Below are 60,948 nucleotides of genomic sequence, written 5' to 3' on the forward strand. Positions count from 1 at the left end.
TGGAATTCCCCAGATTCGGGGGAATTCCGGTGGTGTGAGACCCTAACACACAACAGTGCGAGATAGGCATGATAGGCACCAGTACCGTAGTCAGACGTGTGTACCGTTAGAAGGTCAAAAATGTCAAAATTGGGTCTGATAGTATGGGGGATGGAGAGGAGGAGGAGGAGGAAGATAGAGGAGGAGGAGGAGGAAGAAGAAGAAGAAGATGAAGAGGAGGAGGAGGAGGAGTGTAGTGAATCATTAATTCAAGACATAGACTAGTACGAGTCATCTAGATTCTATAGTCTATCTAACGTTAAACATTAAAACAAGCAACAAGCGGTCGGGTAGCGAGAGCTAGAGCCTAGGGACAGGGCATGGCAGGGCCAGGGCAGCAACGGCGTAGCCAGGATTTCATCTTAGGGGGGCGGTTAGTCTGCGGTAAGAACTTGCATTTTGATGTTGTAAATGGTGCAATTTGATGCATGTTTTTGCGCGTTTTATCGACAGTCCCATTTGTTTAAGGTAGCAGTATATTTTGATGTAGATTATTATTGAACTTTTTGCATTTGGGATGTTGAAAATTTGCGCGTTTTATCAACATGAAACAGTCCCACTTTTTTAAGGTAGCAGTACGTGTATTTTGATGTAGATTATTATTGAACAATTTGCCCATAAAATGGTATAGTTTAAATACACTTCTTGTATTAATTCTTTTCACTGAATATCATGAACGAGACTGAACCCGAGCGAACGGAGGGAGCGAGGGGGAGGGGAGGGTGTGGGAGGGGGGTGTCCCCCCTCCCACGGTGAGAACTTTTTGCATTTTGATGTTGCAAATGGTGCAATTTTATGCATGTTTTTGCGTCTTTTAACGAGTTGAAACAGTCCCACTTGTTTAAGGTTGCAGTATATTTTGATGTAGATTATCATTGAACAATAAGAACTTTTTGCATTTTGATGTTGCAAATGGTGCAGTTTGATGCATGTTTTTGCGCGTTTTATCGATGTGAAACAGTCCCACTTGTTTAAGGTAGCAGTATATTTTGATGTAGATTATTATTGAAAAATTTGCCTATAAAATGGTATAATTCAAATACACTTCTTGTATTAATTCTTTTCACTGAATATCATGAACGAGACTGAACCCGAGCGAACGGAGCGAGCGAGGGGGGAGGGGAGGGTGTGGGAGGGGGGTGTCCCCCCTCGCACGGTAACAACTTTTTGTATTTTGATGTTGTAAATGGTGCAATTTGATGCATGTTTTTGCGCGTTTTATCGACGTGAAACAGTTGCACTTGTTTAAGGTAGCAGTATATTTTGATGTATATTATTATTGAACAATTTGTCTATAAAATGGTATCATTTAAATGATCTTCTTGTATTATTTCTTACACTGAATATCATGAACGCTGTCTGTTCAGCAATCAAACAGAAAAAGCATGCACACGCGGGTAAAGATAGGGGCATATCCCTTCCCACACGAAAGTGATTTTTGCGTTTTCAGACCTGAAATTCAGCGATCTGGTGCAAATTTTTGGTGCATTACTTTTTCATCGAAGTGTTAAAATCACGGAATTTAGCTCTTATTCCGAATGTGCATCATCTGTGTGTATGTACAAAGTCTAGTGAGGTAGAGCTTAGGGGAAGGGGGATTCCCCCTCCCGCTCGCGAAGCTTTTGCGTTTTTAGAATAATAAAGCGATCTGGGGCACACTTTTTTTTGGAAAATTCGGAAATTGTCAATTGTCATTCCCAAAAATGTACTAAGTCTACAGTGGGTAACAAGCAATGAATGGGTGGCAAGATACCTCTCCCATATTCAAGGGAGCCTTTTTTTTTCAGTTTTAAGCTTTTAGAACTGAAATTCAACAATCTGGCACACACTTTTGTTGGAATATCTGGAAATTTGTCAATCAGAAGAGAAGTGTCTGTGGAAGGAGATTCTGTATGATTTTCTGATTGCAGTTTAACGTTTTAGTACGCACATTTTGTGTCATATTTGGAAAACTGTTTATGTTCAAAGTGTAGCCACAGTCTACTTCTATGCATGGCGGGGGGGGGGGGAGGGGCGGGCGAGTGTTATCTCCATCTTTCCCTTACTATGGAGCTTTTGCCTTTTTAAGGTTGAAATTGAGATATCTCGTATACGCATATTTGATGGAATATGTGGGAAATCACCAAAAAGAAAAAAAAAAACTGATTGGGGGGTGCAGGGCAGGGCAGGGGACTACGCGTACGAACACAGTTGAGCTTGACGATCTAATGACATTAATTATTTAATATGCAAGTTACTTACTTCATTTCTAATCCTGTCCAGGATTTCTAGGACGGCAGCTGAACGAGCGCGATCGCTCATAATTCTTCTTCATTCAGTGCAGTCACGCCGTAAAACTGTGCCTCATGAAAGATCAGTCAAAGGCGAATAAAACGGTGACGTCTGTAAAGTGTAATACTGTAATGTCTCTTTGCTCAGTCGAATTAGGAGTACAAGGCGAGTCTGACCAGCTCGGCGGTCCTGGAGACAACTCGGACCTAGGGACAACTCGGCCCACTGCAAAGTTGTCCCGGCATGACTGAATTTTTCATAATTTTTTAAGGGTTACGGTTAGAGTTTAGGATTAAAGGTTTTAAAGATTTTAGGTTAAAGATAGGGTAAGGGTTTAGGGATAGAGTTAGGATGAAAGTATGATTTAGGATTAGGGTTAGAGTTTGAGTTAAATTTAGGGTATGCGGAGACAACCCTGGCCCCGAGCCGAGTTGCCTCCGAGTCCGAGTTAGCCAGGATCCCAGTCCATCCAAGATATTAGAGGCACATGGCCTGAGACACGTGTTCTAATGTGGCAAAATATTGTTGACGCAGCATCACAGCGTGCGAGGTAGCATCGTTGTTTTCACGGTATGCAAATTAGTAATACAGAGCTGCTTGCAGCGAAAACATGATCAACAAGCAACAAGGCGGACAATCAGCGTCCTTCTTATATCCCTTACTCGGCAGAGACTGACAGAATGCCATTCCGTACACGAAATCCTTTCTGTGTACCACGAAATCTGTTTCGCATGGTACGAAATCCATTTGATATGGTACGAAATGCATTCCGTGTGCAACGAAATCCATTTCGTCTGCGACGCAATCCATTTCGTATGGTACCTTACAGGGAAATGACTTTTGTTGTTCAATTCCGTACACAAAAGGGAGTGTAGTTCAGTTCTGTTAGACTCTCTACACGAAATGCAGTTTGTAGAACCATTCCGTGCACGAAATTGTTTTGTAGTTCAATTCCGTACACGAAATGATTTTTTTTTTTGGAACAAAATAAGATTCTGTTACGAAATTATATTTGCCATGTCATTCTGTCACAAAATGAAAAAGCACAAGTCTTTTTTTGTAACAAAATGAGATTTTGTTTACAAAATAAAATTTGTTGTTGCATTTTGTAACAAAATGGATAACTGTCTTCCTAATTTTGTAATAAAACCAGATTTCGTTATACAAAATGAAATTGTTTTGTTACGAAATTGTCTGTACAATTTCATTTTGTAACGAAATGGATTTCAGTGTATGATTTCTGTAGTTTTAAGGTAATTTCTTGTCTTTTTGGACGGAATTTTCAAGCGAACACTTGGCGCCCCATAATTAAGAATGGAAGAACTCTGGGTAGGTTTTAATCATCTCTGATAATGGTGTTTATTTTGTCAAACTTGAAAGATTTGACTTGACATTACAACGCTATATAACGTAAGACTAGAGACGTTCTAGACAAGGGTCTGATGTTCATATTGTAAAACGCTACTTTCAAGTTAACCTGGGCCTGTGTATGAGTAATCAACCCCCCACCCCATGGAAGAAAACAGAATTTAAATTCATGCTTTGCCAGCAAAACCAACACTTTTTTTTTCATAGAGAAACACCTGCCAATTGAGATTTTTTCCTTTTTTTTTTTGCTTGTCAGTTGCGTAGAAGTCAAGGTGTATGTTCGTGCTTATTTGTATAGTTTCTTGGCTTATCTCTAATAAATGACCAGGGCCCAGGAGTCCGTTTTACGAAGTCATCACATATAACTTAATAAGTCTCTCCTTAAATCTCTCATAGATGTGTCTTATGAACGAAAGGTCTCTCCTAAGGCTTTCATGAAACGGACCCCAGTCTAGTACATGTATAGAAATGCAACCTTTTTTGCCAGGGAGCGAAACCTATTTAAGCCTACACCCTCACTTGACCTTATCAAGATGTAGGTATAGCAGAATGAAAGAAAACTATAGACACCCCTTTAAAAACTATTAAAAAAAAATCACAGGGCTAATTGCCGAAAAAGATGAACTCCTACAGACTAACTGTTCAGAGAATTATGCATTTAGATTTTCAAGGAAACATCTTCATAGTTTTATGTCACTTCCTCTTTGAATAAATGTTGTGCAATTATTCTGACTATGCATTTACCAATTTGAAACGTAACAGAGCTATCCTGAATGATTTTGAAATTGCGTTGATTTATTGTCGTTGTTGTCGTTGTTCTTTTGATAAAAAACGCCCTTGATGGGTCAAGATTTACGAGGTCATCTAGTCACATCATTCATGTAATAATTAACGTGTCTGTGTGTCTGCAATTTACATTACTACAGTGCAGGGTTACTTCATCCCCAGCATTGCAGCATCCCACCTCTACGGAAAGCAGTTCAGATTCAGAGAGCAACGTTTCACCGACAGTACTGTGTAACAAAAGTGTGTGTATACTTCAGCAACAAGAGGATAAATTATACCTGCCAATCGTTGCAGTGTTTTGTTGGGTTTTTTTTTCTTGAGACTCTCATGCATAAACCAATAAACACTCCTCCATAACATTTTTACCACCAGTGTTTGACAGTGGTTTCAGGCCTTACTTAAACTCATGTGTCCATGTAATTATTTCAAATGATCTTTAGGATCAATAATTATCCTAAGCTCTTGTCGTACTATCAATGATGACGAATGACATGTTTAGCAAACGAAAGCACCAGCCAAGTAGTTAATGTGTTGTTGCTTTTTATTAAAGTAAAAATATTGAAAGAACTATGTATCAACCAACATTTGGTGATACTACGTTTTCACTACTGTAAATGTAGAATACACAACACATTACTGTCCACTCCATAATTCAAATCAGTTTGCTTAATAATGGCATTCATATGGGTATTTCATTGGCATATACACTCTAAGTGGCCATTGCAAGTTTTCACTTTTGTAAGAAATGTATCATAATCACAACTGAATGGGTTTAGATGTGATACAACATTCATGCCTCATTAACCATCTATACAGCACAATGTTTTGCGTGTGTTAACGTACCATAGTACAGCATCTTGCATTTGTTGTTGTATCTTTATATAAATGCCACGACTGATATCATTTATAGATGTATTATTATATCAATATTCATTTTCTTTAACTTGAAGCATGTTTATTGCAACACCATTATGATTAGCATGTCTGTTATTTCCAAGGAGAAGTTGAAAATCATTGTATGACAATCAATAATTGAAAAAGGTCCTGTATTCTACTACACTCAATTTAAAGATGTTCAAAATCTGTATACGAACCCAGCTGATTTTATTGTTTTTATAGCAAGAATGCCAGTGTATACAACCTGAGAAAATTCTCCTAATACATCATTGATAAAAACACAGTAGAGATGTTTGACGTAGAGTCAAAATGACAAATTGAGAATTAAACAACAACAAAGAAAGATACATAGATGTTCCATTCTACTTCCAGTAGTGTATGGGAGAGTTGTAAGTTACATGTTTGTAGCAATTTAAGCACGCATCTTGATTTGGCGGTGCAACATGGACCCCTTAACATTTAATTCATTCAATTTACTTTTGTGTATGCAATCACTTAGAAAAAGAGCAGTTCTTGTATTATTTTCATCTTTTTACCTTTAATACCACATTGATAAATACTTCATCTGTAAACAAAAGTTAGAATTTTATTATGTCATTCTATATACCGTTCCTTATCATTGTTATTGGTTCAGTGTTTATCAGTTCTTATTTTGACAAGACATTCTTTAGCAAGTATAATGAATACAGTCAGTCCGCAGCACGTATGCTAATGAACCGATCCGGCAAGATTTATTCAGCACTCTCGTTGACGATCTTTGCGTTCGAAAGGTGTCTCGTCGTGCGAGATTTTGCGAGACTTTGATAGGGCTATGGTTTTCACAGTGTAGCGACTTGTACATACATTCGTCATGGCTACAAGTCACGGTAAATTGTTCTCCAGACTTTAATCTTTATTTTGATACTAAATTTGCGTATAACATCGGATCTTATCATGACTATATAATCAGTTGAATTTGCGTAAATTTTACCTGCTTTTCACGGAAGATTTTGTCGTCTAAAGTTTTTTTTTTTTTGGTTCCTGACCGGATTAAAAAACTATTGTTTCTGATTTTAGCTTTTTCGTAGAGAGGAAACTTAGATGCTCATCATTGGAGTCAAGGAGACGCAAGCATGATTTATACTAGTTTTTCCGTTTTGAAATGTATGTAAAATTTACTCCTAAGCCGGAAGTATGCTCCACACAAAGTGTACAACGGCGCGAAAGAGCTCTCTCATTGGACAGTGCTTGCATTCAGCGCTTGAACTACACGCGTGCCAAGAAACTGCAAGTGGCATGAAACCGTTATGTAGCAGCGTAATGACGTAATGCAAGCGCTGAATGCAAGCGCTGTCCAATGAGAGAGCTTACTCTTGAGATTGCACGGTTTCAAGCTGATCAGCACTGACATCGATGTATATTTTACTGGTTCCTGACCGGATTAAGCAACAAATTGTCAAGATATTTACATGGATACAAAGATTAGGAGATGGACTACCTAATAAAGCATTTTCATTGAGACGCAAGGTGAATTTGATATTTTTTTGACGTCTTGAACGTGTACTATACACGAATTACTTTTTTCATCATTTTTCAAGCTCACATTACGCTATGATATTTTTCATTTACACTAATTTGAGTAACATGTGACTATAGTTTACATATTTTCCATGAATTTGATACCAAATTTGTGAACATCGGTGTATTTATGTTGCCGAAAGCCCAAGGACAAAATCCCCTTACGCAGCTTATTACGTATGCAAGCCTAGAGCGGGCTTGCATACGAGTTGAATAAATACGAGCGAATTATCGGGTGCTGCGGACTGACTGAATAACTACATATACTGCACGAAGAGGGTCCAAGTGATAGATTGAATAAAACATGTTAGTATATATTCGCTAGGTAATAAAGTTATACCCCTTTCAGTAACCCTCTTGGCTCGGACCAGGAGCGGACCAGGTCGAACATTTAGAGTTTATGAGTGGGTGGGGGCCAAAGTGGCCCGCGTCAGGTGCGGACTATTTTGGCGCTGCTGCAGCTAGCACCAGGCGCGGACCAGGCGCGAGCCTGGCGCTGATCGAAGAGTTTATGAACGATAGCAGCGCCACGGCACGGGGCTAAATTCCTTTCACGGTCAAAGGTCACAGCTTACGCTGCTCAGCTGATAAGCGCACGGCACGCACATCAAATCGCGCGAAAATACACTTCCGCTCTGTTCCGAAAACAAGCGGCACATTAATAGTACAGGGAGTGGACAGGGCTTTCGAAAGGGCTATGGAAAGGGCTTTCGAAAGGGCTATGGAAAGGGCTTTCGAAAGGGCTATGTCTATGGAAAGGGCTATCGAAAGGGCTATCGAAAGGGCTTTCGAAAGTCGTTTAAACAGGGGAAAGTTGATAAACGCAGCCCATGACGTGTTCAGTTACCGTGGCAGTTATCCCTTTACGTTACCGAGTTTATGAATGGGTCATCGTAAAAGTAACACGGCTCTGCTATAGTTACTGAATGCAATTTTACTGCTTGGCGCGGGCTAATTTAGCTCGGACCAGGAGCGGGCCAAAAATGCATGAGTTACTGAAAGCGTTAATAGTTAGTTTCTTGAATAACTCTGGTTTTGAGGTTGTCTTTTATATTGGACATTCAGAAAAATATTAATGTATTCATTCAATAAATTCACCTCATGAGCCATGATGCTCAAAGTCAATATTTCATTGATTAAACATAGAAATAGTGATCGCTGATGCGCTTTTAAGTGCTGATATGAAGGGTAATGGACGTTGATGTCAAATAAGGCGATGCAGGGATGTGTTCCACAGAATTATTTATTTTTCTTGAATTATTTTTATCTTTTTCATCTCTAGATTTTTTTATTTGTTATTAAAATATCAATCTATTCATTAAATTAATTCTCCTCGTGAGCCATGATACACTGCTCAAAGTCATAATTTATTGATTACAGGGGATGGCTAGTAACTGATAAGTGGGAATGCTTGGGAATGATTGTTCCAATCCTTGTAGGATTCATTTAAGAGTGCATTATATATCTATTGTTGTGTGAAAATGATTTGCTTCAGAATGGTCTCATATTCAAGTAATATGCAGTTTAATGATTCCAGGTTAGCATGCCTGTACAGTGACTGGACATTAAACTGCACATTACTTGAATATGATACCGTTCTGAAGCAAATAATTTTCACACAACAATAGATATGTAATGTACTCTTAAATGAATCCCACAAGAATTGGAACAATCATCCCCCAGCATTCCCACTGATTCCCACTGATCAGTTACTAGCCATCCCCTTTAAACGTAGAAATAGAGATTGCTGATGCGTTTTTAAGTGCTGATATAAAGGGTAATGGGCGTTGATGTTAATTAAGGGGATACAGGGATGTCAGTGTTCCACAGAATTATTTATTTTTCTTGAATTATTTTTATCTTTTTCATCTCTAGATTTTTTTTATTTTTTTTATTAACATATTAATCTATTCATTCAATTAATTCACCTCGCGAGCCATGATACACTGCTCAAAGTCATAAATGAAGGGGATGGCTTGTAACTGATCAGTGGGAATCAGTGGGAATGCTGTGGAATGATTGTTCTAATCCTTGTAGGATTCATTTAAGAGTGCATTATATATCTATTGTTGTGTGAAGTGAGTTGCTTCAGAATCGTCTCATATTCAAGTATTATGCAGTTTAATGTTTCCAGGTTAGCATGCCTGTACAGTGACTAAACATTAAACTGCACATTACTTGAATATGAGACCGTTCTGAAGCAAATAAGTTTCACACAACAATAGATATGTAAAAATGTACTCTTAAATGAATCCCACATGAATTGGAACAATCATTCCCCAGCATTCCCACTGATTCCCACTGATCAGTATAGCCATCCCCTTTAAACGTAAAAATAGTGATTGCTGATGCGTTGTTTTTTTTTAAGTGCTGTGATGCTATGAAGGGTAATGGACGTTGATGTTAATTAAGGGGATGCAGGGATGTGTTCCACATAATTATTTATTTTCTTCTGTTTATCTCTAGCTTAAAATGGACGAGAGAAAAAAAAAAACAAAGAAACTACTGTAGTGTTATTTTTAACCTGTTCTGCAGCTGGCCTATCCTAGAATGTGACATGTGTATGAAAATATAATTATCAATTTTTTTCAAATACCTTCAGAATATAATTATGTTATTATAGTAAGCTGACAATGTATCTTTGAAATGAACTGTCAATATTTCAATACTAAATGTCAATTACATGTTTGAAATATAAACACATTTTCGAGTTTTTAAAGCACTTAACAAGAAATGGGGATCGATTTGATTATGTTTTCGTATATTCTTCATTCAACCTTTATCATTTTGTGGATTTGTTTTTGTTTTGCTAGTTTTTTTTTTTAATAGACGAATGAAAGTAGTGAGAATTCTTTTAGAATATGAAGAATGATAAAAAAAGAATGAATATGGAAGATGAGATAGGCATGAAATTACTTTAAGGAGAGAGAGAAAAAAAGAAAAAAAAAGAAAGAAAGAAAGAAAGAAAGAAAGAAAGAAAAGTGGACTTAACCGTAAAACAAAGTCAGAATGTGACGTTGACACGTTAATCATGACCGTGAGAGTGGTGAAACATAAAATTATACAAAGCAAGAAAAAACAGGCTCAGTATACACTGGAGTAAATGTACAGATTAGGCGAATAATTTTGATTAGGAATCAACCCCTTGTCATGTCAACACAAAAAAAAACCCTGAAAATAGCAGCAACGCTGCTTGCTTATTACATGAAATTGCTGTTCTTGTGATACAACCAAAAAGACATTAAGGGTTTATAACAAAATTGCACATTTTCAAAACAAATATTGCGAAAATGCTAACATTTTCACTGTAAAGGCTGCACGGATGATTGAAAGTAATTTCGGAGATTACAACACGCGTGAATACCTCATTGTTATGAACAAGGCGCACGTACGGTATGTCGTGCGAGCGTGCAATATGCCACTTCGTGGAATTAATGAAAAAACAATTTGCGCGTATGATTTCGTTCACGAAATGGCACAAATGTTTGCAGCTTTATGGTGTTAAAAATATTATCTCCTCGCTTAAAAAAAAAAAGAAATCATGGTAGTTAGTGAAATAAAAATACCCTTTTTGCTTCTCTGGACAATAAATCATATATATTCCAAAAAATCAAACGCAAGAGCAATTTCAATATCGCACCTCAGAAATCCTCTTATTGTACTCGCGAATACACACGACACAGTAGGCGCGACCCAATGTGCCACTTCGTGGACAAAATCGAAGTGCGGTTTACGCGTATGATTTCGTCCACGAAATGGAACAATTCTTTCCTGCCTCGCGGTCGCAATATTTCACCTTCATTATTTGAAATTGGCATGTGACTGTCAAGAGGTAGTTCTCCTCTTTCCTTTCATGTACAATTGAAGAGTTTGTTTGCAAAAACCGATAAGTCCATATTTGCCAAATGGAGATATTTGCGATTAAAGGTCAAGAAAAATAAAGAGAATAATAAGAAAATTTTTGCTTCTTTTGACCATAACTTCAAAAATATACCTTTATATGTAGTTCAAGTTCAAGTTTCAAGTTTATTTCATATTTCCATTTCTAAGTGATGGGATTACAAAATGATTGACAATAAAACAAAAGTACAAAACATATACAACCATATCTTATGTTTGAAGAAAAAAAAAAGACAAACAAACATTACACACAAATATAAATGGTCATTTTCATCTGAGGATATCACAAATAAATGTCAGAAATATGATGGGGCCTACATAAAAGCAAAGATGCTTGTAAAAACTGTAGGTTCCCGAGTTTATAGGCGTGAAATTATACGGAGAACGGACATGTTTATCTCGACCAACTTAAATTGTACCAGTGCAAAATCAGTATTAAAAACGAACTATCGAACCACATGAATACTTAAGTATCGCTTAAACGAGACTGTACATATTTCGCCGTGTTTACACACACACACTCACACAAAAAGTGCTATTACGGTATCGTCAAATAACTTGGAGCTGCAGACAAAGACAAAAGACTGGGGGTATTAAAAAAAAAAAAAAAAAAAATGTTGCTAAGAGCCGGGTAGTGTGTATCCACTAAGTAATAGCCGTTTTAGTTTGCGTTTGAAGGTGAATAAGGATAAGGAAGAAGTAATATCTTGAGGGAGGTCATTCCAGTATCTGGGTCCAGTAAACATAATTGTTTTCTTTGCAAAAATAGTGCGAGTACGAGGAAGGTGATAAGCGTCACTCTGACGAGTGGGGTAGCAATGAATAGAGCGATTTCTTTTGAACATGTGAATAAAAACGGATGGTAACTCATTAGTTGTTAGTTTATACATGAAAATTCCAAGATTATACTGAAATAGGTCTGGAATTTTCAGAATTCTGTTTTGATGAAAAAAACAGTTGGTATGAGCAAAATATCCGGCGTGGTTTATAATTCTTATTGCACGCTTTTGAATACGAAGAAGGGAATCTAATAGTAAATTGATTGCATTTCCCCACGCCAAAATTCCATAATTAAAGTGTGGAGATATTAAAGAAGAATATATACTCTGCAAAATATAAACAGGGAACAAATGTTTAAGCTTGTTTAAAATTCCAATATTTCTGGACAAAATTTTACTTACAAAATTAATATGAGTTTTCCAGGATAATTCTCGGTCAATCCAAAGCCCTAAAAACTTTGCGTTGTTGACCTGCGTTAAACATATATCATTTATTTTGATCTCATGTGGGACAACATTCAAAGAATTACTGAATACCATATAATAAGTTTTTTCTATATTCAGGGATAATTTGTTGGCATAAATCCAGGATTGCACAGACCTAAGCTCAGTATTCATCATATCAATTAATGTATTAGGGTCTCGATGAGAACAAAACAAACTTGTGTCATCAGCAAAACAAATAAATGATAAAATTGGCGATGATTTTTGAAGGTCATTTATGTATAAAATAAATAAAAGTGGGCCCAAGAGGGAGCCCTGTGGGACTCCACATGAAATATGTTTTAACTGCGAATCATAGCCGTTAATGTTAACAAATTGCTTTCTATCAGTTAAGTAACTCTTAAACCATTCGAGAGGTGGCCCGCGAATTCCATAATGATACAGTTTAGAAAATAAAATTTCGTGATCTATCGTATCAAAAGCTTTAGAGAAATCAAGAAAAACTCCAATTGTATGCTCAAAATTATCTATAGCATGAGCTACCTTGTCTATAAAAGTGAGTAAAGGATGGGTTGTATTATAACGTTTTCTGAAACCAAACTGAGAATCTGATAAAATATTATGATTTGTGAGAAATTTCAATAATCGCGTGTAAACTAACCTTTCAAGGATTTTAGAGATCGAAGTCAATAGAGAAATTGGTCGGTAATTATTCACCAAATCTTTCTGTCCCTTCTTAAAGATAGGGACAACTTTTGCAACTTTCATTTTATTGAGGACTTTACCATTAACTAGAGATTGATTAAAAATGTATGTTAAAGGAGAAATGATTTGATTCAAAACATTTTTTAAGAGAAAATTTGTAATTCCATCATATCCTGAACTTTTTTTATCGTTTAGATTCTTGACGATATCAACAATTTCTTCTTCAACAATAGGTTCAAAAAATATTGATTGAGGATTCCTATTACCTAAATATCTATGATATTCAGTTGGGGATTTCGGGATTTTACTGGCAAGATGTGGACCAAGACTTGCGAAATAATTATTAAAAGATTCCGCCATGCTAACCGGATCGTTAATCTGCCGGCCGTCCGCCGAAATATATTTGGGAAGTTCAGTATTGGTTTTGTATTTGAGTGTCTCGTTAATCACCTTCCACGTACTCTTCACATCGTGTTTATATTTAACAAACTGTCGCGAGAAATATTTCCGCTTAGCAACACGTATTAAGGATGTCAATATATTCCGATATCGAGTATATCTTGATTTATTTTGAGGGCATGGATCTTTGCGATATTTATGAAAAAGACTATTCTTGCGGTTAATAGACCTGAGTAGAGATTTTGTTACCCATGGTTGTCGAGGTACTTTTTTTATAATTTGAATGGTGAGGTCTTTGAAGAGGAACACTAGATTCATAGTTAGTGGTCAAAATATTCATAAAATTTTCAAATGCTAAATCAGTATCGCTTTGAGAGTATACAGTGGACCAATCTTCTGAACTTAATTTCTCCCTAAGTTTATTAAGGTTAGATTCAGACATTACACGAATACCCGGATTGTGGGTGTGAGAAACATTAGCAGTCATAAAATTTGACACAAGGGCATAGATTGGAAAATGATCAGTGACGTCAGAAACTATTATGCCAGATGTGATGTCAGAAAATAAGTCATTTACAAAAATGTTATCAATAAGAGTAGATACATCATCGGTTATTCGAGTCGGTTTTCTTGTAAGGGGAATGAATGATTTCGACAACATAAGGTTCAGAAAATCTGCGCACATAAGGTTATCGTTGTAATTAAGAAGATTGAGGTTAAAGTCACCCATGACAAAACATGTCTTACTATCAAAATAACTGCTTGAAATAAGGCCGCAAAGCAGGGTTTGAGCTGGGTGGTCGATAAATCTCCCCAATTATAAAATTACCTTTATTTAAGGTTTTGACCTCAATAAATACACTCTCAAAAACTTCTGACATCACGCTATATTTTTCCAAAAAAACACAATCTAAATTCTGTGACACATAAAATCCGACTCCTCCTCCTTTCTTCCATGTTCTATTATTTGTTATGAGTCTAAAGCCGTCTATTGTAAGCAGCGAAGAGGGTGATGTCTCCTTTAACCAAGTTTCACTGAGCCCGATAATATTATATTCGGTTTTCAACGTGCTCACAAGAGAAAGAAATTGATCAAAGTTTTTATTTAAGCTTCTGATATTAAAATGTGAAATAAAAAGTTGAGTTACGTCATTATGAGTGAGTGAAAGAAGTTCATCCTCTGTGTGATAGTGAGTGAATACATTTTGGACTGCGGCATCGTTACAGTCGAAATCTAGTCTCAATTCAGAAGTCTGCATATTTAAGAAAGTGACGATGTCGGAATCTTCGCCCTCTTCGCTGCTTACTGAAATTACTGGTGTCATATCAGCAGGTGACTGAGGATAAAGCATGCTAAAAGCAGCGGCGTTCGAGTTAACAGAGGTATTTGGATTCATCATTGTGCATGATACAGAATAGGTGAATATAAAGATAGGCTGTTAACAGAAAACAGATGCTCAAAAATACATCTGCTGTTGGATTTTAAAGGAAAATAGGTGAAAGAACATTTACCCTGATAATAGACGGTTAAGGAATGTTCAGTTTCCGTACGCAAAACAAGACATGTCAAAAATTCAACGGTATCTGCGTGAGCATAATGCGTAGGGAATGTGGTTGTTACTAGTCTATAGGAGGGCACAATTGCACTGAACAGTTCAGAGAGGTAATTGCAAAGGCAAGCAGACAATACATTATTGGGGGTGGTCGAGAACACCGTAGAAACACATTTGTGTAAACACAAGGATAACAGTTTGTTCAGGGTAGGTGGCAACTTACATAGAGGAGTCAGATACACCAGGGTGACACATTTTTGCATAAACATTGATAACAAATTTCTGAGAGGAGTCGGAAGCACCGTGGTAATACATCTTTGCATATACAATAACAAATAGCTGAGAACAGGTAGTGAGTTGGTTTGAGCGGTCAAAGACACCGGAATAACACGTTTTTGCATACACAAGGATGGCAGATTACTGAAAGCTGACAAGTTGGTAGCTGTGGAGAGCACCGGCATAACACATTTTTGCATACGCAATAGGAAGTTCATTAACACGGTTATGTAAATTTTTGTGAATTTCGCTAAGAGAGACAGCACAGTGGACGTGAAAATAGCAATATAGACAGGTATAGTAAGTACTGGTACTTTACATAATGAAAATGACAAACCAGTTCTCTGTTTAGATCTTAACATACATGTGGCTATACGTATGTTCATAAGTATGCACTTGGCACAATTGTGAAAAATCAATTTGTTGGTACGCACAGGTGAGATCGATTTTGGTGTAGCGTACAAGGAATGTATGTCAAGGCAAAAAGCAAGCACTACTGAGCACAAAACAACATCAAAGTAGAAACGAAGATCAAACGCTGTGTCGTGTGCGTACTCGAAGCACACAGAAAAATACATAATCAGAAAGAAATTGCTTACATACATGTCTTCTATAAACCGTTTTCTCCAGATATTATCCGCAGCCACCCCCTCCCTCCCCCACCCTTGAAAAAAAAAAAAGAAAAACCCTTTGCAGTCAAAATATGAACGTCATTGCAATCTACGTCTTTTCTCATTACATTTGAAATATGATATCATTTTCATGACGTTGTGAAATAAAAAAGACAGAGGTTATGTTTAATTCAGTCTTAACGAAGTACACGAACTGAACTATATCATGACAGATATAGTAGTCAATGACTACAAAAGAAAGCGTATGACGTTTTGCATTTCTTTTTTTATGTCAGATATAGAAGTCAATGACTACAAAAGAAGGCATATGACGTTTTGCATTTTTTTTTTTGCAATTGCTGAATATTAGAAAAGATGTGGGAAAAATGAGGAAGACACTTTCTTCCTGTCAGTATAAAAAGCAAATTTGTTGAACAGTATATTAAATCATTGCTATTCAATCACATGAGCGTATTATGAGCGCACTGTTAAAATACAACTACAGTGTAGGTTTATACTTCAAAATTCATTTCAACCGAATGACTGTCTGAGCCGTGGCTTCGGCCTTATACACTTAGTATGAGAGTTAAGTGTAATGTTTCTCTAATATAAATGGCAAGAAAGGAAGGGAAAAGGAACAAGTCATCAACACTCATGGTACCCATTTGGGCAAGACTTCCTTTTAAAGATTTGGGAGTAATGTTACAAGTCAGACTAAATTTACGTTGTTGGCAGAAGATTTGGAATTGTTATTCAGGATTCATAGCAATGGCTGGGTGAGTTAAAAAGGAAGAAACACTAATGTAAACGATAACAACTTGGGTACTTGCTTACCAATCAAGTCGCAAGAGATTGTCTAACTTAAAGGTGCACATAGGAGCTGAAGATAACACGAGACTCGCGACTTACAGATTCAGTCACGGTACAGGTTCCAAGTCGCGGAGCCTTTCACTTTCCATTTAAGGAGTACTTCTGTGCCAGCTAGGTATATCTTGGTAGAAGCGTTTTTTTGCTTTCTGAGGTCGTAGGCTGTTTTCGCGAGAAGGCTTCTCCTGGCTTTGAGGGCAGGGGGCAGATCCGTGCGGACCGTGATCCGTTTGGATTCCTGAACGGGGCCGGTGCTGGCTCGCGGCTGACTTGTTTGGCGCTGGTGCTGGTCGAACGACTCAAGAACACGATTCCTGTCGCGGATATAGACAAACTTTGCAATTATGGCTCGCGGAACAGGGTCTCGAGATGGGGCTCCATTGGCCTGGCCGGAAGCAGCGTTGACGTTGTCGCGCCGGGGGAGCCGGTGAACGTTCACGAGGGCAATATTGGCGGCATCGTCTGCGCTTATCCCGAAGTAGCAAAACGTGTCGCGAAGTGTGCGCTCAACATTTTCGTTTGGCGTTTCCTTCACTCCGTAAAAGAGCAGGTTTGCGCGACGGCAGTAAATCTCCATTGCCGTGAGCTTATTTTGGAGTTTGGTAATTTCGGCTGCCATCTTGCTTTCCACTTCTGGAAGTTTCTTGCTCTCAATCTCGATTATCTTGTCAGAGTTCATGGTTACGGAGTCTTCTAGTTCTGACAGTTTGGCGTTAATTGAAGCGACCTCTTGCGAAAGAGTATCAAGCTTTGCACATACTGTAGATGAAGAACGAGTTATACTTTGTTGTATGTCCGCCAAAGTCAGGTCACTAGATGCGCCATCATCGCTCCTTGAGTGAGACTGGCTTGCGTCGGCACGGCTGGGTTGCGGAGGGTGTTGGGTGGGAACAGACCGGTCTTTGCTGGTAGCTCGAGTAAGGCGGGTCGCCATTTGGACTGATGTTGTGCGTTCACAAATTTCAAACAAATTCCGAGTTTTAATGAATTTCACCGCTAAAGTTCCAAGAGGTTCGTTACAGCAGGTTAAAAGCAAAGTTGTTCTGGAGCTGGAGCTGAAAATTATGCAGGAAGAGTCAGAAAATAAGCCATGAAGTGGTGGTGAGGGATTAGGGCGGTGGCTGCAGAACCAAGAGGGCTATGGCGACACGTCCGTCTCCATCGAGCGCTAGGTGGTTATGTCAGTGAACAATATGTCATTTAAAAGGTATTATTTTGTACTTTATGACAGAGATCGTACTTCAAAATCTTCAAAAATGGACTTATCGGTTTTTGCAAACAAACCCTTCAATTTATCACGTTTGATTGCAGAAACCCACTCGAGTTCACGATTTTAAAGATTGTAAAACTTAGGCCTACATAATTGCGTTTTTTCTCGAAACGCGGCTTTCGTCAACCACGCGCCAAAGTGCCACTCCGTGGTGTCAGAGACGAAATATGACGTCTTTTTGACGTCTTCCATTTGAGAAAAGATACATTTTTACGTCAGTCTAAGACGTCCAAATGACGTCCATTATCTTTTTCTATCTACGTCGTTAACGTTAACGTTGCCTTTCTGACGTCTAAATATGACGTCTTTTTTACGTCTTCCATTTGAGCACAATTACGCATTTTTGTCGACAGTTTACGACGTCTTTCTGACAGCGCTGACGTGAAATAGACGTCATTCTGACGTGTCTCTGCTATAAGGGAATATATCGAAAGAGTCTACCAAGAAACTAATACCTGGCTGACACAATCTGGCGGGATGATGAGTTGTTTGGAGTATTTTGAGATCAAAACTGTGGTCGGTATATCGACTTTTCTTCCAGAAGGGTCCAGACTAGCTCGGTCTCAGGGAAAACTCGGCCCTATTTCAGACAAATTACACGCAGTTTGTGATCGCCATATTCTAGCCATAGGCGCTTGATAAGCGCACATTAATTTTGCATGCGCGCCAAAGAGGTTCTTTGATGCGCCCGTTGTATCAACTCGGCCCATAACTGCGACCAGCCAGACCGCGAAGCGCTCCTATTATAGTACAATACTGTACAATCCACAGGGACAACTCGGCCCCGCCGTCGAAACGAGGCCGAGTTGTCCCCGAGTCCGAGTTAGCCTGACCCCGCTCGGGTAAGTTCTGAGATTGCGACTCTGGCGAACCTGTTTGGTTAATATTTCGCATTTTCGTCGTTACCCATCGAATATCTTGTTATTACAGCGTTATCCCACACATTTCTTACGTATACGTGTACATTTGGAAGCGAAATTTTCCAATTTTTGCAGGCGTGGCAGAACTATGTTTTGGCTTTGAGGTTTTGGTTTTTTTTTTTTCACCATACAAAGGAATACACAAGGTGCCCCACTTTGTTTCCCCCCCCCCCCACACACACACACACTTTTTTTTTCTCAGGAGGTGCGTAAGTGGCACTATAGAAAGAAATAGACATTTTTTTTTCCCCTGGAGACCTTTTTGTTTTTGTTGTTGTTGTTGTTGTTGTTGTTGTTGTTGTTTTTGCTTGTTAGCTGATGAATCCCGGAATTGGCTCCCTACAGAACTACAGAAATTGCGCTGAAGACCTTATTTTATTTTATTTTATTTTTTTTATTTTTTATTTTTTTTTTTTTTGCTTGTTAGCTGATGAAACCCGGAAGTAGCACCAGAAGCCTGAAGTGCCCCCAACCCCCCTCCCCCCGCACTTTTGAAAACGTGGCGCCGGCCATACAATGTTTAAACAAGAGCCAAATATGAAACATTTGGAAGTCATCCTACTATGGAAATGTAAATGTTTTCCAACATGAATACACGTGTTTCATTTCAGCTGTGGCACATCATCAACGCTAGTTATTTTACAAATCCCTATTTTCGGGTGGGAGTTGGGGAGGCTGATATTGCATTTTATATTAGTAAAATATATCAGGGTGGTCCGCACGAAGACAGGAACCAGTAATAAGCATATCGCCCCTTCTCTTACGTTCGAAGTAGACAAGACACGTTAAAGGACAAGTTTACCTTCTTAGACATGTGGATTGAGTGAATGCAGCAGTATTAGTAGAACACCTCTGTGAGAGTTTGAGAAAAATCTGACAATCCGTTCAAAAGTAAGGAATTTTCGAAGTTTCTGCTTAGTCACTGCTGGATGAAAAGACTACTACAGCCTTTGATGTCACATGTGTACAGTGATATAAAGAAAGCAAAAGGAAAATTCAATATATTTTTCAGTTTTCTCGCATAATAAAGGAACACTTGACTTCCCTCTTTTGAAGGCAAGGGGGAATAATATTACCCTTAACATACATCAGTGACGAGTCAAGGAAATGTGCACTTTTTTTCAAAAAGTAAAATTTTGTTAATTTCTCTTTACATTTTCCATATAATATATGAAAAATGTAAAGAGAAATTCACAACATTTTACAATGACATTATCATTGTACGCATGTGACATCATACACTCCAATAGTCTTGTCATCCAGCGGTGGCTGTGCAGATACTTTAAAAATTCATAACTTTTGAACGGATTGTCCGATTTTCCCAAACTTACATTGATGTGTTCTACAAATATTGCTGCATTCACTCTATATGAGAGTGGACTTGTCCTTTAAATGAGACACTTGACAAAGTTCACATTTCGTTCTTAGATATTTGTATCAACGTTTGAGGGAAAAAAAAAAGGACACAGCCTATGTTTCCTTACGCAGTTCGTCAAATGCAAAACCATGTCATAGGTGTGATGACAAGTCTTTGGGCCTTCTGTGTATTTTCAACGTATCCGTATGTCCCCCCCCCCCCCAAAAAAAAAAAAAAAAAATACAACGGTCGCCCTCCGTAACGATAACTTTAAAAATAGCGCATCAATCCAAATACAATTTCAGAGTATGAAACTATATCTTATTGCCCAAATCTTATACAAAAGCTAAGATGTTTTATTTTAAGACCCTGAAATAGCATTTAGACGGTTTAATCATATTGGGTGTTATCAATGCGAAAATCTGATTTTATTTTATTTCTTTCTCTTTTTTTTGGGGGGGGGGGTGGGGGAACATACTGTACAGCATTGAATCGTGCAGTCTGCATGTATATCGATGGATCAGTTTTAACCTTCCTCGATCGTGCCACAGAATACTGCATTTATTCAGCATTCCATATTTGCTTTCACTGAACCGTAACAGTATTGTACGAAACATCCATTTGCCGTTGGTTGTTATGCTCGAAACCGCGATCAAAATTATGAAAGCTTCTCGCATTTCTGTATGTCCTCTCTCCCTCTCCCTCTCTCTCTCCCTCTCTCTCTCTCTCTATCTCTCTCTCTATATATCTCTCTCTATCTCTATCTCTATCTCTCTCTCTTTCTCTCTCTATCTCTCTCTCTCTCTCTCTCTCTCTCTCTCTCTTTCAACCCTTTCCACCATTTTGAGGAAAAAGACTGAAAGCAATTCTATTGTGATCTTGTGCTAAATTATTGTTTGTGTGGTTTTCTTTTTTCGTGATTTATTTGTAAACTTTGTAAATACATGACTTCTGTAGACGCACAACACTCATACTTTCGTGAGGTTTAGAATGATATGAAGAGTTTGTTCGCAAAAACCGATAAGTCCAGTTTTGAAGATTCTGAAGTACGGTATCTGTCATAAAGTACAAAACAATACCTTTTAAATGATATATTGGTCACTACATATAAAGGTACATTTTTGAAGTTATGGTCAAAAGAAGCAAAATTTTTCTTATTATTCTCTTTATTTTTTTTTTTGACCTTTAATCGCAAATATCTCCATTTGGCAAATATGGACTTACGGGTTGTTGCGAACAAACTCTTCATATATATAAACATGTTTATATATATATATATATATATATATATATATATATATATATACTAGTTTATACAAAAAACATTTCCCAATTTTGATGCTTAATAGCTCAAAAACTATATATATCAGATAAAACTGTCATTGATATGAGTAATAGCTGAATAGTGTACAATTTAGTTGGAGGTGATTTGAATATGAAAACCTATATCAGTTTTATGAAATCCATGATTAATTTCAAAGTTAGGTTCCAGATTTTGGTCAAATTTTAACCCTCTGTACAAACCTTGAACTTTATACAGGAACTAATGATGTGTATGTCAGTGTGTACTTACAATGACCCTGAACAATGAACCTGGATACCGTCTGTTCAGAGCTCTGCTCCACATAAAGGCACATGAATGCTTTATTAATTATTCATGATGGATTGCCCTGGGCTCTGCTAGTCTGAATTCCTAGCAAAGGGCGAAATGCATGCACACGAAAAAAAAGTCAGCACATGTTTCCATGTGCTTGCATGTACACCACATTTCAGAATGAATAAAGACTAGCTGTGAATGTGGAATTCCTCATGAATAAATAATGGGCATTCAAATCCTGGTCATTGTCCAGGACCACTGTCTGGGTGTCAACTACACTCCCATACACACCAAATGACTTCTGTGCAAAGCTAAAGTTTTGTACAGAGGGTTGAAAATGGAGCAAAATCTGAAACCTAACTGAAAAATTAATGTTTAATTCAATGAAACTGAATTAGGGCGCCATTTCAAAATTGCCTCCAACAAAATTGTACACTATTCAGCTATTGCTCATATCAATGTCAGTGTTATCTGACATATAGTATTTTATAGTATTCTATCCCATCCTCTCGTAAGTAATGTGAATTATCCAACAGTAGAAATTTGCAAAACATCTTTTGATTATCAATGCAAAAAGGCAAAGAAATTTCAGTCTTCAACAACAGTTGTGTATCCAGGAATTCCGTAAGGGGGGGGGGGGCGCAAAAATAAAAATCTGGTGCCACTTCAGGGTTTAATCAACACTACTGACAAGCCAAAAAAAAAAAAAAAAACGCCACAAAATTAAAGTCTCCTCCCCCGCGATTCGCCACTGTATGAACACAGTTAATTTGTGAGACACAATTCCCCAAAGGGTATTTCCCGTTACATATTCCTTGAACCATGTGGAGGTACTAGGCGAGCTCCTTGCTTGAACCACGTACAACTTCGCAAATCATTTAGCTTTGTTTTAGGTGACATTATCTGACACCTTTCTAATCCCAAGAGCGCAATCTTTGTACCCGAACTTCTCCTTTTTTTTTTTTTTACTTATTATCGTTATACCTTTATATTTTATTGGTTGTCCTTGTTTCATCCACTTCACGAATAATGATGTGTCATTATGCCGTTTTCCCAGAAACTCAGATATATTCATTGCGATTTGTAGGCCTTGTTAGAATTTCATTCCTTGTTAGAATTTTTCTGTTATCACGTTTATCTCTGGTAAGGCATCGGTGAGCCAGGGAAAGTAATTCTCCAATTGCAATGTAAATATTCGAGAGTGCGCATTTTTGCCAAGCTAAAAAAAAAAGAAAGGAAGATGGTTGACATGAGCTGTCATTAAAACTGAGGTTCTACAATATCTGATTTTTTTTCTTCTTCTTCTTTTTTTTTTTTTACTCAGATGCTCCGGCCTTAAACCCTGCAAATATCTCAGTGATTCTTATTTTGATGCTATTTATCCAGGTATGACATCAGCATAATCATGTTTTATTCATGTTTTGAGCTGCCAAAAAAAAAGGAAGAAAAACAAACAAAACAAAATAAAAACATTGAATTTTCGTCAGGTTTGGGTTTTTTTTTCACAGAATTAATACAAAAAACTGTATGGTGATGACGTTCTCAACTTACTAATATGAATATTCACATCAACTGTTCCAGAAATATTGAGCAAAATTCAGTTTAACTGCAACATTTCATAGCTATCCCAATTTAATTCTATCAGATTGTGATTAATATTTTATTGTTGGGCGTGCTTATAACATTGTAGTATTTCCTTTCAGACTAACTTTTGTCTTGTCCGAAATTCATCTATAATGACTTTTTGATACGATATTTTTGCTTTTTTTTATATATTCACTGCCGATTGCTTTTGACATTTGTTGTTTTTTTTTACATAATATTCCATAGAAATATATCAAAATGCAAAATTTACAACAACAAAAACTTTTATTCTAATAAAATTCTTAAAATGCCCAAACTAATAATCGAACACGTATTCAGGGCCAAAAGGCCCTGTCACACCAAACTACGCGGGCTTGTTGCGTGTATGGATTTTCCAGCACGCAGAGTAATTTCAGCGGCGGATAAGAATTTGGGCGAGTTTCGCGTGCGTCTTATCTGCTGGACGTGTGCTACTTACGGTCTACTCATGTTCTAATTACGGTCTAGTTGAGTGAGAGTTGCCTGTGAGATGCTACAGCTACGACCTTTCTACTGGTGTACGGCGTGGACGTCTGCGGGTATTTCCAGCGATTCACTCGGAACAAGATTGAGCATGCTCAAGGACCCATCACACCTTTCCGGACACACCTTGCTTGTGACTTGCGGGGAGCAACTACCGGAGTACCCCGCAGATGGCTTGCACAGTGATAGTACCTAGCACTTAGTCGCCAGTAAAGTGTACTTGCCAACGCAAGTCCGATTTACCCGCAGCCAAGTTTTAAGCATGCTCAATACATTTCCGGGTGACTCGCAGGGATTGCCAACAGAGGTCCACGCAGATCAGCGTTTGGAGGCACAGGCAGTTAACCCGCTTGTATGTTGAGGGTCAGTTACTGCCTTTCTGGTGGTTAGTTGAGAGTTGGCTGCGGCCAGGATTATATAGGACATTCTCTGGAACCTCTGCAAAACAAATATTCCTTTAGAGGAATTCCTTTTGTCCTGCCCCCAAGCATGGCATGCATCAGGCCACACAGAATACCCGCATGTAGAACTTATGTGCACGCGTCCATCACATGCAAACCTCGCCCAAATCATTGTCCGCCCTCAGAAAGTGTACAGTATGCTGGAAAAATCCCCACACGCAACAAGCCCGCGTAGCTTGCCCGAAAAGGTGTGACAGGGACTTAAGTTGCGGGTAAAAAGCATTTGCGTGCGCACCTAGCAATAAAGTCTTGGACGAGTGTGTACATTTTAACAAGTTTATAGACAGAAACTGATAAGTGAATTGAATGAAACAAAATATATACATTGGTATATTGGCGTAGCACGCCAATGACGTGAAGATAAAAGGTTAGCATATGCCTATTATGGAAATCTACACCAAGGGTTCAGTATGAAATGTTGTAATTTTCAATGTGTTTTGCGGGAAAACTAATTAGTTCACTTCTGGGTCGATATACTTCTCAGTTTTTGAGCAATACTTATTTTGACACATCAATTGGTTTCGGGAGGAACAAATGCAAGGTATATATTTTGAATGTATTGGACACTGCCTTGCCATCTGGAAACGGCATATTTTTCGCGATGAATTAGGGTACAATGTTGCGTATGTTGTATTACTTCAATTTCCCACCAAAATTCTTCTGAAAATATTTTAATTATCAAACACAATGGACTGGGTGAAGATGTGCCAGAAAGAAAGTGTTCTGAATAACTACACGAAGATTTTGCTACCGCTCACGACAAGTTGCCCTGCTGGAGCCTGAGATACTCCACCGGCAGTCATACACAGCCTCACGAATGAGCCCGATGTTTGCACGATTTGGAGCGAATTCGATCATTTTCGGAACAGGTGTAACTCCTACATAACCCACATTCAATCTTCAACTTACCATGCCCGAGTTCATATCTTCCCAGCCTCCTTAGGTCGGTGGTTGCTGATGTCAAAAAGCTTACGATCGTGGTCACCGAGAACAAACATAGGGCAAGGAACCCATGGACGTACCCGCGGCCAACCATCTTTGCGTATGGTATTTTTCACTCTGCAATTCCTTTTACGTGACTTCCAACTTTTGTGCGAATCAACGTTGGTTGGTGCATTGTCTGTGGTGGTTTTTTTTTCTGTGTGCGTGTTTTTTCCCCAAAGGCTACGTGCTGTTAGCACTGACAATCGTGAGCGAAAAGGGTAACCCAAACTAGATTCCATCCGATATTTCACTCCGTATCCTCACAAGCCGCAATGACCCCTATATACCCTTTGATTCGCTAACAAAGACATACAAAAGGGGAAAAACCCAAAGAAAAGAGAGGGAGAGAGAAAAGAAAAGAACCAAACTGGCACAGACAGCATAGTCCAAGTCGGGCCAGTGATCAACACTGACATGCGGGACAGTGGCGTATCTGGGGAAAACGGCGCCCGGGGCAAGCACGAAAATTGCGCCCCAAATTTCAGAAAAAGTGTTCAACCCCATCCCGGTAGGGACTTTAAGTCCACATGATGCTTTTTCAAGCACTAAAAAAGGGATCTTTTTGAGGGTGATTTAAATGTAATGAATTTTGATAGATTTTGGCGAGCGAGCGCAGCGAGCGAGCCGAAAATTTTTGTATTTCAGCTTACAAATATGGAATTCTTGTCATTTTTTGCTTACCAAATCTTACAATTCTAATCAGGATATAGTTACGGCCTTATAGATAACGACTTATACCAAAAAACTGAGGACTTTGAAAAATACTCTGAATTAGTGCGCGCGAGTGAGCTGAAATTTGTATATGTCCTCGTCATCATCACGTATTGTTCTTATCTTTTTTTTATATAAATTTTGGCGAGCGAGCGCAGCGAGCGAGCCGAAAATTTTTGTTTTTCAGCTTACAAAACATGGAATTCTTGTAATTTTTTGCTTATTAAATCTCACAATTATAGTGACGACCTTATAGATAACGATTTATACCAACAAACTGAGGACTTGAAAAATACTCTAAAATATAGTACGAGCGAGTGAGCCGAAATTTGTATATTTCTGCGTTTGATTTTTTTTTGCGCCCCCCCCCCTCCCTCGTATGTTCGAAACCGTTGGCGTCCTCTTTTGATCCAATCGGCGATAGCTTCAGAACGAATGAAATTGCAGCCGCTGCTCCGTGTAACATTTTTCCTGCTGAATATAAAATGACATGAGTGAAAACAATAGACATTATCATTTTGTCCGCGTCATCGTCACGTTTTGTTCTTATCTTCTTCTCTTTTTTATACAAATTTTGGCGAGCGAGCGTAGCGAGCGAGCCGAAAATTTTTGTATGTCAGCTTACAAATCATGAAACTCTTGTCATTTTTGCTTATTAAATCTTACAATTCTAATCAAGATATAGTGACGGCCTTATAGATAAGGATTTATACCAACAAACTGAGGATTTTTTTTTTTTTACGTTTTGTTATTATCTTGTTTGATTTGGGTTCAGTTTTTTTGCGCCCCCCCCCCCCTGTTGGCGCCTTCTTTTGATCCAATTGGCGATCGCTTCAGAACGAAAGAAATTGCAGCCGCTGCTCCGTGAAACATTTTGCGTGCTAGATATAAAATGACATGTGTGAACACAATAGACACTGTCATTTTGTCATCATCACGTTTTGTTCTTACCTTCTTTTTTATATAAATTTTGGCGAGCGAGCGCAGCGAGCGAGCCGAAAATTTTTTGATTTCAGCTCACTGAACATGGAATTTTTGTGTGAACACAATAAACATTGTCATTTTGTCCGCATCATCATCATGTTTTGTTTTTATCCTGTTTGATTTGATTTTCTGCCCCCCCCCCCCCCCACCATTATCCCTCCCCCTTCCGGGCGAGTTTTTTTTTTTTTTTTTTTTTTTTCCTTCTTCTTCTTCTTCGTTTTTTTTTTTTTTTTCTTCTTCTTCTTCTTCTTCGTTTTTTTTTTCTTCTTCTTCTTCTTCGTTTTTTTTTTTCGTTTTTTTTTTTGCGCCCCCAAGGAGTGGCGCCCGGGGCACGTGCCCCCCTTGCCCCCCCCTAGATACGCCACTGATGCGGGAAGAGGAAGGGGTGGGGGTATGGGGGAGGGGCATTGAACGGCAGTGCCGTACGGCGCTGTTGAACGTATTCTTCATACGCCATCAACGTCAAACTAGGCATAGTGCATAAACTAGCTGAGTAATTTCATTGCTGAAACAGACGAGTCCAGGCAGTGAATTAGAAGAGAGCAGAAGTCATGTGTATCAGGTCGCGGCCTAATCTGCGAATGGTATATCTATTGTCAGTTGTAAGCATATTGCAAACCTGTGTACCACTCCTGAATAAAGTCAGCTATAGTAATACTTCCATAAACTAAAAAAATGGAATCCCACATGTATTGTCCGTGAGCGGAAAGTTTTGGTATTTTCTTTATACCGTTTTCAATAATCAAGTAACATATCATGATTCTGTAAGGTAGTCTTCTCAGTCAGCGATGACGGCACCAAAAATAAATAAATAAATAAATAAATAGATAAATGAATAAATAAATAAATAAATAAATAAATGAATAAACAAAGGGATTAAACAAATTCTAACCTATGAACAGATTGTCCGAATTGCCTCAAACATTCACTAATGTCTTTTACTGATATGGTTGCATTCACTCGATTCATATGAATATTCGGGTTTCAATCTCTTTATTACATGAATTCTACCCATGTCAAGAACTCCCTCACTTCTTACAGAAAACACAAGAACTCATTTGCTCTTTCTTCTTTGTTCTTCTTCTTTAATGCAGATTCAGCTGTGACTATTCACCAATCTTTAGACACAATTTGAAAGACTTCTCGTACGAGCAGCGTTCCTGTATTAGTATACAAGAACGTGATGTCCCTGACAGCTTTTCAGCAAAATAAAAGGGTTTAGTAAATATTTATTTCTGAGTGTAATATTCCAATAAATGGTATCCAGTCAGAGGTAATTGCAGGAGTAGTTTAACACTTTATTCGTCATGATTTTTATAATTCAGATTTTAGATTTCTTCCAGGGTTGTCACGCTTTCAAGCTTTGCATAATTTTGTGCCAACACCTGCAAACCCATCAAACACTCCTTGATAGAAAATATTTGTAAACTCTTTGCATGGTTTTGCTGTAACAAATTGTTATTAAATACTGGTAAAACTAAATGTGTATTATTTAGATCCAGAGGGAAGAAAATCCCTGAAAATGTTATTCCCTTAGATGTTGGTGGTCATCAGATCAACCGCAGTCAACATGTGCAATTCCTTGGGGTTACAGTTGATGAATTTTTATCTTTGAAAGAACAACAATAGCGTATGTACTAAAGTGTCTCGCAGTGTTGGTGCACAGGTAAACTTCGTTTCTTCCTTCCCCAGTATACCCTAGTTACTTTCTACAATGCAATTGTTATGCCTCATTTGATCTATTGCAATATTGCTTGGGGACACACATTTAGGACTCATGTACACAAGTTGTATGTTCTTCAAAAGAAAGTTTTCAGGTATTTAACAAATTCAAACTATAGATCACCTAGTACTCCTTTGTTTTTGCAGCTACATATTTTGCCGTTTGATGAAATGGTTTCTCTTCAATGCTTAATATTTATGTTTAAATGTCGATCTCCTCAAAATACATTTTTGTCTGATGTGTTCGTGGAAAATTCTTCAATCCATCGTTATATTACTCGCCAGAGTAACCTCATCCATCAGCCATATGCAAGAACACAAACTACCTTAAATTCATTCAGAATAGTCTGTGTTAAAGAGTGGAATAAGTTGCCCCGTAATATAATCAATTCCACTGCACTGTCTCGATTTAAAATCTCGTGTAAAAGACATCTTTTCGACAGATTGAAATAGGTACATGAATGTAGAAAATGAGATGAGGTAGCCATGTGTGAAGTGTGCATGCATGTGTGTATGCGTGAGTATGTGTGAGTGTGTGTGTGTGTGTGTTGTGTTGTGTATGGGGGAGGTGGTATACGTGTACTTGCCTGCATTTATTATGTTGTATAATTTGTACATAATTTTATTATGTTATACTCCATGTAAATATGTTACACCTTGCCATATATTGTAGTGTATTGTGTAAAAGCGCCCCGACCACAAGCTGTGCTTCACTGGGGTCCCAAACCTATCATTCTGAATTTTTTGCAGTTATGTCTTGTCCTTTTGTTATGTTTGATTTGGTTTGAATAAACTGAACTGAACTGAACTGATACAATTAATATTGTTCATCAGAATTGACAAGACTGTATGATGATTATCATCATGATTTTGTATCACGAAATCGAATGATGTCTTTATTTTCATCATAATCCATTAATAAATTTTCGTTGTAAATGATTGTTCACGAAAAAAAAGCATGAACCAAAAAATGAAATTTAATCAAATCAAATTCAATCCTACTATGAGAGCTCTTTACAATTTCAAAAAGCATGAGGGACAACACATTATTTTTGTGGCATGGTAATGCATCTTTCATCATAATTTTAGGATTGTCTTGCAAAGTTCAATACGGTGTACTAGAATATTATTCCCTGTATAAGACTTTTGTTGTTAATGCTTTAAAGGGTGTTTATATCTTTTGGGTTGCAGATTTGCAGAGAGCTGCATGTCTGTGATTGCTGACTAATGTCTCAATTCAAAATTAGTGATATATCACTAAAGATTGAGCGTTTCTGATGGTTCTGCAAATTGGCAAATATAGACCTGCAACTTAGTGTATCTATAAACCGGTTTTATCAAATCTTTCTCCTGTAAAAGATAATAAGGAGCTTATATTGTGCCACACGTAAAGGTGCAAATTTAAGCACATTTTTATTAGAGTGTGACTGTCAATCCGTGCAGCACATTGAGAGAATATTCTTTTTTTTTTTTCCCCCGAGGGAGAAAGAATGTGTGTGTGTTGGTGTGTGTGTGTGTGATTTGAAGATTTCAAGTTTCTATAATGTGATGACAAAGTGTTTCTTTTCCTTTTCTTCTTAGTGCATTATATAAATGTATCATATCGTCCCACTTTTCACGAAGTGACGGAAAGCCGCACGGAGGAATAAAAACTGAATTCGAGTAAAATGCATTTGAAGTTTCAACGCTTCAAACGAGCTACTTCTCTTTATGCATATCAAATATACCACTAGAAAGAACAACTTACGAATGCAATTGTACTATATTTACGTTTCCTTTTATGATATCATTTATGTTTCCTGCAAGAAGGTCCTAAACATTAGTGGCTTTTTGTGAAATGTGCAAAATTGCACAGCGCGCTAGGAATCTTCATCACGAAGTGACGGCTCAGAGGCCGACGCTCACTTTGTGTGTATTTCAAATGAGCATCAAACGGCTTAATTAACATAAACGAGTAAGTTAGTAAAATGTCGTCAAATGGTTGATTTTGTGTAATGTATACTTGAAATGATATGATTTTCAGCATCAAATTGGATTCCTCTATCAGGACATGTAAATTTCATCCAGTATAAACACTGGAACTGCCTGGGAGAGAGAGACAAATTTACACGTCACTTCGTGAAAAGCGTACAACACAAAATCTGTGCAAAAAACTCACCACGAACTGACGGCTCACATGACTCTGCGTGAAAAGTGAATGGGCGGAGCCAAAAACGCATGCATGTTGTTGTTTTTTATATAAATTCAGAATAAAGTCAGATTATAGAACTTTTCCATTTACATTTTTTTTCTTAAATATCACTGTCCCCCTTTTTCGCAAATGTGAATGATGATGTGATAACATACTTTTCGGTGATCAACGTAATGAGGTTATCAACACACACACACACACACACACACACACACACACACACACACACACAATACATGTACATATACATATGCAAACACACGTTCAAACTATGCAACCGTAAATACACACGCACACGCACACACACAAATACACATACACACACATACAGGCACATACCACACACACACATACAGGCACATACCACACACACACACACACACACACATGTATATTCAAATATATGCACACTCAAGCACATCGAAAAGCCTTGTCCCCCACCGTCCGGATATACTCCTTTCATTATGTACACATTTTATGTAAACCCCCGTTCTACAGTGAACATTTGCATTTGACATAATACATGCAAACACACAAGAACACGGTATATCAACAGACAACGTCCTGCTCTAACAGGTCACATCAACAAAATTATTATTTTTTTCTTCCCCAACGCAACTGAAGTCAGATTATGAACCCTTGTTTTTTTGTTTTTTTTTTATTTCTTTTTGTGTGTGTGCATGTTTGTTGTACATTATATGCCATAATCTTAGTCAGTTTCATCTCATTTTCACAGATTTGTAACTTGTTTCTAATCCTCATGACTGTAAAAAGATAATAATTTCAACTTATGTAAAAGGCATTTCCAAGAACAAGATTGAAGACACAAACAAATATTTGATATAGAATTCCAGAATAACCTATATTCAATTCATTCACTGAAATAATGAAAATGGCAAGAACAAGATATTAACTACAACATCCAATAAAACAGTTAAAATCCTATGACATTATACATGCGCATGTAAAACAAGAGCTGCATACCATAAGCACTCATTATGAGATTCCCCTTATTGTTACACCTAAATTAATTATCATTTTCATTATTATCATTATCATTCACACATGTACTTTATGAAAAAAAAATCATGATATTAACAAAATAACAACATGTACAAGCATACCATATATTTACATGTATTGGTAGTCCTTAAAGTAATGACAGGCTGAATGAAGATAATACAATATGTTAATAACACCGCTAGCAAACTGCACTGTCTTTACGAAATACAGGATGGCCCAGAGAGAACGAAACATTTACGTTCCACCATTCAAAAGAAATTAGGGTTGCAATGACTTTGTTTACGTGATTTCGTAGACAATATTTTCCCAGCAAAATGACACCAAGATCATTGATTTTGATGAATATAATCTTGACTCTAGGGCAAGTATTCACTGGCAATATCCACTTTCTTACTTTGCCTAGCTATCAAGTTGCACTTTGTGTTGTGAAAAATTCCATTGCGTTGCTTCTTTGGGCAGAATTAACACAATCAACGTAGGAAACAGACATTCCCTACTTAAACTGTTGACGTTACAACCGGGGAGGCCATTTTTGCTATGCTGTGTCACTTTCGAGACAAGAGTAGCACATTTTGAAATTGACATCGCCTCAAAAAATTGTTATAGAACCCAGATTCTTTGATCAAAATCGTAAATCAAAATCTGGGTGTGATTTTTCTGGAAAAAGAATCGTCTACCCAATTACGCAGACAACAATCCTCTTTCATTTTGTTACTCATTTGTTTGTAATGATCGTAAGTGTTGCTTTCTCTCTGGGTCACTCTGTATACATGTACAATATTTCAAATTCCTCACTTTTCATTCATCTTTCGTGTACCTTCAAGACAACGTGTAACACTGTAATGGGTCGATGTTTAAAAAATTCTCAAACTTTAATATCACAGATGTGATTTTTGAATGGACATGTAAACACCCTAGAATGGAAACATCTAAAAAAAACTATGCTCCCACTATCAAGTTGAACGAATCTGGCCCGACACACTTTTCAGGCTTAAAATGGAAAGTGGATAATGATAGATTTGTTCACTCACAGATAAATATGCTTTTTTATGCACTTAATAACAGCTTTGACGCACAATTTTCAGATCTTTATTTCAAAGGGACTGTACAGTACTTCTTGAGGTGGGGATTCATGTTTTGAACATTCCTAAGTGAGATAATGAGAAACCTCTTAAGTCTTATGAAATATGAAAGAGCATGTAATTTTAAGGAGGATTCAACGTTTATTTGATGAAAATTGGTTTTCAAATGGTTGAGATATCCAAAAAAGTGATAATAATAAAAGGTGACAGGCCACGCCTTTTATTAGGATCCCTTTGTTTCACCTTGTTTTTGGATATCTCAGCCATTTCAAAGCCGATTTTCATCAAATAAAGTTTTGATACCCCTTAGGCTTAGAATTGCATGCTCTTTGACATCTCATAGAGTGGTTTCTGAATATCTCACAAAACATTAAAGCTAAATCCTCACCTCGACCAGAACTGTACACACCCTTTATATCTTATCAGATTAATATGCATTTAATCAACTTTGGAGAGTCTTATTGATGAACAGTATGAGCAGAAATCACAGATGGCAGTTATGAAAGTATTTACATCACCGCAGGTTGACCATTTTAGTGGAGTGATTTCAAGCTGAGCTCTCACTTCGTAAAAAATTTCTTTGGCAAAGAAGCTAGAACTTCCTTTGTCACGATGTGACTGGAATGAGCACATATACCGAGCCGTCAGTTCGTGGTGTAGAAAAATCACCAATATGATGGTTGTACTGGTGCCATGACGTCATTTGTTACGTAACCATGTACAATCAAGCCCTGAAAATTCATCAGGTTGTAGAACCGAATGTATGAGGCGTAGATATGGCAAAAACTCAAAATTGAAAAAAAAAAATATTTTTACCCCCTTCCCGTCAGTTCGTGAAAAGTGGGACGATATCGCATTTTATTTCGGATTCAATTGATGTTTTTTTATGGTATCTGTGTGTTTGTACAAGTGTGTATGTGTGAATGTGTAAGCTTCTTATGTGTAGCTTCTTTTGTAAATTCAGATATCTAGCTGACTGCGGTAGTCGTGCTTGTCCCACTTTCCCGCGCAATCGTTGATGATCCGCAAATAGCCGTCGTCTTCCAACGACTGCCACACCTCGAACTCCTCGTTGAATGAGTGGGGACTCTTTGAGTAGTTCTTTGGCGTGTCGTCGTAGTAATGATAGCGAAGGGTTCGATTTGTAGGATCGACGTAGCGCGGATAGAATCCGAACATCGTTATTCGTCGGCAAAATGTATTAGCTGCGAGATAGACTGCCGCGCCAGTCGTTGCAACATTGACTCCCAGCCACCTATAGACAATGACCATGCACGGCAATGAGAAGAACAATGGGTAAGTAACGATTATAAACACAAGAACAATTACACGTAATACTGTCAATGCTGTTTTTGCCTAATATCCATGCAACCCTTTGTTATATTGGTAGCAGAGAGAGAGAGAGAAAGAAAGAAAGAAAAGAACGGGACCATTTATGAATACTACTGTCTTAATATTACCAAGGTGCAGAGTTTCTTATCCCATTAGTTACTGAAATGTCAATCTTATAACTCCATAAAACGCCCGAAATCACCCGTCCGTTTACTTTGGTATAATAATAGTATACAAATAGTGAATGGTCACGAGTGCAATGGTACGAGATTTCGCACGAGGTGAAAGATAGAGGCGCTCTATTCAACGAGACGAAGCCGAGTCAACGAATTTGGTAGGCCTACTCACATAGCAGATTCTTGAATTTAGCACAGAAATGGCAACCATTTTCCGTGAAAGATGAATGAGTAGCCTCACAGTCGCAGTCACCGTGTATGTACATGTTAACGTGTATTATAAAATGGGTTCAAGAATGTAGCCAATTGGAAGCGCTGAAATGAGTCACGTGTGCGTGCATTAATTTATTCAGGTATGCACTAAGAAGAGTCTCTCTTCCACCTCCCTGGCCTGACGTACGTCACAATGTTTACACTAGCAGTGCGCACTCAATCAGTTGTTACAAGTGCGTCACGCGCTACTATACGCGCTGTCAATCCTGTAAACAACTTCTATGTTGTAGTTCGGGCCGCGGGCTGCCACAACAGCTGGCGGCGGCGGCCCATGCGGCGGCCTTTCTTGTGCATAACAGTACGTGGCGTACGTATACTCTTATACGTACGTACAGTACTTATGTGCGGGATTTCCGAGTGCGACGTGCGTAAATGTTTGGGACGAACTTCGGACATCTTGACTTTTGAGCGAGTGCTACATGTAGCTGACTGGTATTGACCCACAAAGGTACGTGAATAATGCTGTTAGTTTTCGACCCATTTTATAAAACAAATGATGCACAGGATTATTTCGTGGCGTTAGTGAAGGTGCGGCGCACTCTCGAGTATTGACAACGGTTGCAAACATGCACTCGGCTGCGCCTCGTGCATGTCGCACCATTGTCAATACTCTCGAGCGCGCCGCACCTTCACTAACACACTCTATCCTGTGCATTATTTGTATACGTACGTATGCGAAACGAAGTTGTTTACAAAAAATAGTGACAAAAGTACGCACTTGAAAGCGCGCTTATAGTTGTTGAGTGCGCGCGGCACATGTTTGTTTATTGTAACATCAGAGCGCGTGCAATAGTATACAAATGATGCACCGGATAGAGTGCGTTAGTGGAGGTGCGGCGCACTCGAGAGTATTGACAATGTAGCAACATGCACGAGGCGCATTGCGCCGCACCTTCACTAACGCCACGAAAATAATCCTGTGCATCATTTGTTTTATAATTTATGGGTCGAAAACTAACAGCATTTTCACGTACCTTTGTTGGGCAATACCAGTCAGCTACATGTAGCACTCGCTCAAAAGTAAGATGTCCGTCCGAAGATGTTTGTCCCAAACGGAAATCCCGCACATATAAGTACTGTACGTATAAGAGCATACGTACGCCACATGTTATGCACAAGCAAGAAAGGCCGGCTGGCAGCCCGAACTAGAAGTTGTTTACAGGATAGACAGCGCGTATAGTAGCGCGCGACGCACTTGTAACAACTGATTGAGCGTGCACTGCCAGCTAGTGTAAACATTGTGACGTCAGTGACTTTACGGCGTGCATGTTAGTAAGAAATTAATGTACGCTCACGTGACTCATTTCAGCGCTTCCAACTGGCTACATTCTTGAACCCATTTTATAAAACATTTTATACAACGTCCAAGTAGATCCTTAATTGATTGGAGGATTGTTGGTGACGTGATATTCAATAAGTACTCCATTCAACGCGCCGTGCAATTTTGGTTCTATTTTTGCGTGCAACTTGGTTCGATTTTTTCGTTCTATTCCACGGTTCGAGAAATTGTACGGTACTGCATGTACTGTGTGTTGCATATTGAGGATCGCATGCAGCTAGCGCAGTGTACGTGTGCGGTACATGCATGCGCGTATGTAGTAGACCTACGTAGTAACTAGTGTACGTGCATGAGCGCTAGCTGTGACCTGTATCTACACTGATTGCACAAGCCACAAAGAGAATCGCAGTGGATCCACATGTAAGTATGGCTATATTTGTCATACATATATAGATTTCTAGGCCTACTTAGACATACCCAACAATCCTCCAACCAAATAACAAAGATCTACTTGGACGTTGTGCTAAAAACAAATAGTGTATGGTCTTTACTCGTGCAATGGAACGAGATTTTGCACTCGGTGAAAGATGAGGCGCACTATTCAACTCGGCTTCGCCTCGTTGAATAGAGCGCCTCTATCTTTCACCTTGTGCGAAATCTCGTACCATTGCACTCGTGACCATTCACTATTTGTATATTGACCGAACCAAAATTGCACGCTGAGGCAGCCAGAGCGTGTAACAGAACCTTTCACTAAATGTCACGTGATGGGCAATCGACCAATCGGATAGCTACATTCTAAATAGGTGTTGTATGATATACTATGCTTCACCATTTTAAGTGTGTTTTCATACAGAATATAATTCTTTTTACACAACACCTATTTAGAATGTAGCTATCCGATAGGTCGACTGCCCATCTCGTGACAATTAGTGAAAAGTTCCATCGCACGCTCTGGCTGTCTCAGCCGTGCAATTTATTTGTTTGACCAAAATGTTCCATTGCACGCGCTTTGATGTAACAATAAACAAACATGTGCCGCGCGCACTCAACAATTACAAGCGCGCTGTAAGCGCGTACTTTTGTCACTCATTTTTGTAAACAACTTCGTTTCGCATACGTACGTACACATTGGTGCATATACAGTGACTGCGACTGTGAGGCTACTCATTCGTCTTTCACGGAAAATGGTTGCCATTTCTGTGCTAAATTTAAGAATCTGTGAGGAGCAAATCTGTTGACGTTCGAGGTGTTGTATAAAACAAATAGTGTATGGTCTTTACTCGTGCAATGGAACCAGATTTCGCACTCAGTGAAAGATGAGGCGCACTATTCAACTCGGCTTCGCCTCGTTGAATAGAGCGCCTCTATCTTTCACCTCATACCAAATCTTGTACCATTGCACCCGTGACCATTCACTATTTGTATAGTAATTTGAAAGGGGTCAAAGTTCAGCAAATGTATGTTAGAATTACTTCTGTGAACCATCATTTTTAAATTTTTTAACTAATAAACATGAATTATAATGGACCTAAATAAACATGCAGTGAGATATTTTACATTATCTCGAAAGTTGTTGAAATGAGAGCAATATATTGCTGTACCTTTTAAGAAACCAGAGGCCATTTTATACAAAAACTTCAGTTGCTAAAAGGCTGCACCAGTTATTTCGTCGTATTTCGTCATTTCTCCATATTACTTTTACTTAATAGTACCGTCAATTCCCAATATACAAAACAATATACTTAACATTCAAATGTTTTACAAAGAACAATATTATTGTAATGATATAAACATTGTAACATAATCGTATTAGACTTGAAGAAAATATACAGTTTCCTCATTTAAGGATATCTAAGGCAGGTGATTTGAACGTCCATTCCAAAATACTCTGTTGTATTCCATGGTACCTTTATCGGATGATTATGTAGCCTTTCGTTAAGTTGTTACCCCGCCACTGTCAAATTGTTCGCGATACTTTCCATGTTCCTGGACGGGTTTTCTTCAAGTTTGGTATTGAAGTTTATCATCAAAGAAAAAAGATGAGATTAAAACTTTGGTTCTCTACGTCCTTAATTGTTCCGTATTCGCAAAAAGAAAAGAAAAGACCTCAACAAACAAAGAAACAAAAAGTTGAACCAAACTCGTAAATCCTACTATAAGAGACCAGGTGACACACTCCTATGACGTTACTCTACACTAATACTAGTACTATATAGAAATATACACACTTCTAGTTCTCTCTTCCATTGCTAACCCAAAAAAATAAAAATAATAAAATAAATAAATATATCTCTATGTGGGTCAATATTTGCCTTGTTAAGAAAATTGAAGAAAAAGGTTTCTCAACAAAAGGGAGCATTTTTATTACTTAATGTATTACACAATCTAAATCAAAGGTCTTTTGGATCTGTCTCTTGTCTTGATCTTATCTGGGGTTTTTTTTTAATTGATTTTATCTGTTATTTGCGATGTCTTTATGCCCATAATCTATGAAAGAAGTAATGCATTCAAGGGCTGTCACGCTTTCAAGTTTTATCAAACTTGCTAAAATTTTGCCTCGATTTTCTTCCAACCGTCTGTATTTTACAGTGCTTGATAATCACAGCCATATATTTATTTCGAAATGTCACGCACACACACACAAAAAATAATAATAACAACACCAGAAAGTGAACATAAATGCTACGTACTTGTGTGCTTGTGGGAATGGACTTTCGGGACTGAAAGCAAAGAGAACATGCAGGTTGTAATATTTCTTGTAAAACTCCAGTCCTTTCCTGATGAGCCCATTAACCTTCAAACTAGTTTTGAAATACCAAACGACAGTGTTATTTTGACGCCGCATGAGTTTCAATAAACTTTGGCATTTCTCCGGTATCTTTTTAAGTGGTTTCTTGGCGTACACATCTTGGGCGCAAGACGACATCGTTCTGCCCAGCTCAAAGTTTATCGTAGTTAGATTAGTCTTCGATCCGACGTCACGAGCAAATTCCCCTCCCGCGGGCGCGAGGTTCATCCGCAGGACTACATCCGCCCTGTCAATGACGTCACCGCAATTGCTTTCCAACAGAACGCCGCTATTCCCGACGATGGAGCACGAGTCCACCAGCGGAACAGTCCGGGTTTGCTCGCTCTGGGCCTTGCGAGATTTAGACGAGGATTTTCCCTTTGTCTTTGGCGGGATTCCATTGATGAATATCTGGATAGTCTTGTCACGAGTCATTCCCGACGTGATGTTATCCCTTTGAAAATAACCAGAACAGGTGGCGTAATAAAGCACAGTTGCATTATTACACGTACGCGGCACTTAATATGTATTATTTAATGTTCATGTATGTGCACATCACATCTTACATATTTCATGTAGGGTAGTGCATGACGAATGATATGCTTATATGTATTTAATGCGTGTGTGTGTATGCCGTAGCCTTTGATGATACACAGATGGAAGTAACCTAATTCAAACTCTATTTCCATAATTATTATGACATCATGATCCCCAATGCATGTTTATTATAGACTGCATTATAGATTTGATATCCTCTTATGAAATGCTTCCGCTGAATTACCAAACTGCACCCACTACAAACTGGGATGCTGAACAAAAATAAACTACGCTATAACTAGCAGAAAACTCTAAACCTACTATATACAGGAGGTGGTAATGGTAATGAACTCACTTTTGGATATTATACATTGGCAAATCGTGACTACAAGGCCATTTCCTGCTATTCTGTGGAGCTCCGGGGGAACTTGTGCGTGCGATGTGTGCGCATTAGAGCGTTTGCATGCATTGTGTTGAGGAACATTGATTTTTTTTTTTTTTTTTTTGGGGGGGGGAGGACTCCTTTGTGTTTGAAATAGTTATGGGGTTCATAGTGAAAAAAAAAATCATAACTTGAATGACACAGATTCATGCAAAAGCTCAAATTGACATTAAATACTTTTAAAAGTAATCAAACACATACGTCGTGACTTATGAAGCCTAAAAAGTGGCTGAAAGCAATTGGCCATGTTTTGCTCCCCTAAGAAAGAAAAATCTGCCTGACACCTGTAGTAGCAATGAATGACAAGTATTGATAGAGCAAATGTAGGCACGTATCATTTGGAAAAGACATGAAAAATATTAAATTCGTTGCCATTATGATCACCATTGTCCTGACAAATTCTCTAAAATTTCGTAATGCTGGCAGTTTTCAAATTCCTTGGATCTATAACTTCTACGTGTAAGGGAGAAGAGACTGTTTTACAACAGCCTCAGTAGCTTTCAAAATGTCGCATATAAATCATGAGCAGAATATTGTCAAGGAGTGTCTAAAGAATGGTGTTAATCTGATAACAGTGCTGGGCGCCAGGTGGTCTTTTTCTACCCATGATTGATGTTTCCATGCATGGTTTATTTCGGTTGCTTAGGAGCATCTATAAGTTAACAGGTTAATTGTACAACCTTTACAGTTATGAAATCACCTTTATTTATTACTGTGTAGTGTTTATGATAATGATAATAATAATAATAATAATAATAATAATAACAATGATTATTATTATCACTATTATGAATATTATCATAATCATAATCATTATCATTATTATTATTATTTGCACGCAGACTCTCCTTTCAACTTAATTTTTTTTCTAGTAACTTTTTTTTTGGCAGCACTGTTGAGGGAATATAGTACTGAGTATAGCAGTGAGTTATTAAAATCGTTCAAAACTCAATGGATGAGATCTTACCGTGCTACAAGAAACTTGTTCGCTTTGGATGACTTTTTTGTCGTTGGTACTTCCTTGTGGAGATAATCTGAGTCAATACACGACAGAAAACAAAGGTGAAAAGAAAGCATTTATTTCATGCAGTTTTTCATGATGAGATAATTGTGAAGTGAAGTGAACTGTGATGTCCACACCAGTGGCGTACCGTGGGTCAAGACATGGGGGGGGGGGGGGGGGCACCTCGTGGAAAAGTAATTTTGAGGGTGTGTATGCTTTTGCGTTTGTGCGTGTGTACATGTGTGTGTGAAGCGTGTGTGCGTGCGCTGTCAGTCTGCAAACTTAAAGGGAATACAATACATAACGGAATGTGATACATTCCACAGCGTATAGTCATTGAGCAACATTGTAAGTTTTCCTTACATGGATTAAGGAATGACGGTGTGAAACGACAAATTACTGGCAGCAACATCAGGAGAATTACATAACAATTAAATGTGAGCAAGCGGAGCGAGCGAGCTTGACAATTATGACATTTTACAGTCCCCAAACTGCCGTTTGTAGCTATATTTTTTCTCTTTGGAAATTAAGGGGGCGCACCGGGCGCAACTGCTGGCAATTACTGGCAGCAACATCAGGAGAATAGCATATAGCGATTAAATGCGAGCGAGCGGAGCGAGCGAGCTTGAAAAATTTTGACATTATACAGTCCAAAAACTGCCGTTTAGCTATATTTTTTCGCTTTGGAAATTAAGGCCCCCCCCCCCCCACCCATCCGCCACTGGTAGCCAAGGGTGTCGGTTTATATTCATTATTGGGGGAGGTATGACCAGCGAGGGGGCGTCGAAGTAACCAAGCGGGGGAAGGATGTCCAAAATCTGCACTTTAGAGCATCCCCTAATTGTTTTTGTTTGTGTGTGTGTTTTATACACATGGAAAAGTTAGGAAATAGCCCAGGTCAAGTCTTATCATTTGGCAATGCAAAGCATCTTAATATAGACTAGTATGTAAAGCAACACTGCAAAATCAATGATCTAGCTTTGATATAACGAAGCGTAAGGTATACTTAAGGCAGGGATCCACACTAACTTTTATTTTTGGTGGCCCAAAGGCAAACATCCGACCTTTTTTGGTGGCCCGATCAGGCTACCACATTCTTAATTTCTAAAATTTTGGTGGCCCGACGTGCGTTTTTGGTGGCCCCGGGCCACCGGGCCACCGTTAGTGTCGAGCCCTGCTTAAGGTGTACATTCTACATCACATTGCGCAACATTGCAGCGTCTCTTTTTGCCTTTCGGATGTTCTGAGTCTATACACTATGCACATCCTGCTTATATTTAGAATGCCAACCAGGAATCACGCTGAATCACAATCTTTTGTCGGCTCCGGGCTTTTTGAACAATGTTTCACATTATATACCTCTTTAATTATGGTTGAAAGAAATCTTAGAAAAATATCCTTTTTCTTGATCACCCTTTCATGTCGATTTCCAAAGCAGCTTACCTACTCTATTGAATTACCATTTTGGTAAGTTTTTTATTCTATTTTATTTTATTTTTATTTATTTATTTATTTTTTTACCAGCGGATTGAGGGGGGGGGTGCGGCAAGTGCCCCCCCCCCCCCCCGTAGTTACGCCACCGGTCCACAATGTTAGAAAAACAATGTAAGATTACAACAAATCTCACTTGCAGCTGAATCGGCAGAAAATTTGCTTTAAGAGTACAATGTAAGAGTGTAATCGTTAACGGCCCGTTGACGATCGCCCCGTCACTGTACAGGCATGCTAACCTGGAAACATTGAACTGCACATCACTTGAATATGAGACCTTTCTGAAGCAAATAATATTTTCACACAACAATAGATATACAATGTACTCTTAAATGAATCCCACAAGGATTCGAACAATCATCCCCACCATTCCCACTGATTCTCACTGATCAGTTACTAGCCATCCCCTTTAATATTCAAGGACCAATCTTTACAACAGTCACCCTGTGAGGAACAGTTGCCCTCATTTCTGTATGTTCTTAACTTTGTTGGTTGTGATTTGTGATACAGTGTTTTCGAGTTCTACCACACCAATCTTTGCAAGTCTTCTTGACTCATTGATTTAGTCTAAGCTTTAACCCTTTCTGTTTCAAGAACTGTAGAAAATGTATCAAACTTTTCAAACATTATTCAGCTAACCTCAAGTGACGTTAAATCCCTGATCACAATTAGTGATCGTTCACGTCAAATATCGAGAAAGGCAATGAACTTCGGACGGGAATGCTTGATTCGGTTAACAATTTAATGGTACCACGTTTAGTTGATACTGTCTGATACGTAACTATGAACGTCCTACAGATGAACTAAGTTGCATAGCGTTTGTGATCATTGTTGTATTTATTCATTCTTGTAAACTTATTGTTATTAACAAATGCTTCCTTCGTCACACTCTAAAGGCACAGACCCGAATATGGTAACTTTATATACCCCCCTTCCCCCAGACAGACACACAACACGCACAACTAACCCCGCCTATCAACTCGCAGTCGGGGAGGTTATTATGTTATTAACATGACAAAGGGGGCCAAATGTGGAACGCGATAACCAAACAATGCTCAGGCGCAGTATGAAAAAATATAAAAAATGAATGTCTATTATTCCAAAACGGCAAACATAGCAAGAGCCGCTCGATATGACCTGTAACAACGAATGCCACTCGAAAATGAGTCAATATACTCCGTACAACAATCGAAGTCATAATAGTTTACGTACGGCAAAAAAAAAAAAAAAGTACAAATCAGGGTGAAACAACAGTAGCGTGTAAGGGTGGGATTTCACGGAGCACGCGAACGATTTGCGAAGGACGCGAATGACAAAATCCAACATTCGGAAAAGTTTTTCTCCGAATGTTTTCCGACAATGAAGCCGAAAACTCTTCTTGCGTAATTTGTGCGAAGTTTCCACGACGTATGTGCGAATGTCGTGTGTATCATTGCTAAAGTACAGCATGTTACGTACACGAAGAACACGCGACGGAAATGCGAACAACGAAAAATTTTCAATAATCATGGGAGCTTAATGTACCCAAGGAGAGGTGGAAGCTGTCTTGAGCTGAATTTTTTTCTTTCCTCTATCTCTCCTTTCTTTTTCTCTCATTTTTCTATCGTGTGCTTGCCTACATTTTTTTTCCTAGGACATATCTGCACTAGTAAAGCCTTTGATCTTTTTTTTTTTTGCAGTTCCTCCAACACATAATCTCTATAGTTCAAATGAAATTTTACATACTTTAGATTAATTTTAAGTGTATTCTACGATTTTTTTTTTGTATATCTAACATTTATTTCTCCTTGCTAGTCTTTAATTTCTTTTGTTACTATAGTTGTTAATAATTGTTTGATGTTTAGATGTATGTTACGATTTTTATTTGTAGAAAACGTATAGGTCATACATCCCCCAAACGTGTGCTAAACGTTCGCAAGAATATCTGAAACATCTCAACATCTCCGAATGTTGAATTTTGTCATTCGCGTTCTTCGCAAATCGTTCGCGTGCTCCGTGAAATCCCACCCTTAGCAACACGCACACACACTATATCTGATACAACGCATATACCTTAAAGTCATTTTCAGATGAAACTCAGTCATTATAGATATTGAAGATTTGTTACAATGATATCAGTTCAGCTATCAATAAAACACGAAATTGAGCTTTACTAGACAGCTCAGTTTTACAAAGCAGTTGAGAGTATTTCTTAGGATTAGTTTTACATTTTCTTTGATAGACCAACCGAGGAACTAGTTTGGGCATTTCTTTAATTTCAAAGCAAATTGTACACATTATTTCATCTTCCTTTCCGTGTTAGATGCACGGGCATGACGATTCTAATGCTTCAATTCAGTTCAATTAAATTGTATTTCATTTCCATCCAACAACTACTACTCTTATGTAAAAAAAAAAAAAAAAATGATAGATTCCTTTCAAGTGATATGTTTTTTTTTTCAGTTATATCCAAATGTATTAGAATTGATTATGTCTTGAATATAATTGTTCAGTTCTGTGATAAAATGTGCATAGAAATCAGTCCCGTGCCCTCCTGTTGGTGTTGATTAACGGTTCTCTTGGCATTTTATAATTATTTCCTCTTATCAGTTGTACGAAACACAAATTTATAATCTATGTTATTTTTGTGTTATCTACTTCCAATTTTCTGTAAGAATATATATCGTATCATATTTGTTATACATAGATAATATCTTGTATGAGACAAAGTGACTGCTTTTAAAGCACATCTAGAACTATTTGCTATTACATGGGTAGTGCTGTCTCTTTTTTTCTCTTTTTTTTCCTTTTTTTATATCTCTCTTTTCCCGATGATTGTTCTTATTTACATGTTCATGTATGTATTGATTTGTTTTTTATTCCAATAAAACACATTAAAAAAATGATCATCTATTGTTCGAAACTATAAAGATAAAGCTGTCATTGATACGAGTAATAGCTGATTATTGTATAATCTAGTTGGACGTGATTTGAATATGAAAGCATAAATGAGTCTCATTAAATCCAGCATGATTAATTTAAAATCATGTTCCAGATTTTGGTCAAATTTCAACCCTATGTACAAAACTTGAACGGGAAAACTGGAACCAATGATGTGTATGGGAGTGCGTGCTTTATGTACAGTGTCCCTGGACAACACTAGACATAAATGACAGCTTTTCAGAGCTCAGCAGGATTCTGGTGTCCCGCTCCAAGGCACATGAATGCTTTATTAATGATTCATGACGGATTGCCTTTGGCACGGCTAGTCTGAATTCATAGTAATAAAGACTAGATTATGAGTGGAGTTCCTCATGAATAAAATGATAAAGCCTTCAAGCCGGGACCATTATCTGGATGTTAACCACACGCTCCCATAGACACCAATTGACTCCTGTGCAAAGTAAGAGTTTTGTACAGAGGGTTGAAAGTAGAGCAAAATGAATTTAATGAATCTGATTTATGCTTTCATTTCTTTTTACCTCCAACAAAAGTTTACAGTGAAACGTCGTTATAACGAGGTCAGCAGTGGGACCGCCGACATTATCTAGTTAAACCGGTTCCTCGTTATTACCGTGCGCACTAAAACAAGAACAAAACACACACACACACACACACACACACACACACACACACACACACACACACACAAAACATAAGCATGGGGTCTTTGCGTTGTTTTAAACAGCTGAACCAAGAACATTATTTGCTTCCTCTTCCCGCTTCAGATTAGTAGTTCATGTAGAGAGATGGCATAGGGATCGCTTTACAATGCACATGTTACACACATATAGTCAAGGCGCTAATTTCTGTAAGGGGCTTAATTAAGGAGTTCGTTCAACCCACCCCGCAGAAATGGTTTGACCAGACAGGGCGGTAGATGGGACCTCCATGAACATCTCCAGGTAGTATGTGATTCCAAATTGTGGTGTCAGTAGAATTTTACTGGCGACTTTTCATCATTATTTGTTGGAACAAACGTAATAGAGTTTGCGCACACCAAGACTATTACACGCACCACTAGCACTGTTACAGGTGCCAGTGCCAGTGCTACGTGTAGTAGTCTTAGCGCACATATACTTTTTCTTCGACAAACAAGGGGTTTTGCCTGCAAACTAACTTTTCACGCCAAGCTGTGGTCGGTGTAGTGTAGTTTCTAGCCATTTTTATTTCGTCTTTATTTCTCCGAGTTGAAGCTAGCCGAGTGAGAGCGCATACCCAGTGATTGTGACGCCCGAATCGCAATCACTTGGAATGTGCACTTATTTGGCTTAGCGCAATACAGCGGGCTCTCCAGAATACACAAGCTGCAACTCAGAGAAATAAAGACGAAATAAAAACTGCTAGAAATTAAGACTAGGGTCGGTGACGCTTGTCGCTATTGGGGCACTGAAAATGACAAAATTATCACAGTTTTTGCATTTATTTCAAAAAGAATTCATCAAAACTGCATAGAACTATATATGTACATGTTGCTATAGATGTCAGCAATACATTGGGATTTATTGTAAGTAATAATATTGTGCATGGTTACCATGGTAACCGGATGTCTACAGGTGATTGGTAACCCCCAAAATGCCTCCTACTGTTGCAAACTTTTTTTTTTTTTTTTGGGGGGGGGGGGTATTTTTTAGATACAATTAAAAAAAAGTTTTTTTCATTGATCATCGTAAAAGAAGTATTTTCCTGTTCCCATGGCAACCAGTATTATCCAATCAGGATTCAGCTGTCAATAACTCAAAGACTAAGGCCCATAATTTCAAAAAGCTCAATAAGCATTTCCTTCCTTCTGTCAGTGTACCACATATGTGAAGAATATATTGAAGCATTCTCAAGTTACAGCAAAATTTGTAAACAAAGGCATAATAAACGGCCACTGAAAGAAAGATATCATTTTTTTTTAAATAGTAAAATGCATGAAAAAAATTGCATCCGTCGTACTTTCAACACAAATTTGACTTCAAAGTAAAGGCAAATGTAGTTTTTAGTAATGTATGGACACAACTCTCCCTTACAAATATAAGTGAATACAGAGAACAAAGCCAATTATATTCTAAGGTTAGCTCTTTTGAGTATTTACAGAGTGATGGTTATTCAAAACAATTAAGAGCGAGGAAAGCATTTGATTGTTCACGTTCTTAACATACTTAAAGGAAGTTTATCCAAGAATGCAGAAAAATTCATTTCTAAAGAAGGAATATACACGTGCACTGGATTATCCATCAAAGAATTAATCACACTTTTTGTGTTCGTAAGCTATTGTAAAAAAAAATAGAATAAAATAAAAATCATGATATGTAAATTTGTATCAAAACGTGCAGTAATGAATTTATGTTAAGGAGAGAATTACGGGGAAAAAATCTTGAGCGTCTTTTCCCTTTTATCCAGGCTAATTTTACAGTGTTAAGGTAGGTACTTTAATATCCGATCTACAATGAGTGATGTGCACGAAAGACAAAAACCCCAAACAAACAAACAAACAAACAAACAACCTGTCTAAATTCCATATATATATATCTATATATATATATATATATATATATTTTTTTTTTTTTTTTTTTTTTTGGGGGGGGGGGTTACCAATCACCTGTATGCATCCGGTTACCATGGTAACCATGCACAATATTATACCTTACAATGTATCCCATTGTATTGCTGACATCTCTCGCAACATGCACATATGTAGTTTTAATGCGTTTTGATGAATTCTTGGTGAAATACATGCAAAAATTGTGATAATTTTGTCATTTTCAGTGCCCCAATAGCGACAAGCGTCACCGACCCTAGTCTTGATTTCTAGCCTTTTTTATTTCGTCTTTATTTCTCTGAGTTGCAGCTTGTGAATTCTGCAAAAGCCCCTGTATTGCGCTAATCCGAGTGAGGGTGTATACAAAGTGATTGCGACAAAAACAGTTCGGGCATCGCAATCACTGTGTATGAGCGCTCACTCGGCTTACTTCAAGTCGGAAAAAAATGAAGACGAAATAAAAACGTCTAGAAACTATACTACACCGACCCCAGGTTGTATGAAAAGTTAGTTTGCAGGCAAAAACCCTCGTTTGTCGCAGAAAAAGTCTGTATGGGCTAAGACTACTACAAGCGCCACTGGTATTGGCGCATGTAGCAGCTCTAGTGGTATGTGTAGTAGTCTTAGCTTGCACAGACTTCTTCTCGAAGAATAAGGTCTTGTCGCAACTAAAGTGGCCTGTAAAATTTTATTGATACCACAATTTGGAATCACATACTACCTAGGGGTGTTTGAGAGGGTCCAACCGACCACCCCATGCAGTCAAACCTTTTCTGCGGGGTGGGTTGAACGAAGTCATTTTTTCAGGGTCCCTGCGCCTGGACTAATACAGTAACGCGCGCTATTTGTTCAGTACAGACTCTGCAGAACGGCAAAGAGAAAACAATATTGCCTATTACACGTACAAAGATGAATTTGGTATTTGTCTCGTGTTTGAAACTGAAAGCGTCATGTCAAGAAATGGAGCCTCGTTGCGTCCGATCAAATTGCTTATATTTCTGTTTATCATGATGCACGGAAAATATCCTCATTATGACCGGAATTTCATTATAACCGAGCTCGTTGTAACCGATGTGTTCTACCATATAGGTTTACACTCAAAGAAAAATGGGACCGATGTGATCACCTTGTTAAAGACGGTTTGTAGAGCCCACAAATTTCAAATTCGCCTATTAATGTCAAAATAACCACAAATGTCATGTAGCATGTCAACCACATATAATGTCAAAATTACCACAAATGTCATGGCACGTCAGCCACAAAAAAAAAAAAAAAGTTTGATTGACCACATTGTCATAACATGCATGTTGACCACGAAATTTAAAATTTCCATTTTTACTGCAAATGTCATAACGCGTCAACCACAATGTCAAAACTCATTGCTTGCATTATAATAATGAGAAAAAAAATATCGAATCAGACTATAGTTGATCAACGTTTATTTGTCTGTTCGTCTGTCTGTTTATTGGTATGAAACTTAGTGGGTGGATAAAGGTTGATCCCAGAAATACCCGCAGTTTGCCCGCACCTGACAGTACCTAACACCTATCTCGCCCGTAGTTGCCCGGAAGTGCGCACACAAGTCCGATTTACCCGCAGGCAAATTTTGGCAATGACCTTTTTTTCGGGTGAAGTTGCGGTAATTGCCTGCAGAGGTCCACGCAGAACACCAGTAGGAGGCCCGTAGCTGCCGCAAGTCACAGGCAGTTTATCGGCTTGAAGTACGTAAGTTGCCCATGGATCTATTATATGTCTATGCGCCGGAAGCGCGTGTCATATCTCAGGGCATTCTACGAGCATAATAACAGGCGTTTTACTGGCAAGAAACGGTGACGAAACTGCCAATTTCTGTGTAGCTGGGTTCTGCGGGTGTTTAGTTACTGCCTTTTCTGGTTGTTCTGCATGGACCTGCGGGCAATCCCCGCGACCCACCCTGAAAAAGTTTTGGTCATGCTCAAACCTTGACTGCAGGTAAATCGGACTTGCGTGCGCACTTCCGGGCAACTGCGGATGAGATACGTGCTAGGTAGGCCCTACTGTCAAGTACTGGCCAACTGCGGAGAGCTCAAAACTTGTTCCGGGTTAATTGCGGGGGTTTGTTCCCAGGGGTATACACGCAGAACACCAGAAGGACTCCCACGCAGGTACTTCGCAGCTGTAATGCAGAACACGCAGAACACATTGACATTAGTGGGCGATTTTGACATTTTTGTGGGCCCTTTCACGGTTCCTCTATAATTAAGCGAGCTCGTTATAAGGGGGTTTCACTATACACTATTCAGCTGTTGCTCATTTCAATGTCACTGTTGTCTGATATATGGTTTTGAACTATTAAGGATCAAAAGTTCATTGCGACGTGTTTTTTTGTAACACCTACATGTAGTACAAATACAAAATATATAATATTATCTAACAAATTATATTGTTAGCGATTTGTAAGAAATACGAATTATAACGTTTGATATCAAGATATATGGAAAATGTATAGACAGAAACAATGCATAATTACGCATAGGTGACAAAAGTAAATTAAGTGATGGAAAAGAGTGACCTACTAAAAGGAGGAGCTCATAAAACGTGGATCACTCGAAATACAATAGGCCTATGCCAATATAATCTACATGTTTATTCAAAGCGTTTGTCTTTACAATTGGAGTATTCTGTGAGTGATAACACCATGATGCAGGCGATATTGAAACATAATTTCCGATAGCACTTGTTTATAGTACTTAAGGTATAACATTAAGAGGCCATACAAACTTAAATGACAGACGGCTACGACACTATTCATTAAGCCGTGTGTACCAGAAAAATATGGTGACAAAACAGCACTACATTCAAACACAAACAGTTGATTATGGGAAATAAAAAAAAGAAGGAAAGAAAGGAAGAAAGACAATCGACACATGACCAAAAAAAAAAAAAAAAGACTTCTAATACTTTGCGGTATGTAAAGTGACTGAAACCTAGAATGATTAATTTCTCTGTACCAACCTTTCTTGCACATTTTTGGTTATATCATCTGTGTGTGTTTTGATGTTGTTGTTGTTGTAAAAACTTGCGTGAAAAGAGGAGCACTAACATGATATATTCGAAAATGTGTCCGATATATATCTTGTACAATGGTAATACTGTCCACATAAGTATAATCAAAGGTTTTGATTTACGTAACCTACGTAGTCTCAGGACTACTGCATTTTGTTTTCGTCTTTAGAAAAGTCTGTTAAAGCGATAATTGATAGCTCTATCTAATCAGCATTTTCATATAAACTGTGGAGCTTTGCAATAATTGGATAATAACACGTTAAACGTCCTGGGCTCTGTTGCAAGATCAAAGATCATGTCCGAAAATCAAAGACAGGTCTCTCAGTACTCAATGCGAATTGGCTTGCTTGATCTCTTGGCTTATGTTCGGTTGTATAATCTATGCAACAGGCCCTGGACGGTTATCAAGCCATTGATCAGTGTTGATTGTGTATATATGTCGACTGATATAGCGATCAAAATGAAGAAATAATGATGATCATCCGCACGGAACGGGGGGGGGGGGGCGCTCGTCCCCCCCCCCCCCACCACCACCACTTTCTTTTTTCTTTTTTTTTCTTTTTTTTTACCCCAGAAGTGCGTAAGTGGCACTAGATCGAAATAAATAAAAACCTTGACAAGTGTGAGCTCGGAAAGGCCTTTGTTTTTGCGCTGGATACCTTTTTTTTTTTTGGGGGGGGGGGGATTGGTTGGTTTTTTGTTTTTGTTTTTGTTTCGTGGTTTTGTTTTTGTTTTTTGCTTCTTAAATGATGAAACCCGGAATTGGCACCCTACAGAACTACAGAAGTTTTTTTTTCTTTCTTTCTTTCTTTTTTTTTTACTTGTTAGCTGATGAAACCCGGAAGTGGCACCAAAAGTCTGAAGTGGGCCCTCCCACTTTTGAAAACGTGGCGCCGGCCATGCAATGTTTAAACAAGAGCCAAATATGAAACATTTGAAAGTCAACCTATACACACAATCGAAGAGGCTTTCCATTTTCATGCAAATGTTTTCCAAAATGAATATCTCATTTCAGCTGTGGCGCATCATCAACGCTAGTTACTTTACAAAATCCATATGTTCGGGTGTGAATTGGGGGGGGGGGGCGGTTGATATCAGATGTATATTTTTTAAAGTACAATGTATCAGGATGATGGGACCCAATACTATACATATCGCGCCTTCATATTCTTCAGTTCGAAGTAGACAAGACACATAAAATCATACACTTGACAAAGTTCACATTACGTTCTTAGACATTTTTGTATCGTCATTTGAAAAAAAAAAAAGAAGACCACAGCCTAAAATTTCCTTGTGCCGTTCGTCAAATGCAAATTCATGTTACAGGTACAATGACAAGTATTTAGGCCTTCTTTATGTTTACAGCGTATGTATACAGCATGGAATCGTGCAGTCTGTATTACCAGTGGCGTACCGTGGGTCAAGACATTGGGGGGGGGGCACCTCATGGCAGCAACATCAGAATTGCATAACGGTATATATAAATGCGAGCGAGCGGAGCGAGCGAGCTTGAAAATGTTGACATTTTACAGTCCCCAAACTGCCGTTTGTAGCTATATAATAATACATTTGCTTTTGAAATTAAGGGCGTTGCACTGGGCGCAACTGCTGGCAGTTGCTGGCAGTAACATGAGTAACATAACGATTAAAGCGAGCGAGCTTGAAAATTTTGTCATTTTACAGTCCCAAAACTGCCGTTTGTAGCTATATATTTTCGCTTTGGAAATTATTGGGAGGGGGCGCACCGGGCGCAACTGCTGGCAATTACTAGTACTGACAGCAACATCAGGAGAATGCGAGCGAGCTTGAAAATTTTGACATTTTACAATCCCCAAACTGCCGTTTGTAGCTATATATTTTTGCTTTGGAAATGATGGGGAGGGGGCGCACCGGGCGCCAATGCTGGCAATTACTGACAGCAACATCAGGAGAATTGCATAACGATTAAATGCGAGCGAGCGAAGCGAGCGGGCTTGAAAATTTTGACATTTTACGCTACAGTCCTCAAACTGCCGTTTGTATCTATATTTGTTCGCTTTGGAAATTCGGGGGGGGGGGGCGCACCGGGCGCAACTGCTGGCAATTACTGGCAGTAACATCAGGAGAATGGCATATAACGGTTGAATGCGAGCGAGCGAAGCGAGCGAGCTTGAAATTTTTGACATTTTACAGTCCCAAAAATGCCGTTTGCAGCTATATTTTTTCGCTTTGGAAATTAAGGGGAGGGGGTGCACCGGGCGCAACTGCTGGCAATTACTGACAGCAACATCAGGAGAATTGCATAACGATTAAATGCGAGCGAGCGAAGTGATCGAGCTTGAAGATTTTGATATTACAGTCCCCAAACTGCCGTTTGTAGCTTTATTTTTTCGCTTTGGAAATTAAGGAGAAGGGGCGCACCGGGCGCAACTGCTGGCAATTGCTGGCAGTAACATCAGGAGAATGGCATAACGATTAAAATGTGAGCGAGCGAGCTTGAAAATTTTGACATTTTACAGTCCGCAAACTGCCGTTTGTATAGCTATATTTTTTCGGTTTGGAAATTCGGGGGAGGGGCGCACCGGGCGCAACTGCTGCCAATACTGGCAGTAACATCAGGAGAATGGCATATAACTGGTTGAATGCGAGCGAGCGAAGCGAGCGAGCTTGAAATTTTTGACATTTTACAGTCCCAAAAATGCCGTTTGTATCATAGCTATATTTTTTCGCTTTGGAAATTAAGGGGAGGGGGTGCACCGGGAGCAACTGCTGGCAATTACTGACAGCAACATCAGGAGAATTGCATAACGATTAAAGCGAGCGAGCGAAGCGAGCGACCTTGATGATTTTGACATTTTACAGTCCCAAAACTGCCGTTTGTAGCTATATTTTTGCTTTGGAGACTCAGGAGGTGGGGGGGGGCGCACCTGCTGGCAATTATTGGCAGTAACATTAGGAGAATGGCATATAACGGTTAAATGCGAGCGAGCTTGAAAATGTTGACATTTTACAGTCCAAAAACTGTCGTTTGTAGCTACATGTATTTTTTCTTTTCGCTTTGGAGGGAGGGGGTGGCCGGTGCGCCCCCTGGATCCGCCACTGGTAGTCAAGGGTGTTGGTTTATGTTCATGATTGGGGGAGTATGACCAGCGAGGGGGCGTCGAAGTGACCAAGCGGGAGAAGGATGTCCAAAATCTGCGCTTTATATAGAGCATCCCCTAATTTGTTTGCGTTTGTGAGTGTGTGTGTTTCATATAGATGGAAAAGTTAGGAAATAGCCATGGTCAAGTCTTATTATTGGTAATGCAAGGCATTTTAAAGGGTGTGTACAGTTCTGGTCGAGGTGAGGATTTAGCTTTTAACGTTTTGTGAGATATTCAGAAACCACTCTATGAGATGTCAAGAGCATGCAGTTCTAAGGGGTATCAAAAGTTTATTCGATGAAAATCGGTTTTGAAATGGCTGAGATATCCAAAAACAAGGTGAAACAAAGAGATCCTAATAAAGTTGTGGCATGTCGCCTTTTATTATTAGCACTTTTTTGGATATCTCAGCCATTTGAAAACCAATTTCCATCAAATAAACGTTGAATCCTTCTTAAACTTACATGCTCTTTCATATTTCATAAGAGGCTTTTCACTATCTCACTTAGGAATGTTCAAAACATGAATCCCCACCTCAACCAGTACTGTACAGTCCCTTTAATATAGACTAGTATGTAAAGCAACACTGCAAAATCAATGATCAAGCTTTGATAGCAAATGCGCACAACCTATCAAACATCACATTGCGTAACATTGCAGCGACTCTTTTTGCCATTCCGATGTTCTGAGTACACAGCGCACATCCTGCTTATATTCAAAATGCCAACCAGGAATCACGCTGAGTCACAATCTTTTGTCGTCTCCGGGCTTTTTGAACAATGTTTCACTATAATACCTCTTTAGTTATATGGTTAAAAGAAATCTTAGAGAAATATATTTTTTCTTGATCATCCTTTCATGTCGATTTCAAAATCAGTTTACTAACCCTTGAATTACCATTTTGGTAGTTTTTTTTTTTTCTTTTTTTTTCTTTTTTCTTTCTTTTTTTACAAGCGGATTGGGGGGGGGGGGCACGCCCCCCCCCATGGCCCCCCCCCCCCGTAGTTACGCCACTGTTAGTATATCAATGGACCAGTGTTAACCTTCCTCGTACCACTGTGTACTGCAGTCATACAGAACCTCTAATTTACTCTTTACTGAACCGTGACAGTATTGTGCAAAACATCCATACCGTTGATTGTTATGTTCGAAAGCTTCGTGCATTTCTGTAACATATCCTCTTCTCTCTCTCTCCCTCTCTCTCCATCTCTCTCTCCCTCTCTCTCTCTCTCTTAACCCGTTCCCCTTCTCCGCCATTTTGAGGGAAAAGATTCCAAAAGCACTTTTATCGTGACGTTGTGCTGCATTTGTTTGTGTGGTTTTCTTTTTCCCTACCATTTTAGATATTGAATTTTCAATTTGTAAACCTTGTGAATACAGTTCGACCTCGATTATCCGGCCTCCTTTTCTCCGGAAATCTCTATTATCCGGACGCGTTCACGCAGTGAAGGACTTTTTTTCATCCAAAATTGAGAAAAAACAGTGACTTTCATGGATCTATTTCACTAATTTCATAAGATGTACATGATAGGTTTCTCAATATCTAATGAGGTGAACATGTATGATTTTCACATAAAGATTGTACTTTATTTTTGTGAAGAAGGGACTACAATTTTGCGCAGGCTAGCATAGATTACACCACCGTTGCGGGGTACACTACCTGCCTAGCTGCCAGTGCACTGGGACGGAAGCTTGGACGGCAACTATATACAGTAACATTGTGTCTCCCATTTAATATCCGGCCAATTTGCTTATCGGATGAGCGCCGGTCCCGACATGGCCGGATAATCGAGGTCGAACTGTACCAGACTTCTTGGATATGACCTAGGTAGACGCACACACACACTCATGGTTTTGTCTTCACTTGCACCATCACTCACCTCACTCACCTCATTCTCTGTACATTATAGTGTCTATACAATTTTTGTTGTCGCAATGTGACGTCACAATGACTGTTTTTTTTTCTTTTCTTTTGTTTTCGACAGGTATACATGATGTATGTTTTGCTCATTTTCTTTTTTTCTCTCTCTCTTTTAAGGCTGTCGTATCTTCAAGCTACATGCTTATTTGACGACATTCTATTTAACAAAGTTAATTTGTGGAACTTCTGTGAGTTCTTGGATTAAAAGTCAAAAGATGTTTTGCAAATTTTAGCTGTTGGATAATTCACATTACTGACGAGAGGTTGCAATAGAATACCTAAGGCAGTGTGGAAATTCCTTTTGTTTTATGATATTCTTTATTTGAATTTTCAATTCAAATGAATTTATTAGGAATTTTCTGCATTGAATATACAATTACAGATGAAATACAGTCATTTGTTTTTATATTCAAGACAATAAAACATACAGTGTGTACATCCGAACATAACTGAGATATACGTGTACAGATTGCAGAAAAGAGTACGAGAACACGTCAATATTGGGAACCACTCGGGATATAGGGAATCACTGACTGAATTATGGCGCATGTATTGGCAGTGTGAATGCAGACGAATGTATATTATAGGAGATGTTGTCTAACACTTTCCTAATCCAAAGAGCGTAGTCTTTGTATCTGAACTTCTCTTTTTTTTAACAGAAATGACATAGACTTATTATCATTATAATATTTCATTCTTTATTTGTACTCGGGAGTAGGATTCACTCCACGATGATGTGTCATTATGCTTCCCCCCCCCCCCCCCCAAAAAAAAAAAAAAAAAAGTTAGGGAATCTTCAACGAGATTCACCACGAATTGAAGGTTTTGTTGTCGTTCCTTGTTACTAATTTTCTCTTTTACCACTGGCGAGGTATCGGAATGTCATGCAGGGAAGGTAATTCTACAATGGCAAAATTATGAATACTCGAAAGTGTGCTTTTTATTTTTTTTTTTTTTTTTGGCGAAGCTAAGTTGGAATGTATAGCTTTATCCAAAAAAAAAAAAAAAGAGAAAGAAAACGATTGACATGAGCTGTCAGGAGATTCTCGATGGTGTGACAGTTTTTATTAAAATGTGTACCGAATTATTTCCATCGATTAAGATTTGTAAAGATCCAAATATATGCACTTGTATTTTTTTTTTCAGTCATGATGATTTGCCTCCCCCCCCCCCCCCATGTGCTCGAATGTACATTGTGAAGTACCTGCCATGAAGTGACTAAACAACAGAATCTATCTCTCTTATGAAGAAGTCCGGACTAGTCAAAAAGTAGTTGATAAAAAGAGTATTTTTGTTTTAGGTATAGCAGTGAAAAATCAGATCAAAATCAGATTAAATGAAGTAAGTTATAAAGCCTTATAAAACAGTACTTACACAAACAATATGAATATGCAAATGAGTAAGTTCATGACTTCATCGCCTCACAACTTGATATTTATGCTTTGTTTGCAATGTCTTAAAATTTCTTTCTTCTTTTTGTTTTTTCTTAATTCATATGCTAGCGATGCTCCGGTCTTACACCTTGGTAAATATCTGAGTGATCATTATTTTGAAGCTTTTTAGCCATGTATGACATCATCATGATCATGTTTTATTCATGTTTTCAGCAGCATAAAAATGTTGAATTTTCGTCATTTTTTGTACACGATCAATGGAAAATTGTATGGTAATGACATTCCCAACTTACTCATATGAATATTCACATCAACTGTTCCAGAAATATTGAGCACAAATTGATTAAACTTCAAGATTTCACAACTATCCTCCTATTTACTTCTGATTTTGATTAATGTTTATTGCTGTGCTTATAACAGTTAACTTTTTCCTTTCGGACTAAATTTTATCTGGTCTGGAATTCACCTTTAATGATCTGTCCATACGAGAGTTGTACGTATTTTGATATTTGCTTTCGATTGCTTTTGAAATGACATTTTTCTTCATTCAACAAAATATAACAAAATGCAAAGTATAAAACAGCTTCTATTTAAATAAAAATCAATGAAATGCCAAAAACAATAATCGAATAAGTATTCAGCGTCAATACTGAAAGATCAGTAGTAGAGGAAGATGACTAAGATAATTCAATTTAATTGTATGATTCAGGAACGTTTCCTTGATTTATTTTTAAAATGGTGGTTGTTTCATATACTGAATATGAATAACTCATACCATACATCTAGACCATGGTGTCTTATTGTCTCTTCAGCTAAAACCATCTTAGTTTTTTTCACGTGCTTGTTGTAGCAATAACGTCTTGGACAAGACTAGTGTGTACATTTTAAAAAGTTTATACACAAAAACTGACAAGTCCCTGTTCTTCATTTTTTTTAAATTAATACAAAAAAAAAACTATATTGGTATATTGGTGTAGCGCGCGAATGACGTGAAGATACGTTATGATTGCCTACATAATCAATCAATTAATCAATTAATCAATAAAAAAAAAGTTTAGTTTACGGAAATCTGCACTAAGGGTTCAATGTGAAATGTTGTAATATTCAATGTATTTTGCGGGAAGACTGATAAGTTCACTTGTAGCTCAATCTACTTCTCATTTTTTGAGCAATACTCATTTGGCACATCCATTAGTTTCGAGAGGAAGAAATGCAAGACATATTTTTTGAATGTATTGGACACTGCTATGTCATGCAAGTAATGGAATATTACGGCGATGAATTAGGGTAAAATGTTGCGGATGTTGTAGTACTTCACTTTCCCACCAAAATGCTTATAAAATTTGTCACACATATTGAGATTGGGTGAAGATGTGAAAGAAACATTTCCCGAATGTGTTCCGAATGGCTACACGAAGGTTTTGCTACCGCTCACGAAGTTGCTGCAGCTGGAGCCCGAGATACTCCACCGGCAGTATACCGAAGACTCACGAATGAGCCGATGTTTGCACGATTGGGAGCGAATTTGATCATTTTCGGAACAGATGTGACTCCTGCATAACCCACATTCAATCTTCGACTTACCATGCCCGAGTTCATATCTTCTCATCCTCCTTAGGTCGATGGTTGCTGATGTCAAAACGCTGACGATCGTGATCACCGGGAAGAAACACAGGGCAAGGAACCCATGGACGTACCCACGGCCAACCATCTTTGCGTACGGCACTTTTCACTCTGCACTATACCTTCACTTCACTTTTGTGCGAATCAACGTTGGTTGATGTATTGTCTGTTTGGGGTTTTTTTTTTTCTGCGTGTGTGTCTGTGTGTGTGTGTGTGTGTGTGTGTGTGTGTGTGTGTGTGTGTGTGTGTGCATTTTTCTTTCAAAGGCTCCAATGCCATGAATGTTGTTAGCACTGACAATGAATCGTGACTGAAAAGGGTACTATAGTAACCCAAACAAAATTATGTATAGCCGGTATTTCACTCCGTATCCTCACTAAGCCGCAGTGATCCCATTGATTCGATAAAGAGAGAGAGAGGAAAAAAAAAAAAGAGAAAAAGGATATAATAAATAGGGAAAAGGAAACCACACAGTCGCACAGACAGTCGCCCAGGCTGGGCCAGTGATCAACACTCGCCTGCGGGAAGAGAAGGGGGTGGGGTGCGGGGGTTGAACGTATATTTCATGCGCCATCAACTTTAGCCCCTTTTCTCTTTTCTTTTTCTTCTTCAATTAATTTGCGCCTCTTATAGGGCTCACACCCGTAAATACAGTGGAATGTCCCAGACCCCTTCACAAATTCGTACCAAAGATACCAAAATAAATGAAGAAAAAAATTAATTAAAAATCAATGATGTAGTTTGGCAAAAAACTGAATAGCTGTAGATATTGAGTATGAATTCCTCTACAAATTGCATTTTGGTTGGAAGATGAAAGCTTTTCTGGTGGAATTTGAGGGGACTATATTTCATTGGGTACGTGTACGGAAAATGGGTGATTTTTTAAGCGACAAGAACTCTTAGTCTGGCTTTGCGGACCCCTGGACAGAATTTGAACTGACGAATCCACCCTGAAAATTTGATGGATGAAAGGGTATATCTAACTTATCCAGGTTAGTGAAGCTGAAACACCTCATTTCTCCCAGCTATTTTACAGAATTTTTTGAAATGTGATTTTTAACACACATCCCTATGGGGGAATATTTATGGGTGTGAGCCCTATAGAGGATGCATGCAATGCACACAAGTCTATGGGAAGTATTCATCCCATACAAACTCTGCTGGTTTATGTTGATCTATTGTGTCAGATCTCTTCCCCCCCCCCTTCCCCTTCCTACCCCCCCCCACCTCTCTCCTCTACCCCCCCCCCCCCCCCCCACCAACTCTGTTTGGCTACAATTTGTTTTCTTATTATGTTGTTGTGGTATAGATAGATCTTTGTACATAGCAGTCATCAGTATCACACAACTTTGAATGACTGTGTTATTTTAATGTATTTCTTTGTTTGGCTACCACTGAAACAGGTCAAAATTCATAAAGTTAGTCTGTTTGACAAAACAAAGTCTTTTCAAGTATTTTGTAGGCAATAATGTGATGATGACACCCCCATAATCAAAGATTACTGCCTGCATCTAGGTATTCATCTTATGAAGAACTGATCAACACTACATTTTTTTTTAACCTCAACAAGGGCACGAGTTTCAAAAATGTCCCTTTGAGAAGCTTTATAACCCTTGAATGTGTAATTTCCCATATGATGTAGGTGCAAATATCATCAAAAACACATTTATGATGTTTAAAAGTCAAATGAGAAATATGACCTCCACTATAGGGCTCACACCCGTAAATATAGTGGAATGTCCCAGACCCCTTCACAAATTCGTACCAAAGATACCAAAATAAATGAAGAAAAAAATTAATCAAAAATCAATGATGTAGTTTGGCAAAAAAACTAAATAGCTGTAGATATTGAGTATGAATTCCTCTACAAATTGCATTTTAGTTGAAAGATGAAAGCTTTTCTGGTGGAATTTGAGGGGACTATATTTCACTGGGTACGTGTACGGAAAATGGGTGATTTTTTTGAGTGACAAGAACTCGTAGTCTGACTTTGCGGACCCCTGGACAGAATTTGAACTGACGAATCCACCCTGAAAATTTGATGGATGAAAGGGTATATCTAACTTATCCAGGTTAGTGAAGCTGAAACACCTCATTTCTCCCAGCTATTTTACAGAATTTTTTGAAATTTGATTTTTAACACACATCCCTAT

At 38.3% G+C, this 60,948-nt stretch overlaps 1 protein-coding gene across 1 annotated transcript; it reads right to left on the reverse strand.

The window, feature by feature from the left end:
* Positions 1-33,820: 33,820 nt before the first annotated feature.
* On the reverse strand, positions 33,821-58,883 carry LOC140246736 (alpha-2,8-sialyltransferase 8B-like). Its single transcript, XM_072326074.1, has 4 exons — positions 58,757-58,883; positions 40,658-40,724; positions 38,614-39,165; positions 33,821-34,115 (listed from the first exon to the last, which is right to left on the reverse strand). Exons 1-4 carry the CDS (start codon positions 58,881-58,883, stop codon positions 33,821-33,823), a joined length of 1,041 nt encoding a protein of 346 aa, XP_072182175.1.
* Positions 58,884-60,948: the final 2,065 nt, after the last annotated feature.

The sequence above is a fragment of the Diadema setosum genome, chromosome 3 (genome assembly GCF_964275005.1).
Source record: "Diadema setosum chromosome 3, eeDiaSeto1, whole genome shotgun sequence".
NCBI classification, from domain to species: domain Eukaryota; kingdom Metazoa; phylum Echinodermata; class Echinoidea; order Diadematoida; family Diadematidae; genus Diadema; species Diadema setosum.

Coding starts and splice junctions, on each gene's coding strand:
- LOC140246736 (XM_072326074.1), bottom strand. CDS start 58,883: ATGGTTGGCCGTGGGTACGTCCATGGGTTCCTTGCCCTGTGTTTCTTC. Junction 40,725..58,756: donor AAGATATGAACTCGGGCATG/GTAAGTCGAAGA, acceptor GTATTGACTCAG/ATTATCTCCACAAGGAAGTA. Junction 39,166..40,657: donor AACAAGTTTCTTGTAGCACG/GTAAGATCTCAT, acceptor TTATTTTCAAAG/GGATAACATCACGTCGGGAA.